Here is a 71,236-nt window from a genome sequence, read left to right on the forward strand (position 1 = left end):
CTGCTTCCAGTCTTTCTTGCTAGGACTGCTAGAGAGAGCTCAGTGTCTGAAGCAGTCTTGGTCCTTTCCAGTCCCCAACTTAAAGGAAAGTTCACAGGATGAAGACTTGTAGCCTTCCTTAATAGCTTCTCATAATTACGAGACTGCCTAGAGTGCCAGAAAAAAAAAATAATCCTTTCCTCCCTCCTAAATATCTGAGCTGTCCAGACAAGGCAGCTGTAAAGTTTGCTTTTTCTTTCCAGCTGACTACACACGCAGAGTAACAGAGAGGAAAAAGGAGAGACAGATAAATACATTGTGGCAAGGAGACTGCACCTCCTTGGAAGACCTGGCTGCTAGAAGCAGCAGTGGGCAACTGCTGCTCTGAGTCTACAGCCTGTTTCAGAAGGTTGAGCCCAAGCATGAAGTGCCTGAAGGTGAAGTCCCACTGCTACTGCAGATCACAGCAGGACACCAGGCATCTCCTGAGTGCAGCAGTGATACTCTCAGAAGGGATGGACCCTAATCTGACACCAGATACCTTATTTTTGCATGTGATTGGAGCACAAATTCCACAAAGCTGCTGCCACTACAGCTGGCTGACTGCTCCACCCCAGGAGCTCTCACAAGCAGTTAACATAATTGCGTTCTCCACCAAAGGCCAGGATACCAAGAACTCCATGTTGGACACGTTTCTGCTTTTATTTTAAAAAAATCCAGAATGGATACAGTAAGTTTTTTTATCAAGGGAATTGTTTTACCATAAGCAGAGAACAGATACAGGATGGAGCAGAAGGCTCAGACAAGCAAAGTGTTTAACTTCCACATAGCCTCTTTTGTAAGAAATAATGTTACAGCTAAATTTGAAGTAACCCCTCTCCTGGAGAACAAGGGTACTAACCTAGCTGCAGATCTGAATGTTCTCTAGCAATGTAACCAGCCTTCTCATTGCTGTTCACAGGTCTTATTACCTGCTCACAAGTACTCAGATCGACAAGGAGGGTCCATACAGGTGTTATTCTCCTCCCAGTTCCAGCAGGACTTCCATCTCCACCCTTCAATTTAGTGACATGGTTTCCAAACTTTGATATCAGATTTAGTACACCATTGTGTCAAGTATCAGAAATAAATGATCAGCGAGTCCCCAGGTGCCTCAGTTGAATACCACGGGGCCAAACACTTAGAACTTCATCTGGCACAAAATTAGCTTTCATCAAGTGACAATTTATCTAGCAGACACATCACTAAGTTTATACATTAAAGAATTTTATATATAGAATACTGCAAAAACACAGTAAGTCTGAATTCTGCCCTTTGCTGCTCAGGAAGGTCCCTTCTCTCCCAAGCGTCAAGAAAAATCGACCTCTTCTTCATACTCTAGTCAAGGCAAGACAGAGACTTCTTATTGCTTCTCTTCCTTCTGATCCCCCGGACTTCCAGAACCCTCTCGTTCGGAGGCCATCTGTGAAGGAGTTGGCTTATTAGTTGTAGTAACAACAAAATGCTTCTCCTAGACATTTTTTTCCTAGCTAGCTGCTTAGGTTAGTTCTAGACTGAAGAAACCCTTCCCTCAGTGAAAAGGGTAATTGTCCACTGGAGAATGGAAACAATCTTCATCTCTGCATGACTGCCACTAAGAGGGAGGAAATTATCTTCCCATTATTTACTCTTTCCCAGTGGATGTAACAAGCTTACATTGCAGCATGAACGTTTTCAGTTTGACATCAGAAAAGCAGCTTTCCACTGTAAGGAGAGCTTAGCACCACCAAGGTCACCTGGGCAGAGCGTGCCACTTCCATCCTGGGAGACTTCCCTGGACAGGTGAAATACATATCTGATAGGGCTCGAATGGGTGGGCCTTCCACTGGAAGGGAGATTGAGAAGAAAATCCTGATGGCCTTACTACTGTAATTTAAGGTAGACTAAACAGAAAACCTGTCATACAATCATCCTTAAAATAAGTCCAGATGTTACTTTACTTCTTTAGGCACTCTACACACCTAGGGGAAAGCCCTGCCCATGCTCTTCTTAATGCCCCTTATTAAGAGCTTCTAGCACTTTTTCATACAACACTGTACAAAAATGTAACGCACTGCCTGGGAGGCAGGCTACAAGATTTCAGGCCTTCAACTCTACCTGACTTTCTACAGCAAGTGTCACTCAGAAGGAGCTGCACTGAGACTCAGCCCTACCTCCAAACGCAGCTCTTACCTAAATGTTTGGTGTCCTGACTCACCCCTCCCCATCTGAGAGCTATAAAAATGGAAATGACTGTGAACCTACCTTCTTGTATGCCATTTCAAAGAGCTTCAGGGAAGCCTGCTGCAGGCTGCTTGCTGCCTGCCTGATGTTTTCTCCTGTTTCAGCATCTTTACGAGCCAGAAGTTCCCTCATTTTAGCAATTTCTTCCTTTAATTTGTTGCACTGCAAATAAGTCACAAACAAACATGATGAAACCCTGCACTTCATTCACTGAGAATCTCGTTCCTGTAATTTCACCCACCTATTGGCCATAGCAAAACTACCTTTTTTTGCCAGAAGCCATGAAGATAAGTCTCAAACTGAGCCATACAGTCTGCAGGGACTAGGACTGTGCTCCATTCCCAATGGGCACTTGTCCACTTCACAAAATGTGCCACAGTTGGCATTAATCGGTCCCCTTGTTTGCCATCTCAGTAGAGGCGCCAAGGACAGAAAACCCTGCAGAGACTGAACAGCCCGCCAAGGATGAGAGCTGCTCTCCCTGGCACACCTCACCAGTGAGTCAGTCACCCTGGGAGCCAGGGTAAAGGGAAAAGAAAGCTGGTTTTCATATTTATTTAAGGCATGTCAGAAAGCCAACGAGTAAGGCTGTTCACCACCCTGTTTAATCCCTTTGTTGCATGTGGGAGAAGGAACAGAGAGGCAAACCAAAGCAATATGGTCTCATCCCAGCCCCTGTAACCATCTGTCAAATGCTCCACACAGTCTGGCATTTCTCTGTCAGACTGGCATGCTGCTGGAGAGGCAGGCCCAGAGAATCAAGGTTACTGGGGGACAGCTGTGCCGGCAGCACTTGCTCAGCAGTGTTCACAGTCAAAACATGGACAGAGTTCTCATTCAGACCCACAGGAAGGGGAAGGCAATCAATGACTCCTGTGTCAGGCCACCACCTCCACCCAGACAGCACCAAGCTTCTTCCAAGCTCTGCTACCCACTCTCCCTTGCTATTCCCCAAAAGACATTACAGGGAACAACAGTCCTTGCAAGGAACAAGGATTTAGGTTCTGTGCTCCTGTGAGAGGTAACTCCAGTGATCGTAATACCAAACACAGAGTCAGCCAATATCCATCCTAGAGAGAGGAGCTGGGCTGAAAAACAGCATTTAAACTGATCAGAGGCTACTTATCAGTAAATTATAATCTTATTCCCTCAAATGCCTCAGAGCACCTAGGAGCCTTTTTATTCTGCTTCTGAGAGTTGGTAACTTGGAGACTGGGATTGTGCAATCTGTTTTAAACTTGGCTTTTGAAATTCATAATACAGAAATTAAACTGTCACTTAGAATGGTATGAAAAGCACTTTTGATACTAAATATCCACTTCACTCCAAAGACAGGAGAAAAATTGGAGTTAAGTGGATACAGTGATTTTCATTACCTCCAAGTTCTTGGGTGCTGTGTTTGTACTATCGAGCTGCCAGGACTGCACAGCAGCTTTGCCTTTGTCCCTCTGCTAATACACTGGTAGGCACTGTTCATAATATCTAGCTTTTGAGCAAAACTCTCCTCTCACACAGGCCACAGTACAGTTCTTATCAAATCACCACAAGGCCAAATCAAGGACGTAATTCATGCAGAAACCTTTCATTAACAGCTTCCCAGGCTCTTAGATCTTCAGTGACACTGAACTCGCACTTTGAAATAGGATATTTGCTATTATCCAAACCATGTTCTTCTAAGTATGTCCTTACATCCTCCCATCAGCCACACTCATCCCACTTGTCAAGTGCAAAAACCAGAAGAGTTGATGACTGTGCCATCTTTCCACAGCATGGAAATACACAGAGTCAGTGCCACTGGCCAGAGCCAGCTATGAGTTAAGTGAGAATCTGAGCAAAGATATAGTAAGGAATCTTACCTCCCTTACTGTTACGGGATCAGAAACTACTTACCTCATCTGCTGGCAGCTGATCCTTGAACTCCTCCATCTTAGACTCGGTATCATGGATGATGCCTTCGGCCATGTTTACAGCTTCCACACGTTCCTGGGTAAGAAAGCTCATAAGGGCTTACTGCATACATCACTGGCAATACAAGTTGTGTACGTATGAACTAGCAGCTGACACTTCTTCCCCCAACCTGCCAAATACCATTCTAGGTCCCACCCAGGGTCCTTCTTAATGGCAAGGTGGGAAGAAATGCAAGCAAACCATTTCTAGATGCATTCTGACACCAGAAAGCCCAGAAAGGTAGTCTATGCAAGGCGGTCCTCATGCTTTCAGACTCGGCAAATCCCACTTCCCTGGAAGTCGAGAGGCAAGTAATGCAGCACTACTGCTGGCACACTGGAAGAGCCAGCAACTGCAGAGACAGGACAGCTGTCCACTCTGCTCCTTAGGAAAGCAACAGAACTTTCGGAAAATATTCTTAAGCTTCTTCAGCAACAAGGGCACCAGAGACAACTAAAATGCTGGGTTATTTTACTCATGCCCCCTTATTACAAATGCTTGTAGCATCTCAACAGTGGAAAAACCCCACTGTGCTAAGTAAGAAATACCAGTTCCTAACATTACTGTTGTAAAGACAACCAACAGGGGACCAAGTAGCCTGTAAGTACAGAGGAGTGGTAGTCCTGCTGAGACATAATTCAGTCCCAGTGTCAACATGAACTATTTCACCAGCAATGGTCTCTGGGACACCCAGCTCTCTCCGTCTGGAAGAACAGTCTACCTAAACAAGGGTGTGATAATATTCTCAGGAGGCTAACCACTTACAGTGAAAAGCTGATGGAAAATAATTTCGTTTCTACACTATGTCTTCACTCTTTGTGGGATGTCAAAGTCCCACAGGACTTGGCAGGATGCCAAGTCCAGCAGAGTGATAACTCTGTTTATGCATTCATGATGCTTCCATGGTGGTAAAACCATGATCAGAAAGGTGTAACGAGGGAATTTTGACAATTATGGTTATGCAGGTCAAGTAAAGAGACAGAGAAGTATTAGTTAAGAAAGCAACCTAATCACCTTCGTCTGATAGGTCACTGGACAGAGATGAGTGCCACTTCAGGACTACAACAGGGAAGAACTTATTCAGTGATTTAAGATACAAAGTCAAAAGTAAGGCAACAGGAAAAAGTTTTCAGTGCAGCCTCTTCAAGTACTAGGCCGCCACCTACATTTCATGGCAATGATGCAGTTATTCAAACAGTGGGACTGTCAGACTGTCAGGACTAAAGGCATTCTCTCCTTTAGTCCTCCTCTGATCCATTCACTACTGAGGGTGAGATTTACAGCGCTGCCTGAACACCTGAGACAGGTTTCTACAGAGTAGGAGAACACCAAGCAGATAAACTCAGTGTGCTAGTTTCAGCAATCGCTAACTATATGCTGGTACGGTATCCCAGAGTAGGCCTTCACTGTGTCTGCTTAAAAATCAATCCTCTATATTTAGTAGCATAATTCATTAGTACTACACTCATTAAACCAATTAGTTCCAACCATTAATCCTACGAATATCACAGATTCAGTCACTCAACCATGGCAAGTGTCAGTCTTTTCTTGACAGTGAGGCTTTCAAACATCTCCTGATGGCTTCATCTGCACTGAGGGCAAATACTGCGCTCAGACGAATAGAGCATTCAAGATGCCAGTGAGATTTTAAGCACTATGGAAAGCAACTTCCCACTTACGAAGGAAGAGGCTGAGGTGCAGCTTTGCTTGGCAGGTTCTATAATTTAAGCTTTAAAATAAACTCAGGGAAAGTAGCTTAAGCATCCCTGTACTGCTTCCATTTAAATGGAACATCACTGTGAAAACCCAGCTGTAGTAGGCCAGCTTTAAATAAACAGCCAAGATAACAGGCAGGTGGACAGTAAAGAGCATTGATGACAAAAAGCATAACTAGAGGTGAAAAGCTGTTTACTCATGAGTAATAGGCAGGTGACTTTGCTTACTGCTGCCTCCATTTCCCACTAATTCCTCAGGGAGGAATTAAAATTCTAGTCACACAGGGCAAGTTACCCAACCCAAACCCAAACGCACACATGTTCTTGCAACTTTGGAATGTAAACTGAATATAAGGAAGCAAACAGATATTCGGTTAACTGCACAAGCAAGCAGCTCAAGACTATGCAGATGAAAACCTACAGATCCTTCAAGGTGGGCACAGTTAATAGCACAGAACGGCAATAACTGGCAGGTACACTACTAGCTGGAAGATACCATAACTATCACTTTACCTTTCTTCGCCTGTCTTCCTCTGCATATTTCTCTGCATTCTTCACCATGTTCTCAATTTCATCTTTGCTAAGGCCACCAGAAGACTGGATAACAACTGCATTAGAGAAGAAGCATTAATAAAGAATGTGCTCTCATCTTTGAGGAGATTATTATTTCCCAAACCCTCTCAATGGCAGCGGCCTTGCTCAGGGACTCTGCACCTGTGAAGATCGCACGGACAGTACAAAGACAGCCACTCTTTGAAGAGGCAGTGATGCTGCTGGCAAGATAAAAGCCTGACATCTTAGATCTATGAACTCCCCAGCTCTGCAAGTTACTTTGACCATTCTTTAGTTACTTGTCCTGGAAAGTGAATGTGCACACAAAGACTGCAAACCGAAGAGGCATTCTAGCAGGTTAAAATCACAAAACTGAACCCCCCCCCCCAAAAAAAAACAAACACCACTCCCAAAACCAAAACAACCCCCACCCCCCCAAAAAAAGGAAAAAACCAACATCCAAACAGGAAGTCATTTTACCAGGGCACAGAGATTCCTTTCACTGTTGGAAAGCAGCCCAGGCTGGTAGCAGGGTAGGACAACACTCCCCACCCAGCTCCTCACGCTGCCCTTAATAAGTGAACACCGCATGATTCTATGGGCAGGCTCTTAAAGGTCCCCCCTTTTTTTTTCTCCATTAGTGCCAAAAAGTAGTAGTCTAGACTAAAGCTAATTTCTACAGTAAAGCATAATTTCATTGAGAAAGAGAGGACCAACACCCTGGATATCACAAAGTCCATAAAAGGGTATACTAAGATCTTCATTAGAAATAATGAACTATGTTTCCTACATAGTATTTGTTAATGATGCAAAACCCTGAACAAAAGAGACACACATGTCCTTTGGATGCAGACGTGGGATAGGCAGTTCAGCTTTATAATTAGGACCACATCTGCATACAGACAGGCATCTAAAAAATTCTGGTTGCCTATTATCAGGAGATGGCTATTGAGAGGCAGAAGGCTGCCATGCACTGAAAGTCTACAAGGAAACCGAAGTAACAACCAGTGTGTCTTTGGTAACAAATTTCTGCCAAAAGCCAAACAGCATGATTAAGAAGAGCATATACCTTCAAGCTGCCAATACAGAGTTAATATTTTTCTTAACTGGAGCATACATTTGATTGCTCAAGTGGTTGCCTCCAAGAAACAACTGAAGGGCAGTATAGAGGCTTCCCAGTTAGAGGCACAAAAGAGATCTATTTTGTATCAGGGGAATCTACAAGTGCTTCAAATTAATTTTCTGAGCCCACAACAGAACTTTAGAAAATGTCAACCATGTCATTAATTACCCCAGAACACCAGGCCTACCATTTCATTGCACTACAGAGCAAAATATACTGACAGCTTGAAGTCCCCAAGCCTCCTGCCATTTAAAGACGTTTCCAGCCTAAATGGATGAAAATGAACAAGGTGGTTACACAAAATACCTGCTGCTTCAAAATACTTGAATTTCGAGACCTTTGTAACGGAGTAATTAGAAATAAACACGGTCTCGGCACAGGGCTGATCTGTTCAACTGTACTTGACATGCCCTGGATTCAACAGAGATCTTCCTAATTAAATTTCTCCCTTAAAAGCTGGCACCTTCACGCAGGCAGTCTCAAACAGACAGCAATCTCTTCATGAGTTAGCAGAGGGCACTCCCAAAGGAACAGCATGCCCAGGAACAGAGCTCAAGAACAACTCGTACAAGGTACTGGATTGCCAAACCCTGATTTCTGTCCTTTCAGGGTAACATAGGGCAGAACGTCACTGCTCCGAGCTCCTCAGCGACACAGGATACCCCTGTAAGCAGCATGGCCACTGCTCCAAACACACCTGTGAGTCCTCAGGCAACCTGTATGCCCAGCACCAGTCTGGGGACTAAGGCACAGCTGATACATACAGGAAACCCCAGGAAACAGTTGCACTCTGATGAAACATTGCTATAGCAATCACAGCAGACTGCAAGACTAAGAAAGGACTATCATACAGTGCAAAATGACTTGGAATGTGGTAAAACCCTGCCAGTGAGGACTTCGTTGACCTTGGTACAGGCAGATGCTTCATCTCTGCTTGATGTGCAAGGAGAGAGCACCTATTGGTGGCAATCTCTGTCAGCAGGTTAATAGAGAGGGCAACAGAGTGTTATGTGTTTACAGAGGCTTTAGTTCCTTAAAATGAAACTACAGGTCAGTGGTCACTTCTTCCTTTCCCTATTTCATTCTGCAGTAACCCTTTGCCCTCCCTTCCAGAGGGGGCACTTAGACTAAGATGACTTCAACTGCGTCTATGCTGCACTGGCTGATTAATTAAGTAACTCTTAATCAAGTAACATGCATCATAGTCCCCACCCCTGGACTGTGGGATGCTCATCAAGGCAGCACTCCATTACCTTTGGAGTCACCTAGTGTTACCTTCAGTGCCCAGCATGCTATGGCACCTTCACAGCTCCACACATTTCCTCCTCATCCCTGGGGAGCATCCCAGAGCACTTACTTTGCTGTTCGCGTCCAGTGCCTTTATCCTTGGCTGACACGTGAACGATACCGTTAGCATCAATGTCAAAAGTGACCTCAATCTGGGGTACTCCACGCGGTGCTGGAGGAATCCCAACCTGAGAACGAAAAGCACTTAGCCATTAGCTCCCACACAGACATGAGTTCAGGGTACGAGGCTCCAGTGTTGGGCACATTATCTTGGTCATCTATCAGTTGAATCAACTATTAACTAACCCTCAGAGCTGAGCCCTGTAAATGCCTGTTGGCATCATGTGGTGAATTAGGAACATCTAGATTTAACAGGATAGAGATTTCTACCCAGAAGAATTGCACAGAAACCACAAGAGGTATCCCCCAAGTTTGGTTTGGAGGTGGCACAGGGTCTGCTTTATTGCTAACCAAGCCACTCTTCCCCTCCAGGACATGGCAGGATGCACTCTTTCCTCAGTTCTGGACACGACTGGACTTCACTGACTACCTCTGAGGCTACCATATTAAGAGAGTGACAGGCTATACAGCTTCCTGCAAAAGGATGGCTCTTCCTAGCAACAGCAAGTTTGGGCAGTTGTAACAGTGCCAAACTTTGTCAACACTGACCAAACCTATTCTGTGTAGGGAGCTGGTTAGTCAGCCACACGCTGCACACATGAACCCCTGGAGCACATCTGCTCTCCAGTAAGCAGGGCAGTTCCACAGGCTTTCACAGAATAGCAGTATTGGGCTAGAAATGGGTTACCCTAGGGACTGCAGGGTAACGTGGAGCCTGCTCCAAGTCATGTCTTTGCAACACCAGAGGAAAGGCCCACATTCAGGTCACCTGCTGCACAGGCCTGGTACTATAAAGCTCTTTTTGCTCTTTGCGTCCAGAAGTGGAGAGGGCCCTTCTAGGTGATCAAGCCCTAAAGCTACCGTAGCCCCTGTGCCATGTAAGACTGCTTAGAAACTTTGAGCTCCATCTTAAACACTAGTTGCTCCCCTGCCACTAAAAGGCTGTCCCAGGATCAGGCTGTGCCTTTAGAGACTCCTTTTTTACAACAAATAGGGTCAGATGTCTTCTGTAAGATGACTCCCCTCCAACACTGTCTTCAGGGGTCAAGTGAAATGGAGGACGCTTTGAACTTCTCAAAGAAGGTTAAGTCTAAGGTCATGAATACTGAGTAGCCAACATACCAATGTGAACTGGCCAAGAAGTTTGTTGTCACTAGCCATCTCTCTCTCCCCCTGGCATACTTTAATCTCCACTTGAGTCTGCCCATCAGCAGCTGTAGAGAACACCTGTGGAAAAGGAGCAGAAAGTTACTGGATAGCTAGTAAATTGCAACACCTTAATGGATGCAGTTACAAGCTGACTAAACAGCAGGGAAAGGAATAGAGAAGCTACTCTGAAGAGATAAAAAAATCATTAAATGCTTGTCACTCCCCTGCTCCTCTTACAAAACACCGAGGCAACAGAGACTAGCAACAGCCAAGCTCACTGGCATCTCGTCCTATATGCACTTGAACACATGAAAACTGGCAATGCCATGCCAGCAGCAGGCTCCAGTGGCAACCAGCTGCATTACCAGAACATTTCCTCCCGAAGCAGCAGGGCTCCTGCCCCAACCCCACGACCCAGAGAGAACACGTGTTATCAGTAAGAGTGCACACTAGCAGACCCAGACAAGGCAAAGTGAAAGAAAGGACTACACCCAAGTCTACTAGGGCCTCACAACACAGGAAAAAAAAAAAATCCCTTCTGAGGTATGCCACCCAAGAAAGGTGGTCTCAAATGGGTGTGGTGCTCAGTTACAGAAGGTCTCCACACAATTCTTCTTCAGAATGATGTGTTGACAGTTACATCATGGCACACACGCTGCAATCATGACCAGGCCACAAACATCCTGGAGTATCTTGGCACACATTAACTCAACTTACCTCCCCTCTTGGGCACACTAATAATCAACAGAGATAGTCTGTGGCTGACATTAAATCTGATTTCTACATGGCTTCTCTTTGCTAGATGAGGAGACAAGACTAACTACTGGGATGCTTTGGGTAGCCTTCAGTGGGTGTTTGAGACCACTACAAAAGACCCACCCATCTGGAGTCAATTTGTACCTGGCTCTTCTTAGTTGGTATGGTAGTATTCCTGTTGATGAGCTTTGTGAAGACACCTCCCAGTGTCTCAATCCCCAAGGAGAGGGGAGTTACATCCAGCAGCAGCACATCAGTAACATCACCAGCTAACACACCACCTTGAATAGCTGCACCAATAGCAACGGCTTCGTCAGGATTAACTGCTTTGCTAGGAGCACGGCCAAACAAATCCTGTACAGTCTGCTGCACCTGAATGGAGACAAAGCACAGCTCATATGCAGAGTGAACCATTACCGCCCAGTGCTGTGGCCATAAGAACACGCCAGCCATGGCTAAAGGTTTGTATCTTTATGCTTCTGCTACCACATAACCCTGTGGTATGATAGAAATATTAAGTGTCAGGTTTGTGACCGCTCCCTAACTCCCCATCTTCCACGCACCCTGTTAAATGCACTCATTTCAGTCTAGACAACCCTTTCTCTGGAGACTTTCTTGCAACCAAGTTTGCCAGCTGCAAGTCAACCTACATCGGGTCCTTTCACGTAGCCCAGCCATATTCAGAAGGGATCACTCCATGCTTATCAAGCAGAAGTCAAAGACTGCTCCCCAGGAATTTGTACAAGCCAGTGCTGGGCAGAACACAACTGTCAAGGACCATACAGCTGTGGAGGCAGAGTGCAGGGAAGGTAAAAAAAAAATCAGAAGGACAGTCTAGTCATCTTGTTTGTGTGTAATAAGGGGGGGGAGGGGGAGGAGACGGAAGGAAATTGTATGAAGGACAATATTTTCAAACTCTTTATTTAATGGGCTGTTTCACCAGAGAGTAGATTTGCTATGTCAGCAGACAGTCTGAGCTACATTATTAGCTTTTCACTGCTCTGCCCTTTCGGAAGAACGTGCTCATGATTACAACAGATTTATTGTTGAAGTATCCAGAAAGGAATGCAACAAGGTGTCTGCACCAGAGCACAGCTCCGTAATCCACTCCTCCACCTTACAAGAGAAGGGTGTGGGATTTTGTTCCCACTCACAGCTTCCCTCCTCCCCAACTACACCCAACAGGTACACATCGGCACAGGTGAGCACGATGTGCCTGGAAAACTGCTGTAAGCAAATGTCCAACTCCTCTGCACATAAGCCAAGAGACAACTGCTGGGAGTGTTCATTACAGAGAAAGACACTTTATGTATGAGCATGTAATTAAGTACAAGTCTTTCCCTCTGGAGGCATATTTTACAGTACAAAAGAAACATTACTTCTAACCACCCACTGTACGTTTCCTGGAGCACTGGCCACGTGAACGCTCCAAAGAAGGCACGATTTCACCTTCCTGGCAGGGTGAAATGAACACAACAACGTACATGAGAGAAGGCTCTGTGCTGTGTGTAACATGCAGGCACTGATCTCTGAGCCAGGGCTGTAACTACAGGCACTCAGGAAAGCATTATGTAAGCTCAAAGCCACAGATGCTGGGGGTTATAAATAGGGCATAAAAAAGTAAAAATAATAATAAAAAAATAAAATCAATATTTAAGTACTGTCTCCCATCCCCAAAGCATACATGATGTTTCAGGAAGGGCTTCCTCACTTCTAGAATTGTTTTTCATCCCTTTATACGTAGCTAACCACACCATTTTTCTTTTATCCAGCTGGAACAGCAGGGACTTTGGGAAAGTATAGCACAGTTACTCCACTTGAGCTTTGGCCAGAACAGCAGCTTCTGTTTACCTTGTTGCTCTGGTTCCCCTGCCTGGGTGACCTTCTGCACACACTAATATCACCTCCCACCACCAGGCTTATTTGACACTTAGAAAAAACCCCAAATCAATCCCAAGCAGGACCATGTACACACCTACTACCCTAGAAGGGACCTGCGAATCCCAAATCTTAACAGCAAACAAATAGTCCAAGCCTGACTGATCCCTATGGAATGAATAAGACTTTGATGATCTCTGTAGAAAAGGACAAGCTGTACCCTCGAAGAGAACAGTGTACATACATATTCAGCTCTGACTTCAGGGGAGCTAAGCAGCAGTTTGCATTGCTACGAACAAGAATGGCAAATCACCAGCAGACAGCGCATTATCTGCAAGACTGTGCATGTCAGCAGAGCAAGCTTTTAAGTTACCTGTTGGTGCTTATCACCACAGAATGCAAGGCCCAGGTATTAGGTAACGAGTGTTTGGAACAACCAGTTAAATAAGCTTGACAACACCCAGCGTCACACAGGTAGCTGAATACATGCAACCAGTAGGTAACAGAGCCGTTCTGCTTGTGCAGTTTCTTCACAGCTAGCTATAACTGCTCTACACAAGGGAAGAAATCCACTGGAAGGTAGCAATTACTGATAGGTTAGTCATCGAAGTGTACCTGTCACACACTGAAATTCATAACAAGAGAAAACTCCCTGTGTATCTGAACGATGCTGTTCATGTTCGGTCTGCATCAGAAAGTCAAGTTGAATTTTCAACTCCTGATATCTCCTGTTTGTCTTTGTAAAGGACAACTCAGCTACAGCCCCCAGATCCAAGCTGAGCTAATTAAACAGGATAAGAGAGCTCCTTGCCACTGTTCTCATGTGACTACTTAACATGTCTGCTCTGCTCCTGGGAGCCTTCAGCTGCTGGAGCTTTGAAGTTACCAGACTCCCAACTTTTCCGTTACAGATCACCCTTAACAGTAAGCACCAGCTAGCTGTGCCAGCTTTGCCTGCAACAGAGACATATCTCATACCTTTGGCATTCTGGTCATGCCACCGACGAGGATGACTTCACCAATGTCACTCTTGCTGACTTCAGCATCCTGCATGGCTTTCTGGCATGGCGCTACTGTCCTTTTGATCAGATCAGCTACAATGCCCTCAAACTGTGAGCGACTCAGCTTCATGTTCAAGTGCTTTGGTCCAGAGGCATCCATAGTAAGGTAGGGCAAGTTAATATCAGTCTGCAGCACAGAAACAGATACAGAGTGAAAAAGCAGGAATGGAAAATAAGGCAGCTCCATGCAGGTTTCAGATCAAGTTACAGGTTCTGTTCTGCCTGTACTGAAACTTTTATATGCCTGTTCACTCTGCAGCCCAGTCTAAGTGGCAGCAGGCATACTTTTATGTTTGAGATTTCAGACAAGAGAGGAAAATTATTTTGTTACACACCTCATGGTTAGAACTGTTAAGTTCCAATTTTAACATTGTGTTATTTTGAGGTCTTTTATTGTTAAGAAAAACAATTTAATTTCTATCACAGCCAGGAGGTAAGAGCTGAAACATTAGAAGTGACAACCTTAATCGTCTTCCTTTAGCACAACACAGAAGAAAGCCCATCTTCAGAGTTCCGAAAGATTTTGCCAAATAACTCATGACTGTTTTCTAAATGCAAACAACTCGTGTCTGACATATAGTCCGTTGCCATTTAACACAAAGCTCACCAGTGCCAGAGATATAATCCCCATTTTTCATGGCTCTTTGTGAATGATCTTACAAATTCACATGCTGGATTTTTAAAGCAAATCTTATACTGAAACCATCTTGTTCAAGTGCTGAGTCATGCTGACATCAAAAGATACTACAAATCACAGCAATTAAAAACATTAATGCTGTAACCTCTAGAGATTAAGTTTACACAACAAGAACTAAACCCACGTTACTGACTAGAGGTGTGCATTCACTTTATAAATAGCATGGTCAAAAATATTAGGGGAAAAATAGGGCTGAAAGCAACTTGTTTCCCCTTCACTGCTAAAGAGTTAAGGAATTTAGTTTTTCGTGGTATGAACAGACTGTATTTGCCAACTCTCGAGCTAGTAAAACAGAGCCTGCTATGTCTCTGGCAGAACTATGCATCCATTGTGACTGGCCTAAACTCCTTGCTATGAGCTCCCCGCTGGCCAATAAAAAGACCACCATAAAAAAAGTTTATTCAGAACCTAGAAATTGGCAGAGTCCCCATTTCAATTACTATATAATTGATGTTAATTTCACTTAGGCAAGACCATTACACCCCCAACTTGCTGCTTCTCCAGCTCCTTATCCAGTAGTGAATAAAGGACATGCTTGAATGCACTAATATACAAAGCATATGGAAAAAATAAAAGGGGGTATATGTTGCCCATTGTCTAGACAACCCTTCTGCAGGCAAATAAGTAAAGATTCTTTATAGAAATTATTTCTTGTTATTAGACAAATTAGCTGTTTCAGTGGAATGAGTAGCACCAAGGTTTTGGAACTGCTTGCACAAAGCGACAAATGCTTCCAGTAACCCAGCAGTACTAGCTGCGGCTAAATTCCTTGATGCCCATCATACTTCTGAAACACCTAATAAATTGGGAAGAAGGTCACATTCCCTGCAAGATGAGAAAACATGGTGCCAGAAGAAAGGCAAAAGCCAGCACCCACTAACATTCTCAGCTTCCAACAACTAATTGTGCTCCTAAACAGTCTACCCTGCTAAAGGAGTGTTAAAGTGATGTCATTTGGTTACACAGAAGCTTGTTCTGCCACCACAAGAAAAAAGGAGCAATTTCATAGAGCTTTGTGAACAAAAATAATGCAAAACTCAGTGTATCAAAACGTTTTACTGGACTGCTTTGAACCCAGCCACCTACCTGCACAGATGACGAAAGCTCACACTTTGCCTTCTCTGATGCTTCTCTCACCCTCTGAAGGGCCATGTTGTCTTTAGTCAGGTCAACACCCATCTAAGTAACAAACAATATGGGTTAACAGACTCTCAGCTTTTGCATAGGAGTCACGGAGGGCTTTTCTTTGTTGCAGTTCACCTTCCTATCACTCTTGACTGTAAAGATGTTCGTAGAAATACAGCCCGATATGTGCACTTCTGCTGATCTCTCTCACTTCTAGCAAACATATTTAGCATTTCAAAAACATTTGCTAGCCCTCTCTGCCCTGGAAGTGATTATACAGTAAGTTACAGATTAAAGCTTGGAAAAGCTGCTGCATCACAGAATATAAAGGCAAGACTGAATTAGCAAAGGAGTTGGAATTACATTCCAGTTTCCTACAGCCAACCCTGTATTGTATGCATCTTTGCTGACATATTCAAATGGACCACAGATTTTTATTATTAAAAGTAAGCAGACTATGTATAGGATAGTTGTGCTACACTAGAGGAAAAAAGGCAGAAGTCCCGCTATTTTGTCTTCCAGGAGAGGAATATTCCACCTCAAGAAAACAAGTGTAAGAACTGGAAGCCAGGCTAACAGGTGTCTTTAACACTCCTAAATTTCAACTGTGCTATAGATTACAAACCAAGTCATAATAATTTAAGGAAATTCCCATCCTTCCATAGAAGTCAAGCAAGGCTGAAAAACAGCTAACACAAGACTGAATTCTGATGAGATACCTTACCTCTCTCTTGAACTCTTTAACAATGTACTGTAGCAAAGCCTGGTCAAAATCTTCTCCACCTAAGAAAGTGTCACCATTCGTGGACTTCACCTCAAAGACTCCCTTCTGGATTTCCAAAATGGAAATATCGAAAGTGCCACCACCCAAATCATAGACTGCAATACTACAAGAACAGATGCAGAAAAACATTACTTTCTAGGCAAAGTTGTGTGGCTCAAAAATCATTCTCCTCAGCAGATGAGGTGCGCAGAACTCATGTTGCTGCCCACAAAGTTAAAAGCCTTCTCTAAAGACAGCAGCAAACAAATTACACACAGTATGTATTCCTTGAGCGCTCCGAGTCCATCTGGAAGTCTTCTCTGAAAGATGTGCTGCACAATGCTTAACCTTGCCTATTATTTCAAAGAGGGCAGTTCCTTCTTCTTCAAATAAATACACGTGCACATTCAACGACAAGGGCAGGGACACCAGAACCATTATGAAACATGTCTTTCAAAATGTGAGGTTTTCACAGCCCTATAAGCTACATCAGATTTACAAAATCTGTAGCAAACCCCCTGCATTTACATAACCACCCTTGACAGTGACAGAAGGCTGAATGCAGTCAGGGAAGAAGATGGAAGCTGTGGGTATCAGGCACCAAACCTCAGTGTACCTCTTGTGCTACACTTCAGCACCAATGGTGACAGCCTCTCACCCAGCTGTCCTTAGCCACACCTATCGCTGCTACCAGTAAGTAAGATAATTATCAAAGCTGAGTGTCAATTTAATTAAGTTGTAGCTGCAAGTTATGATCTCACTTTCTTTAACAAGTATGGTTGGCATAGAACAGAGATGACATTACATAGCACTGACTCAAGGCTGAGAGTCTACTTCGGCAGAATTCCAATCAATTATTTTAAAAAAACAGAAAGCGGAAGATGCATTTACAAAGCAAATTACAGCATGATTATTTAAGAGAGGGTAGGTGTTATGAACAGGCACTTACACTTTGTCTTCAGACTTGTCCAGACCATAGGCAAGTGCAGCTGCTGTTGGTTCATTAATCACCCTCAAAACATTCAAGCCAGCAATCTGCCCAGCATCTTTCGTAGCCTGAGGGGAAAAAAAAAAAAAAGAGGAATAGTGCTGACTACTGAGAGAAACTAAACACAATTTATAAGCCCAAAAATCTTACAGCTTGGTGATTACCTGTCTCTGAGAATCATTGAAGTAAGCAGGGACTGTGATCACAGCATTCTTTGCTGAATGTCCCAGGTAATTTTCTGGAGGAAAAAGCAGACAAAACAGAAAGTTATCCTTATAAGATAAGAATATCACCAAGTTATTATTATGCAGTTTGAAATAATTTTCCTGAACTAAAGACAGAAGACAGGCTTGCTGCTCAAGAACCTGCTGCTTTCTGGGAAGATGCAGAGGAAGCTGTGCAGAAATCAAGTCTTTCCATATAACATGGAATAGCTTGTAGGCTTCTGACAGAAGAGCAAGCACCTCCATAATTTAGTAACTGGATGCCACTAGTGAGTGTGAATTCACCTGAGAGCTTAACTTTTCTTCTTAGTGTGCGAGACTGAAGTTGTTTTCCATTTCTTTGGAGTGTTCAACATGTGATGTACTTAAAACTTACTCATTTTTGTCCTGTTTCCAGAATCTGCTGTATGAAACATTTATATAGTACAAATAATGTAGATATACCACCTTTACAAGCATTTGAGACAGCAAGTCAGGAAAAATATGTATTATAACCTAATTTAAGGTCACAAACTTCTCTCTCTCTCTCAAAAAAAAGAGAAGGATCTAAACAAACACAGATTCAGACCTGCTAAAAAATAAGAATGTGCATGATGCAGTGAGAATGCACAGACAGGATTTATGCCTATGCGTTAGCCCTGCACAGATGTCACACACTGCATTATTCTGTGTTGCTTGCAAAGCCAGATCATTCCATAGTTGAATTCATGTAGCATCCAGGGCAAAAACCAACAGACCTACAGGAAGCAGACCCTTGCTTAAGGCAGAGGAACACCATCCTCAGAGTAAGTCAGATTCATCACATCTAGATGCTCACATACCACGTACTCATATTTTACTCCTTGGTGGAGCTTTAACAAGTGTCCAGGACCTAACATTGAAAAAAAAAAATTAACAACCTTTAGTCCTGCCCTCCAAACACTTATCACTGGATGCATAACATTTACCAAATGAGGCTGCGGAAGGCAGCTACTGACTATTATCTCTATATATTATACTCAGTTTCCCCAGAAACCACATTAGGAATTGAAAAGGAGAAGAAAAAAAATTATCCAGGCCAATGGATATTTTCTCTTAGTGAAGATTTAAAGTCACCACTGGAGAAGAAGCTATTCATTCAGCCCAAAAATTGCATCCCTTGAACGCTCCCTTTCTTGCTACGTATCTAGCAGCTGAATAACAACAAAGCCACTCAAAACCCTGGCTTCCACAGCCGGTGCTCAGCTGCAGCCTGGGAGGCACAAGGACTGCAGCTTACAAGGAAAAGGAGCTCCCTCTTCTGAGTAAGCGTGCATTCAATTCAATTAAAATTGAGTATCAACTCAATCAGTATTCAATTTTTATAAGAGTATGTTTTAAGTAACACACTAAGATCTTGCCAAAGATCCGAGATGCAGGTGGGTACTGATCTTCCTTGAGGCTTCGTAACAGCCCATCACTGCACCCTTCCACGATCTGCCCCACACACGGCCCTGCTATACAAGGATTCCTGTACCAGAAAAGTACCTTTGTGGCTGCTGCACTTCCATTTACCATGACCCAGCACCAAGGTCACGCTTGTGCACACAGATAGCAAAGACCAAACTGTACCAACCTGCAGTCTCCTTCATCTTCATTAGTACAAAGGCACCGATCTGGCTTGGAGAATAGAGTTTCCCATGAGCCTCTACCCAGGCGTCACCATTGGAGGCACGGACAATTTTAAATGGAACGTTCTTACTAAGAAAGAGAAGAATTCCACAGTCAACTTCTGTATCAGCATATAGCACAAACCCCCTACAATTAGTATCAGCAGACAAACATGTACAACTTCTAGACAAATACTGAACTTGCCAACAGCAGCCTCAGATCCAGGCAGTCCCAGAAGTACCAATACACTACTACTGTTTTTAATCAGCTACATCATTTAACCACAAGCCTTAGGTATGATCATACACCTTTGATTGTAAACGCCTTAAAGAATGAGAAAAGTTTTCATTGGTAGATGCTGACCATTCCGCACAGCATCAGCAAGGCTTTTTTCTTCTTCTCTGAAAACCTTAAGATGATCAGCAACTAACGTAGCAAAATACAGCTTGGCCCTCAGAATATAAGCAATCAAACTTTGAGACACCAGAGCGTAACTACCTCACCCAAAAGAGGGTTATATTTTAAAACATAACATGTCATGTTATCTTATGCAGCATTGTATTTTATGCATTCCTGCTCGTAGTGAAATTGCTCTCCATCCCCACTTACATATCCTTCTTCACTTCAGAGTCATCAAAGCGCCGCCCAATGAGACGCTTGGTAGCGTAGAAGGTGTTATGTGGGTTAGTTACTGCCTGCCGCTTTGCTGGCATTCCAACCAAGCGTTCGCCGTCGGCCGTAAATGCAACAACCGAAGGTGTTGTCCTGGCACCTTCGGAGTTTTCCAGCACCTATGTAAAAAACATAACAGGATGCCCTCAAAAAACACTGCCTCTGAGAACACCGATTTGGACATTCAACTTCTAATGATGTTACTGCAAGCTGGTATTAATTTTTTACTTACTTTTGCTTGCTTTCCTTCCATAACTGCCACGCAGGAGTTTGTTGTACCCAAATCAATTCCAATAACGGCACCTTTAATTGCTTCTGAGCTGTAAAGCATATTATTGGAAAGACAAAATTACTACTAAAGGAAAATAACTAGATAGCAAAAAAACTTTCAATCCCAAAGACAGGACAAAGTAATTTTTCACTAGATGTTGAAGCAAATACACACTGTATTCTGTCCTAAGGTGTTCTCTGACTCTTACACAAGAATTTAACCTTGTGCCTCTATTTTCAATCAGAACCCTTATAGGTAAATCCTCACCTGTTTAAATAAACATACAAAATATTATTCTTCACCAGAATAATCTTTACTACCTATATTCGCAACATCCCTTAAGATTTTGACATATAACAAAGTAGTAACTAATTCTGTCCCTACACAGACAGGACTTGTTTTGGGTTACTTCTGATATTCAAACTTGTTTGAAAACATCCACCTGGAGTCAAAATGCTAAAAATAAATTGTACTGGTTTATTTATAATTGCTTAGCACAAAGAGAAGACGACAAAAAGACAACAAATTACTCAACCCATGCAAGGTTCTCTGAGCCAAAGCCAATGATAACCATCTTTTTGATCCTGAGGAGCAACAAATTAATTTAATTCTGAAAAATGGGAGTGCTTCTTACACAAGACAAATTTGAACCTCCTCCTCCTTTCTAGGAAGAGCGTATTACCCCTTTCAAGGCTAGAGAGAACTCCTGAATCATAGTTTTACCTTATAAACGCAAAGCCACGTTCTGGGATGGAGAAAGCATACTGAAGGCAGAACAAGACCGTGTTTATTACCAGGGTATCACCTCCTCACTCCCCAAGATGCTAAGTCACTCTAACTCCAGTTCAAATAACATAAAGCAGTGATCTTGGAAAAGTGCAACTGCTCAGTTTCTCTGTACTAACCAGAACTGAGTGGTTTTCCTAACACAAACGGATTTCCCGTTCTGTGTCCTGAATCAGCATCAGCCACAAAACATCTGACTAAGTTACACAACTAACTGCTATTCTTCTCCCATTATCTTGCAACAAGAAAAACAAGTGATTAACATGTATGAGCTGTTTAAAATAAACTTTATCTATACTGAAATGGAGTCACACATTATTCTTGTTTCACACCAGTGCAAAACAATTTGTTCCATCAATGTTTGAGGTATTCTGTTTGTTTGCTTTTTGTTTTGGGTTTTTTGTTTGTTTGGGTTTTTTTAATCAAACAAATCTCAACAATCCACATTTTGTGGATGCTGCTGGTGGTGGGAGAAGGGGGAAGAACAATTCTTAAAGTTCCCCTGGAAAAAAACAAGAGATAAAGAAACAGCCTTAGAGAAGTTATATGCATAGGTTCTAGTTTTGTCTCACTCATTTTGCTCTGTTACTCCATCTCTGACTCCAATAATCAGTTCTAGTATCGGGAGGAAAGTAAATATAAATATCAAACAGACAAACATGAAAAAAGAAGGAAATACTTACGCATATTTTCTGCTGGATGCTGCTCTGAGAACATTTTGACTGAGGCCGTTCCAGAATGTCTATAAAATAAAGACATTCTAATGAAAATTTAGTTTTAAACATTAACTGATCTTCAAGCCAAGACTTTCAAAAGGTAGACAACTTCTGAAGCAACACAGTCCTACTACAATGTTTTATTTTGAAAAACTTAAGTGCAAACTAAGGAAGAATTTGAGAAAGACTCAGCCAGTCATAAAAAAAACCCAGTTACTGCACTTATTCATCTGGCATAACCTGATTTGTGCTACCAGAACCGAGCTATTTCCCTCATGCAAAACAGTCTACGAATCTGCTACCAGGCAAAAGACATTTCACTAAGTTAACTCTGAACCTTCAGCTTCCAACGAACATCAGCAGATAAACATTAACGCCATTCCTCAAAGCTTTATGCGTGGTCAGCAACAAACGACCTACTACATCCCTTGAAAAATCTGCAGTCGAGATTCTGCAGCAACTCGTAAAAGTTTTTGCAGCGGCCATAACTTCGCACGTGCAAACGAATATCTCTGAGAACTCTGAAAGCATTATCCTTTTTACTCTTTTGAGAATGAGTTTTTAACAAAACATCTTACTACAAACGGGACCACACCAAGACGTGAATGCTAATTCGTCTTGCTAATTCGTCAAGAGGCTGGGCCTAGCCGCAATCCACGAGCGGATAAGGGCACAAGGGCCTGGTCAGAGCAGGCCAGCACCGCGTCTAGAACAGAGCCCTGCTCTGCGCGGGAGACAGCGAGGAGCCCGCCCAGCACAGACAGCCGCAGGACTGGGTGTCCGCGCCTGTTCACTAATTGCCTTCAGGTGCCTTTCCCAGCTTGATCTCCGCTGCCATTTTCACACGGGGGTGAGGAACTGAGCAGCCTTACTACAAACTTCCTTGAGAACAGGCCCAGGCTGATGGAACACGCTCCCGCTGCGCCATCCCCTCCTCACCCACCGGCTGCCGCTACGCCCCTCGCCGCGGTTAACAGTTTTCTTCATAAAACCTACTCGGTACTCGAGACAGACCGACGGGCCAGCGGCGCGGAGCGCGGCCCGGGCCCGTCCCCGCCGGGGCCGGGACTCGCACACTGACAGCGGGACCACCCCCCCGGCCCCCCCGCCGTCCCCCCAGACCCCTCCCCGGCCTCCCAGCGCCGCCGACCCCCCCCCCCCCGCGCACCTGCGCCAGGCCGGGGGGCGCGGGGGCGGGGGCGCCGCGCGGCAGGAGCAGAGGGAGGCGCGCGGCGGCGCGGCTGGCGCTGAGCATGGCGGGGCGGCGGCGGACCGGGCCGGCGAGCGGACGAGGGTGCGCGCGGTGCCGCGGCTCTTCTGGAAACCTCCACCCACGTGGGCCGCGGGGGGTGAGATTGCGCCGCAGGACCCCGGGTGCGGGCTGCCCCAATGACCGCCTGATCCTTCCGCTCGCTTTCGGCGCTCCGCTCGGACACCAACGCCCGGGGCACGGCTGCGCGCTGCCTTCCTGAGACCGTGAGAGAGGCCGCTACCTCGGCCGGCGCGGACCGGGGCGAGACACGGGCGCCGAAGGGGCCCACTGCGCACGGGCACGGCCAGGGACAGCCCGGGTCCTGCGGGCGGCCGCGCACTCAAGGTCGGACAGGATAAAACGCAGGGCGATTGCAGCGGCCTTGCGTCAGGGCGGGCGGCGCGCATGCCCCGCTCGCTCTGGTATGCCGCATGCGCTGGGAGAGGGCGCGCGGGCCCGTCGGCCCGTCCTGCTGCGACTGCGCGGGCGGAGCCACGCCGAGGCATGCGCGGATGGGCAGTAGTGCGCCCGGCGGGGTGTCCGTGTGAGAGGTCGGGGCGGGCCGCGGTTAGCCCGCGGCCTGCAGCCGGGCCCGGCCGGGTCTTGTGCGTCGGCTGAAACGAGCCTCGGTGCCCCGGAACGTGGGACAGGGCCCACCCTGAAGCTTTCCCCAGCAGGCGGGGGCGAGCCCGGGCCTGCCAGCACAGGGCCCGAGCTTGCACGCAGCTCCCAGCGGTGCTGGAGGCACAACCAAAACCGACGCTGTATCAGTTTGGCACATACAGGCCTCTCTGACGGCAGTGTGTCCTCGTTTCTTCCCCAATCCTGACAGTTTTATGGCCTTTTCCCAAAGGCACATTCAGCTAAACACCTCTGACAACGGAAAGCAGGGAGCCCAGCACTGGTGCTGCACCGACGCATGCTCAAATGCACTCCCTGCTTCACAGAAGTCTGCATTTTGGTTCGTCTGAGACTCCTGGGTTGCATGCAGAAGGTCATTTCACCCCACACCATCTCTCCAGAGGAGGTGGAATGGGCCATGGCTGCCTTTCCCCGCCAGCACTCTGGGTTTGGGATCTGCCTGTGGCTTATGTGGTGGGGAAAGGCAGGGCAGGGTATGGCTCCGTCTGCTTGTTGCTGCCTGAGAGGGTTCATTCTGTACGGTCAGGAGCTATCGCTGGGGCACAATAAATACTGGCCAATATAACTGAGCCAGTATTAGTATACACTCCTGATAACCGTTCGGTCAGATCGTTCCTGCGTGGCTCGCAAAAGGCTGACTTCATCCCTCAGGCATCTTTGCTTACGTAAGTACGGAGTCCTGGTATGGGCCACCTCTAATCCAGCAAGGTAGGAGGGTATGTACAAGTGTCACCCTCTCCCATCACCAGAAAGGGGCAGCAGCCAGCCGTGCTAGCGCTGCTTTCAGGCTGCTCCTGTGAAGCGCAAGCCTGGGAGAATGACAACTTAATTCACATCACTGACAACTCCCATGTATTGGCAAGGCTGCAATTAAAACGCTAACGCACTTAGAAGCGGCTCTTCCGGAGCTCTATCTGTGCCACTCCTCCCCGCTCTCCTTTCATCTCTGAGGCGAGAAAGGCAGGCTGTCCCATCCTGCAGCAAACAAGCCCTTCACCCTGGGCTGTGACAGGAGCCCCTCAGACAGCTACCGACAACGGAACAGGCAAATCTGTTTCAGCAGTCTCTGCAGAGGTGGTAAAAACAAGAGAAAGAGGAAATCCTGCTGCTCTGAAGATCTCAAAATCCCCCCTCCGGCTGCTTGTGAGAGGACAGATGTGACCTGCAGCGGCCTTGGGTACAGCACCTTGGGGTCTGTCTGACTTTAGGTGTCAGTGCCTGACTGTCCACCTTCCAGGCACAGCAAACTCCAGGCAATGAGGGCCCTCAGAACCCCGCAGTGAAAGGCCAGCAGACAAGTTCAGTCTCCACTCCTGAAATGAGATGCTCACCGTCTGCTCACTAAGAGCCACAGCTTTGGGCTTCAAATTGCCCTTAGTTGTTGCCCTCAGCTGCACCACTTGCAGTGTCCTTTGCACCTTCTGCTCCCCCCACCTCCTCCCACACACATTGATCCCTCAAAAGGGATCTGCCTCATGTTCCCCTCTGCTCCCCGAATGGTGCTACATGGCCAATAGTGCTGGCGAAACACGTGCCCATACCCCTTGGTGCTCAGGCAGTGGGTTGACATACCGAGCACCCCCTGCAAGAGATCCAGAGCTTCTAGCTTGCTGGCTTCAAGTGACACAGAGGATGGCCTGCATCAGGCAGGATTGGCCCTTGAGCCTGCAATTCCCTGCCCTTGAGCCTTCCTAGGGAAAGGGGAAAAATTGTGAGGGGCTGGCAGGGAGGGGACTGCAAGGCAGGGTGATACGGTTCCTCTCGGACAATCTGCAGTGAGGACCAGGCACCAGCTGCCTGCAACACAGCAACACAGAAATGGTGTGAAGGAGCTGCACTGTGGGTACCCAATTAATTTGCCTCCTGTTAATTATTGCTAGGCACGAGGCTGCTTTGAAGCAGAGGCTGGTCTCACAGCAGGGCAGCCCCTGGCAGCTGCAAATGCAGGGCTCCACGTGGATGTCCTGTTCCCACTCCCACAGAGATCAGCAGCAGAGCATTTACTTGACTCCCATAGGAGCAGAGCAGGGCTGTAACTCCTTTCCTACAAAGCCTCGAGCCACTTGGCTGTGTTTGTCAGCTCCGTAGGCATCTGTCTCAGAAGGATGTCACTGTAAACAATAAAAATGCAAGGAGGTTACACAGAGTTTTCAGTGGAAGAAGAACATCAGAGGCATCTGCTAGTGCTGAGGCAGGCTGGGGCTGCTGGCAGTGTGACAAGGCCTGTGGGGAGCTCTGCGTTAGCTTCTCCACCTTCATTATTTCCCACCGGCAGGGATTTGAGGGCAGCTCCTGCTCTCTGGCTCCTAGGTGCATTGGAGTTACCCTGAGCGATGACAGCATGACTTTAGGTGACCCAGTGTGAAAAGGCTCATTGAGGCAGCTGCCAAAACAGCTGCACTTCAGTCACTTTCCTGGTCACCAAAATGAAGTCTAATAGAAAAAGCAGTGACAGATCAAACACAGTGTAGCATCAGTCTGCACCCTGAGTCAGGGTGAATCACAAACCAAGTCCCACCATGCTTGGTGTGCTGGCGGAGAAAGTCATATTTCAATTCAGGGTTATCCCCAAATGCTTAGTGAAGGGCTGCCTGGGGGAAAGGCGGGCTACAGCATACGGGAGCAATGAGAAGGCGGCAGCAGGGCAAAGTAAGCCCTCCTAGTTGCAGGGGTGGAAGGGATTCAGGGCTTTCTCTTTGGCTTGGGTATTTAATAGTTCGTATGCACCAGTGTTGTAATGAGCTGCCAGCCAGGTGCTTAGCTAGGTAATAATCTCAGGGGGATTGCAGCAGGGACATGAGAGTTTGGGGTGGGCATTCAACACAGAGCTGGTCAACCCCACAGCATCCTTCCAGGCTTCCCTGATTTCACCCCAGTGATTCCAGTAGGGCTGGCAGCAAGCATCAGCCTGTAGAGCATCACAAAATAAATCAGAAAGTGACATAGAAGCAACAAACCAGCAACAAGACAGTTGTGAAGGCTGCCTGTGAGTCTGCCAGCAGCTCACCAGACCTTCTTCCTACAGTGCATGTGGCATAGACCTGTCACTCAGCCAAGGATGCAGGTGACCGGAGGGAGCAGCAAACCGCATCTCACCCCTACACGATTGCAGCTGCCATAATAAGGATCTGAGGTGCCTCCAGGAACCATAATAATGAGGGCAATTAGTGTGTTACAAATGAAAACTTCCAAATGCTCTACTCTGCAGATTTTTTTTACCCTGATCTGAAGCAGCTGAGATACAAAGAGAGAGTAGTTTCGGGAAGGATGCTGCGGCTCTGAAGGCTGGTTTCAGCCCTGCCGAGAGGACAGGCTGGCTTGAAGGTCACCCGTAGCCAAGCAGTGCCACGGTGGGAAGGCTGACAGGGCTCAGCCAGCCAACCTCGCAGGCAGGGGAACCCCCTGGGGACCCCTCAGTTAAGGGGTATGTTGTAAGTTCATGTTGTGTGTGCATTGGCACAAGTCTCCCCTCTGCCCTTTGCTGAGCAGGGCTGGATTCATCTTCTCCCCCTGGCTCACGGTGGGGTTTTCCAGCACATGTCAGTCCTCTGCTCTTGCCCGGTGTCTCGGAATAGGCTCATCTGCTCTCCCACATACCCTCCAGCATCCCAGCTTGAGACCCAAATGTGTTTCCCCATTTCTGCTTCCCTAATTTCTCCTTCATTAAATGGCTTCGGAAGGATCACTCCCCTGTGACATGCATGCCTCTGATGGCATGAATCTCTCCAGCCTCCTGTCCTCCCGGCCACTCCACTCTTTTTGCCCTCTCTGGTATTTGCAGAGTCACCAAATTTACAGCTGTGGGAACTTAGAGTGCTCTGTACTCCCTCCTCCAGGCCATCACAAGGGTGTGTTACCACACTATTCCCTCTGAGCGGTTCCTCGCAGCGCCGGTTGCCCAGTGTCCTTTTACCCGTGCTAGTTTAACCTGCTCTCTGGATTTGTACCCACCAGCCGAGAAACATCGCTTCCCATTCCCGATTCAGCTTGGAGGATGCAAAGCTCCCCAGCCAGCATGTAAGTCCCGAGGCAGTGTCTTTGTCTTTTGAGAAAGAATACAGCTTTTTATCCTGAAAACAACATAAACTACTCCATTGATACCTACTTGCTATTTCCTTTGTTATTTCCTAAATACATGTCCTTTCCTTTGTAAGCTACAATGCCATGAACCTTGTGCAGCTCCTCTGTGCAAACACGCTTTGCTTTGCGCTGACTGAATACGGAGCCAGGAGAGAAAGACTCTTCCCCGCCTGGCAGGGTCCGTGCCAGGAAGCTCCTGTTGGATTCAGCCTCTGCCAACACACCCAGCCCAGGTAGAGCCTGCAATTTATTTAATATGTACAGCTACAACAATTTCATTTTGAAATCAGCCTCATGAGACAGGCATGAAACAAAAGGGTAACATTTGGAGGAGAAAAATTCCCGATTTGTGCTTAGACAGAAGAAATACTCTTTCTCTGCTACCTTGGCAATGAGATGATGAGGGAGGAAAACATAAAATCATTCACATTCCTGACTCTCTCCTTTTCAGTAGCACCAACATATATTTTGAAGAGCTTCAATGCGGGTTTTTACTGCAGAAAATAAACAGTGAATTGTGTGTCCCCCAAGCAGCAGCAGGAGAACACATCCCAATTGCCTCCAGCCTCAGCTTCTCACCTCCTGCTGAGCCTTCCCGCTCAGCCAAGCCTCATCATCATGCCAGGGTACAGACATATTTGGCACAAGCCAACCCCTTCGTTGCTGAAGGAGGACACATCCAAGACCTCCACGTCTTGATCTCTGGGATCTCCCACAGCCCCTGCTTACCTGGGGGCAGGGGGTGCTCAGCCTGCAGGGACCTGGGTTGCTGGAGGGCTTTCTGCCCCTTTACCTTTTGCCAGGCTGGCTTTCCCCAGCTCACTTCCCTGAGCCAATTCCCTGCACAGACAACTGCAGCACAGGTTGGGCACAAGCAGCCAGGCTGGGCATGGAGGCGGCTTAAACTGATTTAAGTAGCACTGCAGCCAATTACAAACCCGAAGTCTTCACACGTTTTTCTCCTGCAGGACAAGCCAAAGCCCCTGGGTGTAATTAGCAACACGCTGCATGGCTGAGGGGCCAGCTCAGACAACTGCTCTAAACTGCCACTTGCAGGTCACATCCCTTCCTTCAAAAGGAGACGGCTCTGGCAAGGATGCAGGGAAGGTGCTGCCTGGCCAGGTGAGATATACCTGCATGTGGCTGCCCTACTGCATAGCAGGAGGCACAGAGGGAACCTGATGCCCCTGTTGCACCCCTGTGTCCTGCCTGTGACCCACCGGCCAGTTTCAGGAGCAGCCTGAGGTTGGTGGGGCAAGTGGGCATCACACCTTGGCCCCCAGCAGCGATGTCGCTGCTCTGCTGTCACTGTGGGAGTCCCAGCCCTGCTGCAGCAACTGTTCCATGGGCACACATCCAGGAGCCTGGGGAGAGCCCAGACACCCCTGTCCAGTCTGTGGGAGCCCTGCCCAAGCCAGGGCAGCGAAGTAGGGGATGTCTGTGTCCTCTGGTGCCCTGGACACACAGGGGAAGCCCTGGGCTTGGATCTCTCCTGCTCTCAGCAGTAACCAGAGAGCTCCAAGGCCCTCCGCCAGCCCCCCAACAGCACTACCTATCAAACTGTATCAGCATCTGCTCTCTGGGCATTTTTTTTTAAACAAATGAGAAAACGAGACACACAAACCACAATTCACTCAAACTCACGTGGTAAATCAGGGTAAATTCTGCCCTGGGGCGTTTTCTCATTGGATCATGTAACTTGTTTTTTAGTCCGTCAGCACTGCCTGTTTTCAAGCCTCTCAAATGCTCTCCTGACCCAAAATGAGGGAAATCAGCTGTACCTTGGGCTCACGTGCTTTCTGCTTCAGTCCTTTCTGGGGGATGTGAGCTCCACACCTAACTGCATGGCACACTTTGGTCTCTTTGAGACCAAAACTCTTCACTCCTTGAAGCTGGGAACCTGCATCCTTGGGTAAGAAAGATCAGAAAAAGACAGGGTGGGGAAAAATACAAGCAGTGAGCTTGACACCAAAAGGGTTATTTCCATGGAGGCATCTCAGATGCTTCCTATCCCTGTGGTTTTTGGAGGGAGGGCATCATTTAGCACATTGATTCAAATGACCTCCACCATTAATCTTTGCAAGGCTTTTTTTTTTTCCCCCTCCAACAGAGCAGGCAATTTTAGCCACAGCATCATTCTGGGGGGGGGAAGAGGGACGTGGACAGCTTTGAAGATACCCGACTCAAAGACCTAGTTATTCTCCCTGTTTTTTTTCCCTCACCAACTTCAGCAGCAAGAACACATAAATTGTGTGTCATAGCTGCCTTTTCATCTGTCCCGGGAGTTATAGACTGCACACATAAGACAATTCATGTTCCTCTGCATAATGAGGTGAGTTTTATAAATCATAAATCTTCACTTAATATGCAGGTGGTGTTTGCTGCCAGGTTTAGGAAAACTGATGCAGTTGCCAAGTTCATGAATGTCATAAATCATTCATGCTAAGGTAGTCTGCAATTGCTCAGTCCTTTGAGACAGACCAATTTCAAGGTGGTTGTTTAACACACAAACGCGATCTTCATTGATTGTTTATACAAATATATATTTTCATTAAGTTTTTCCCTCTCCATTTTTTTTCTTCTTTAGGTGCCAAGAGCAATGCCCTGAAGAGTTCCTGCTAGTGGCTTCTTTCCAGTTTCAAAATTCCATCAGAAATCCATTACCAAATGCATAAAAATCCATGGATTTGTAATAGAAAGGGCCTCCTAAAGGTCAGAAAACACAGCCTGGATGTCTCAATAAATCCTGGTGCATGTGATTAAAAAAAAAACAGAGTGAGAGAGCATGCCTCAGTTCTTCACAGGGTCATTTTGGATGTACAGTATTTTCTGGAAAATTGCCACTAACTAAAGGTGCACCAATCCCAGCAGGGTTTTCATCTCTGCTCGAATGGTAGCTGCTGTGTGCACAAGAGCAGGTAATGCACCCCCCATGGGGAATACCCTGTGTGCTTCTGTATTTAGCTTAGCCTACACACACCAGAGCTTGCTGGGTGCTCTGCAGCCCCCTGGGATGTGCAGGATTCAGTGGGAAGTCTCATGGGAAAGCAGCTTTCCCATGAGATCTGCAGATTTTAGTGGGATGGAAAATTAGACCTGTGTAAATCCTGCAAGTACCTGGGAAGAGACCCCCCCGTCCCCGAATGCCAGTCCTGAGGGGCTGAGCATGGACAAACCTGCTCAGGGCTGTGGGGAGGTTTGGTTCACTAAGCTCAACCCTGATGGGAGATGCTCCTCCTGGCCTCACATCTCCCAACCCCAGATGTCCCCAGGAGCTTCTCAGCTCATGGTCTTTGTGTGTCATCTTCCTCTCCCACCACCTCCTGGGCTTTGCATTTTGCTTTCTGGTTTTGTATGACCACATTATTTCTAGGCTGGTCTTACAATGTGAAAGCTCTGTCCCATCTTGAAGTGTTTAGGGTCATCTAGGGAGGGCTGTCACCTCCCCTGCAGAAGCAGGACCTTGGATTATCAAAGCGTTTTACTTCCCACCTGATTTACATCTTGGAGAGATCAAAAAAAATAAGGCACAGTACTACTGGACAGAGTAGTAAATCAAAAAATGTTTAGGCTCAGAGTCACCCAGCACTTGAGAGGGTCTGATATTGAACACCATATTAATTTTGAGTGGATCTAAGAAAACTGTGTAGGTGGAAAAAGGCAGAAAATTTTGACTGCTGTTCCTATCTTCCATCATCCTTTGCCGGCGTAATTAACTCATCACAAATAATTCTCTCTCTTCTTTTTCCTGTGATCAGCCAACAAGTGCTGAAGTTTCTCAAGTTTTTTCCTTGTTCCAAACTACTCACCAAATAATTTTTGCTAATAACTCCCCAGCTGCAGGCTGTTCCTCAGCATCTCATTGTAAGCGTGTGCCAGCCAGAATTTGAGAATTGAGCTGGACTGGTTAGTTTTGGTCAGATGTGGAGGTCTCCTCCCTTGATTTAGTAAGTGTCAAACTTAGAAAAGGCTTTTAGAGAAAAGATTACTTAAAATTTGACTTGCCACAAATCCGGCATTGGATTTGGCTCCCAGCCTGTCCTGAGATTGCTGTAATTTCAGTGTTATTCTTCATGATCCTCCACTGATCTCGTGGTTCTCAGTACAGGATCAGATTAGTAAAACATCCTGTTTTTATTGACGCTCCTGCCTGCAAACCAATTCACTGGGATATTAATGAAAACTCAGCCCCAGGCACAGGTACTGCCAAAGGGAGCACACCCCTCCACTTCAGCAGCTCCAAGGTTTCCACCTCCTTGCTGCGAGGTGCCCTTCAGAGCAGCATCTTTCTAACAAGAATGGCAGCTGACCCTTCCCACTAATTTGGAGCTGAGATAAAACCTAGGTGAATCTCAAGAGCTATGCGACCTTCATGGCTGTAACTCCCTCCTCCAGGACTATTTATGTTCCTGGGACCGATTAAGCTGGGGTTGAGCCATATCTTGCACTCCTCAAGGTGCTTTCCACTAGCGAGCCTGTGCTGGCTTTGTGCTCTGTGCGTAAGTGAGCACAGGAACGGGGTAGTGCCGGTGTGCTTGTAACCAGAGAAATTAAACCTTGGTGACCGTATCCTAAAAAAGACAATAAAATGTTGATTGCTTCCTGGGAGCTCTGAGTTCATGGGCACGAACCATCACAACCCTGTCCTGTGAAGCGCGATGTCTCCTGGGAGTGGTAATCAGGGATTCGGGATGTCAGAGACCGAACACTGAGAGCCCACCAGGAATTATTAGTGGTGAAAAGCTTGCAAGCAAAAATTTGAGCTAACCAAAATCCAGCAATGGCAAAATACAGAATTATCTGAGTTATTCCCACCCTGTTTGTGAAGGGAAGGAGCTTTGGGGATGGTTTCTCTAAGGATGTAGAGGGGCGATTCAACCCTCCCTTAATTGTTCCTCCAGGTCATAAACTACAGAGACGTGGAAGACATTTCTTTGCAAAATGCTGCTGCTGGCTGTGTTTCCTCACTTGGGGTGAGCCCCCAGGGACAGGACGGGGGAATGGGGGCAACAAAAAAAATGCAGCTAGAATTATAAAAGTGAGGAAAGCGTGGAAAGAGGAGAAGAAACAAAGTCAAATGAAAATAGGGAAGAGAAGAACTGTAGGGCTGTAGCAGCAGTCCTGCTCCCTCGGGTCCCTGCTGCCAAGGCAGGATCTGGGCAGGCACAGCAAACTGGCTGGGGCTGCTGTGCTGATACCGCATGTGAGACCTGTGATATGATTAATAGGAAACTGTATTTTTCCTTAACATTTTGGGTTAAATAGTGCAAACCTTTCCGTAGCCTGGGGAGTCGCACACCCTCAGTGGGGCAAATGGGGCTTCTCTGTGTGCTGGCTGAGCTGGGCGACTCTGAGGAGCACCACTGCACTGCAGGACCAGAGTCCCAGCTGGAGGGATGGAGGTACTGGGTCCCAGGGACAGGGCCATCCCTGGGAGGCCGGCTGCAATGGGGAGCCAGTAGCCAACACACAGTGGCGCTTTCTCTCTCCCTTCTCATTGCTTTTGTGCATGTCCTACTTCTTCTTCAAAGCTCCTGACCACCCCAGCTAGCTTTTTTTTTTTCCTCTCCTTTCTCCAAAAAGTGTGACATTATCACCATCTGTAAAACTGCCAAACAAGCGACTCGCCTTTGCATTTCCCTGCAGGGCTGCTCTTCAATTAAAAGCTTTTCTTGATGCTTTAACTTTCACCTCTCTTAATTGAGGTTCCTTTTTCCAGCCTCCTCCCCCTTTTTAATGAGAGGCTAAAACGCTGGTTAACGGAGCTTTGCAACAGGCAGCGCTGGCGACTACACAGTGCGAAACCCAGGAGCACGTTTGGAGGGCAAAGGCTGCCAAAGCCGAGCTGCTCATGGCGCAGCCAAGTGTCACGGAGCCTGGGAGGAAAAGCTAGTGGAAAAATATAGGATTCAGGCCACATATAAAATGATCCTGCCCTTGGTACATGCTCCCAGGCTCCATCAGTCAGCACTTTAGCAGCTATTGACAAGTGATGCTTATAAATGCAGGGCAGGGACCCATGCGATGTGATGGAGGTGAGTTGGGCACAGCCAGGTTTACCTTGGCTGGTCCCAGCCTCACACCTGGCACCCAAATGTCCCCTCCTGGAGCACCATTGCAGCACTGCCACCCCAAATATTTTAAAAGCATGAGCTGGGTTAAACGTAGTGAGAAAAAAAAAAAAAGACTGTACATCCTCTTTAATTTGCCTGCTAATTTATGAACAGGTAAGTCTCTCCCCTGGCAAGCTTTTCTTCACAAAAAAAGAGGGTTAGAAACACTTCATAAAAAATATTGAGCACTTCACAAATTTTGCAAGTCCTTCTTGTGCAGGGACGGGGATAACTTTCTGTGAATTACTTATTTTTAAAAAATATAGTATGTGTGCAAACAAAGCAACTGCACACCTTTATTTATTTTACTTACAGCCTTGACTAAGTTCAGAAGCCTCTGATTATGTACACTCAGACGTTTTTAAAAGCTGCTCATTTGTGAAAACCAATCTTCTTATAAAATAACGAACTGGAAGCTTTCATGGGAATTAACTGCGTGCTGCTGGGAACCAGTATGCAGAGGATAACAGAGATATCACAAAGGTTTGCAGATCGGCTCCCTCCCCGTGCCTCTCCTGGCCCGCCGGGCTGGTTCCTGGGTCGCTGGAGATGCAGCAACCACACACTCTGGACTGGGCTGAACAGGAGCTTTTGGGGCTCATTTCAAAGGGTTCCCTTGCACCAGGGCTGATCCCTGCTGCAGACATGTCCCCTCAGTGCATCGTCTTGCTGCAGAAGGTCCCCCGGCTCCTCCACAGGGCTGCTGCACTCACTGAGCTGCTCAAGTCTAGGTGGTGCCAGATGTCCTTGAAATGCTCCTAAAGGGACAAATGTCTGCAAAATCACTCATCTCTTTCTGTCCCAACTATTTTATTTCTTCCTTCATACAGTAAGCCTCGTAGCTTGTAAACGCTTAAACCATCCTCGCCAACTCTCAAGCAGTTTTAAACCTGAAAAGCTGCATTGAAATACTTCCATGACTTCAGGTGTAGATTTTATTTCTGGCCTTGGAACAGTTTAAGAATTTCTGATGTTAGGTGCCTGGTTGTCTTTAAAAATCGTTCATTTGCAGCATACAATCACCTTACAAAGACATGGTGTGGGATTTGGGAGGGGAGAGCAGGAGCTGGAGCAGAAGGACCGCTCGAAGCCTGGGAAGGCCTTCTCAAAGCCTTGCAGATGGGCAAGCAGACGCTTTCACGAGGGGAGAGCGGTGCGAGCTCTTGGATGAAAGTGAACGAAGCGAGGACAGCAGGACTGAGGGGAGAGCGTAGGAGCAAAAGCCAGGAGCTGGGTTTCCCAGCCTGGATGGTTGGAGGCTGCCCACAAGGACTCGGCATGCAGTGCTCGGCAAACAGGACCACTTATATGCCAATGCAAAGCCACGGGCAAGTCGGACAGAGGAGACTTGCAGGTGGCACCTGGCTCATCTGCAGGCACGGGGATATAAATACACAGCTAAAGCTTTAGGATAAATTCTGGAGGAGTTGTATGTGTATTTTTGTAGACAATAATTTTGATTAGCAGACAGAAAATCAGTTTCATAGGGGCTTTTAGGAGGACATTTGCCAGCATGAATAAACAATGAGTGTTCTTGCCTGGCTCCAAGGATAGGCTGGGAATGGGACTGTGGGGCAGAGCGAGCCTTGACAGGCTCAGTGTGTGCCCAGGACCACGTGTCCACCACCCTCTGCTCCGTGGTGGCTCAAAGGTTGGCCAGCACCAGAGCCACTGAAAAAACCAATGTTTTACCCTTTACAGATCATTTAATGCTCTAATGAAATTCCTTAAAAATACAAACGAGCCACCTGATATGGCAGGATGAAAGCCTATCTCCATGGCAGTGATTTTCCTGAAGACGCTTTTCATCTTTGGCTGCTGGAAGCTTTGACGTAAAAATTTATTGCACACCCTCCCCGAATAAAATTCGATGGTTTTACTGTATTTTTTACATAAATGTACATCTAGTTTTGAATTATACCAAGAGGCAGGCGCTAGCTTTAGTTGAGTCTGCGACAAGCAGCATAAATCACGGCTCCCTAGCAACTTCCCAGGACCAGTCTTCTGCCTAAGGGTACAAGTAACTTCTATTGACTTCAATGAAAGTTTCTGGTATCCTGCAGTGAGAGAATAGCCCCCAGAGACTCATTTGCTGTTGATTAAAAGCAAGACACTAATAGCGCCGGGCACCCTTGTGCAGCCGAGTGCTGTGCTGCTTCCCACCCGCACTACTGCCACTGCATCGACTTGAAGCCTGGCACTGCTGCTCCTGGGGGCCCAAAGCTCTCCAAAATGCATCTTGTTTCTGACTCTGAAACCACTTGTTTTGGCTGTTACACACCCCCACAGCGCACAGTGTCACCCCAGTGCTCCCAGCAGTCCAGTGCTGGGCTGGCGCCCCTATGCCTGCCACACGCTGCCCATCCTCACCCAGTCCCTGCCTCCCTGGGGACATCTCACCACTCCCAGCTGACTTCCGAAAAGGTCATGGAGTTCCCCTACAGCCACAGCCTTGGTCTGCTGAGCAGCCATGCAAGGCATGGAGAGACAGAGGCAAGGGTTTACGGGGTCACCAGCTCTCATTGCCCATAACAAGGAGTACTAGCCTGGCTTTTCATTTCTTGGCCAGCGTGCCCTGTGCAAGGCTGGAGGGGCCAGCAGAGCCCCCTGAGCACATGGCTGGTGCATCAGCTGATGGAGCAGCCGCCTTTGATCTGATTGAGCATAACGAGCAGTGTGGGACCTTGGGAGATGCACCATCAGCACGATTAGCCACATTCACCAGGGAAAGGGCTATGCTGAGGAGATGGAAAGATGACTGGTGATGGAGGAGTAGCAGATGGTCTCTCTCAAGGAGAACGCTGGGACAGTAATTACAAGAGACAAGACGAGAGCTGCTGGCTCGCTCACAAGAATTTGTCCAAGCAATCATGGGAAGCACGAGCCTCTCTGGAGAGTGGGGAAGGAGGTGCAATGGAGGATGAAGACTTTTGCCCGCAGGCTCCCAGTGCCGTGGCCAGAGCCCACCCACGTCTCCAAGGGGGCACAGACTCTCCCTCTGCTTTGCACTTGCACCTGCGATTCCCTCTTCATGAGGATAACCATGGTTTTATAATGCTTTAAGCTTGGATTTGCTTTCTTCTGTTGTATGTTGTCCAGAGGGCATCCCAACCACCACGCTGCTTGTCCTAGCCACTTCCCAACAGGTCTGAGATGACTTTGACTTTAAAGACATGACTTTAGTTCTTGCTTCTTGTATGGGACAAGCTGTGCCAGGAAGGATGGTCTGGCTGTGACCTGAGAGCATCACTTCCCAGGGCTGCTCAGGGAAGAAAAAAATAGAGGGCAAAGCTCACAGTTTGCAAGTGTTTTCCATCCTCTTTCGCCCAGCTGAGATTTTATGCCTTATTGCCCCTCTACCCCATGCCCTCATTTTTCTACTCTACCCTGACTCTCTTCTATTCCCCTTGGAGTAGCTCCCTGCCAGCCAAATCATGGCAGAGGTTAGAGAGGAGTTTAATTAGCTTTCCTCTCCCTCGCTGCCTGCTCCCCTGTGCCTGCTGGTGTCCCCACAGCAGGGCTGGATGAGCAGGGGACGTGGAAATGGAGAGGTGAGGAGGGCTGTGCTGTCCCAGGGTGCTTTTACTATGGGGGATCCCCCGCTCATATGTACCCCTTGATGTTTTAGCTCTGCAATGCAGCCTGAGCAGTAGCTGAGACCTGCAGGTGATGAGAAAATCAGGGCTAATTAGAACTGCTAATTAGATCTCTGCTGAAACACTGCCTCTGCTCTGTGCCTGTGGGCTGTGGTCTGAGACGGGTCCCTCCTGCTCTGAGGAGTCTCTCTGCCCGTGCCACCTCATTGGCAGCACATGTGCCTCACACACACGAGAAGAGGGGAAAAAAAAAAAATCACTTTTGACAAGACTGAAGTATTTCATGTCGCGCTCCTGCTGACTTGGGCAGAGACGCAGCCCTGGCTCTGCTAAGGGCATTGTGCCAGGAACATCCAAGGGACATCTATTGCGCTTTCCATTTATTCAGCTTAGCATTCAGGGGCAAATCTGCCCGGGCAGTTCGGAATGCTCCGCACACGTTAGAGCGAGACTAGCAATCCACTTCGCCAGTGACAGCCAAAGTGGGGCCAGCAGCGGTCGGGGAAACCCACCTGCCGGGGCACCGTCGCCTTGGGGTTTTGCAGGGAACAGAGCTAAGATTTTACTCCTGCAAGCTTTGCCAAAGGGCTCTGCAGCACATATGCCCAGCTCTAGCACCAAAACCCTTCCCGGAGAGCCCTGTCCTTCTCTGTGGCGGAGGAACAGCAATGCACAGCACAGAGGGACCTCTCAGGGGACCCCGGGGACAGCCAGCTCCTGGCCCTGGGCAGCTGGCAGTGCCAGCTGGAGCATTTGTAGTCAAGCTTTCCTGTCCCCTTCCTGGCAGCAGCAAACCCTTAGGTCAACTCAGCTACTCCTGGAAGAGCACTCAGCGCACGTATCCATCACCAGGAGGGAGGGAGGGGACTACCTCCCCCTCCTTAGAGCGAGGGTTTAAAATTAAAAGCCCTCCAGGATTGCAAAGTGCAGACCCATAGCCAGGAGCACTGGTACTTTTGAGTTTACCCGGTGTTTGTTGGAAGGGTGGGTTGTGCTGCAAATCCAGTGAGGACACCCAGAGCGAAGCCACATGGACATTTCGGTTTCATTGCTGCCACCATCAGCATTTATCTTGCAGGATGCAGCATTGACCAAGGCAAACATACCCTTGGGTCAATACCGTTTGCTATTTATATCAGCAGACCTCATTAGGAGTGCCAGATTAGGCTATAAGGCTGTGATTTACTGGAGCACTTAAGCCTGTGCCTAACTTTAAGTACACAGGTACATCCATTGACTTCAGTGGTTTAAGGTTTGACATTTGTAAGTAACTTGCCGAACAAGGACCTACATTATTAATCCAAAACCCCGGGTAATGCGTTCTTAGGAAATAACTGTAGCAAACTCTACAAATCCCTGCTGAAAGGACATGCTAAAGCCCTGGCTAGATAGAGAGATTAGCTGGGATTGCTCTGTAAACAGCACGCATACATATATATCGGCTTCACCAAGGGCAAGTCCTGCCTGACCAACCTAATGGCCTTCTATGCTGGAGTGACTACATCAGTGGACAAAGGAACAGCTATGGGTGTCGTCTATCTGGACTTCTGTAAGGCCTTTGACATGGTCCCCCACAACATCCTTCTCTCTAAATTGGAGAGATGTGGATTTGATGGGTGGACTGTTTGGTAGATGAGGAATTGGTTGGATGGTCGCATCCAGAGGGTAGTGGTCAATGGCTCAATGTCCAGATGGAGATTGGTAACAAGTGGTGTCCCTCAGGGGTCCGTACTGGGACCAGTAATGTTTAATATCTTCATCAATGACATAGACAGTGGGATCGAGTGCACCCTCAGCACATTTGCAGATGACACCAAGCTGAGTGGTGTGGTTGACACGCCTGAGGGACAGGATACCATTCAGAGGGACCTGGACAAGCTTGAGAAGTGGGCCCATGTGAACCTCATAAGGTTCAACAAGGCCAAGTGCAAGGTCCTGCCCCTGGGTCGGGGCAACCCCTGGTATCAATACAGGCTGGGGGATGAAGGGATTGAGAGCAGCCCTGTGGAAAAGGACTTGGGGGTACTCGTGGGTGAAAAGCTGGACATGAGCTGACAACGTGTGCTCACAGCCCAGAAGGCCAACCGTATCCTGTGCTGCATCGCAAGAAGCATGGCCAGCAGGTCAAGGGAGGTGATTCTGCCCCTCTACTCCACTCTGGTGAGACCCCACCTGGAGTACTGCATCCAGCTCTGGAGCCCTCAGCACAGGAAAGACATGGAGCTGTTGGAGCAGGTCCAGAGGAGAGCCACAAAAATGATCAGAGGGATGGAACACCTCTCCTATGAGGAAAGGCTGAGAGAGTTGGGGTTGTTCAGCCTGGAGAAGAGAACACTCCGGGGAGACCTTATAGCAGCCTTCCAGTACTTAAAGGGGCTTACAAGAAAGATAGGGACAAACTTTTTAGCAGGGCCTGTTGCAATAGGACAAGGGGCAATGGTTTTAGACTAAAAGAGGGTAGATTCAGAGTAGATATAAAGAAGAAATTGTTTACGCTGAGGGTGGTGAAACACTGGAATGGGTTGCCCAGAGAGGTGGTAGATGCCCCATCCCTGGAAACATTCAAGGTCAGGTTGGATGGGGCTCTGAGCAACCTGATCTAGTTAAAGATGTCCCTGCTCATTGCAGGGAGGTTGGACTAGATGACCTTTAAAGGTCCCTTCCAACCCAAACTATTCCATGATTCTATATATATATATTATTTTTTTTTAAATCAGGCAGTGCAAAATTCAGACTTGCAGAGGTCCCAGCTCTGCCTCCTCGCTAGATCTCAGGAGAGGGGACGTGGCAGTGCAGCAAAGCATCGTAGTACAGACCAGCCCTCCCCATAATGCAGCCATATAGGGGACGATGCAATTAAGCAAACTAATTTAAGTGCAAATGTAGGTGCTTATACCACAGACACTCAGACAACGTCAGCCATAACTGCAGCCAATAGTTCAGCTCCTGTTATTGCAATACCAAGATGATATAAACCCATGTAGGGTTAAGACACAGGCATAAAACGCTACCAGCAGAGGAAGCAGGCATCTCCCTGCTTCAAGGACCCCCCACGGAGCAGCAGAGCCCCCCATGGGGTGCAGACCCATGGTACCTATGGGAGGTGAGCAGAGCGAGCCCGCTGATAGCACCGGCCACAGCCCAGGGATCACCAAGCCACAGCAATAGAGCAGAACAAAAGAGAATCCTGGGGACCATGCCCAAAAAGCAGGGCTGCTGAAGTACATAGAAAAGCCACCCCATAGCTCAAGCAAGGAGCAAGGGGATCAGCTTAAATGCATCTCCCAAGCTAAGGGGGAAGGTCCCCAATGAGGCTGCTCCCACCTCCTTAGCACCCACCTGCCCCTAGCAGCAGGAACCCTGGGCACAGCTGTACCACATCAGAACCCTGATGCTTAGACCCTCTCAGGCACTTTTATGGGGTGCATTAATCCCCCCTCTTTCCCCAGCTAGAATTGTTTTCTCAAGGATGGGTTTCAGGTGGCTGGGAGGGAAAGCAGCGATGGTGTGGGCAGGATGTGTCCCGCTGGCTGCACCACTCCATTTCTGGGACCAGAGCAGGGGATGTCCATTTGCAAAGGACCTGGAGAGGTAGCAACCAGATCGGCACTTGCCTGCACAATGTTTTCTGTTACTGCAGCTGCAATTATCCCCTGCAAGTCGTCAGGAGCAACCTGCGTGGCATTAGTGGGGAAAGCACTGCGCATGCTTTGCTGCTGGCGTCCGGAAGACGGCTGGCAAAATGAGCTAAAACGACATGGGTTTGAGCCATTTCATAAAATGTAATAGAGAATTATATCCCCATTGTGCAATTCCACTAGATAGTTGAAAAAAAACCCCCTAGAAATCTGTTGAAAGGATCCCATTCTGCATTCAGCCTGATGAGCAACAGGAGAAATCCTTGCTGCATCCAAGTGCTTTTGCTGGTGCCCCATGAGAGGGGCTATTACACTATATAGCTTTTCCATATGTCGTACCACGTCTGCGCATGTGGGTGACCACTTACAGGTGCACGGATGGGGGTGTCTGTGCATGCAGACAGGTCCATGTGCATGCCCCTACGCTGTGCCCCGTGCCAAAATGTGGGAGCAGGAGGAAGAAGGTCCACAACGGGGCCAGCTTCATCTTCCTCACTGTGCCGCTGCTGGTGAGATTCAAGCAGCAGGAAGCGGGGAGAGCCAAATGTTATGGATCCCTCAACCACTGTTATTTGTCCCCATGTGCGTTGCTGGTATTTTGCATTAAAATATATGTTGTTAAATTTATGCCTTAATATATATATGTGTAATATGGTTGAGTTATGGTTGCTGTGGGAACTATAACTTTCTTTTTTTCCAAGAGGCTGTTATATGTCTTATTATGCTGTATCATCTGGAGGTTGGCTGGAAACAAGATTGCTGCTGTTAATCCTTCAGCATGGAGGGCTGATTAAAGCCAGCCATCCCCTCCTCAGGTCTGTAGCTGCATGTAGGGTCTGTATGTGCACATGGTCAGTCCTGGTATCACAGGCTTTAATTAGACCGCTTGTTTGGGGCAGAGGGTTCGGGCTCTGGAAAACAGCACCGCTTAAAGCATCGGTGTGAGCTGGCTTTTACTTGCTTACCTGCTGCTCTGCTGGGGTGCAGGTGGTTGGCTGGGGACAAGTCCAGCCATGGTTGGGGACCAGCCACGCTGCTGCTCCCACCTCTTCCATCCTCACTGCAGTAGATAAACAGGGTCAAGCTCCTGCTTCCCTTGTAGTGGCTGGGGCTTGGGCAGGATTTGGGCTGGGTCCCTTCCCTGCCAGCCTGAGCCTCTCCATCAGGGAGCCGGGAAGCCAGGAGAAGGGCAGATCCAAAACCCCATGTGATACAGCCCCATGAAACTGCCCATTCCTGCCCTCCTTCCATCACTTCCAGTTGCCATCAACAGGACATACCCAAGCCCCATGCCATGGGGTTTGCTCCCAGGGGAGAAGCATGTCCATGGCCCCTTCCATACCTGGTCCCAGCACAGCTCTGCAGAGGCTGTGCCATCCCGCCTTGCTGGGTGAGTGCTTGGGGAGCATTTTCATCCCTGCACGCAGAGACAAGGCAGCACCCAGAGGTGCCGAGATGCTGCTGGGACCCCCATCACACCAAACCCCCGCTGAAAGCAGGATTCACTCTCGAGTGCTGGGTCCTCCTAATGCTGTGGTGGGGTTTGTTTGTGTTTCAGCTGCTGTGAGTCACCGAGGTGGCTGATTAAAGACTTTAATGGGCCATGGAGCGGGTTGATTTGCTGGGAGGCTGCTGTAAAAAGATAGGAAGGCTGCTTAGCACCTCGGTCACTGGAGGTATAAACAAAGGATGGATTTTGCTAGCACATGTCCACTCTCCTCGTAATGAAACGCAAATCGCTCGCCAAGAAACTGCTCCAGGATATAGATGTTTGTGAGAGTCTAAATGGGCTTCTTACCATTTAAATATTTATTCCTTTTCTCACGCTTATTTTTTTTAATTTGCAGAAGGCACCAGTGTATAAAAACTTCAATGCACAATGTTTAAAGGGAAGGGAAGTTATTTCTAGCTGGTAAATGCTGCCCCACCGGACCCCCTCCCTGGCTGGTATAACAGCTACATCTATGATGCTCTAAAAAGCAACACAATTGGGCGTGAAGGGGCCCATGGGGATGAAACTCCTGGCTCTGAGAAGCAGACCTGACTCCAAACAGCAGCGGAGACCCAAGCGGCAGCCCCCAAACGGCATGTGGTGGGGGGGACCCAGCAGTGCCAGCACTGGAGGGAGCCTTCAGCATGCTCACGTGCCCCTGAGCCTGGGCAGGGCTGGGAGCTGCCAGCCCCCAAAGCCACCTTTAACCTGGGTTTGGGGCTTTGGGAAGCCTGGCACCGCAAGATACTTTTCCTTTAGAGCACTGATCCCAGGTGGGCTCAGCCCCGGTGCTCAAGACCCTGGGGACCCAAGGGCTGGCCCAGGGGATTTCCAGCCCAGAGCAACCCCATCACATCCCCCCATGGAGGGCAATGTCCCCCATGCCGAGGTGTTCTCCAGAGCATCATGGCCTCCCATCACTCTTCTGCTGGAGATGATTTATGCCAGATATAAATAATCCTCCAACTGAGGCTGCAGGAAGGAGTTATTTACAGAGGGATGAATCCCGCTGCAGGGTGACGTTCCCCACATGACTAATGGCTTTGGTAGCACTATTTTGAGTTTGTCCCCACTGCAAGTAGGTCGAGAAGCAGGGGATGGGATGGGGACAGGGCAGTTTTCGGATGTCCTTGACCCTGATCCCCCAGGAATGGGCTGGCAAGAGCGTAGGAGGAAAATGGACAGGAGGAGAGGCTTCCCTTGGGCTTTGTACCCATTGGTTCAGATCCCTCCCAGGCGACTTCTCAGCTTTCATGCTGTCACTCAGCCTTCAAGAGCAAAGATTTCCTGATGAAATTAAAAGGAAAAACTGGTACATTTGCTGCTTTGAGCCAGGGCCTCATTAAAGCCCAAATTCCCTCTCACCAGCGGGGTGAGGGTTTCTCCCCATCTCGTTACAGGGTGATAGGGCAAAATTAACCCAGCATAAACCGAAACACAAAAGGTCGGATGAAGTTGTTGGAAGATGAAGCCGCGTCCTCCCTGGCTGCCCCGGCTGTACACAAACAGCTTGTCCCTAGCTACGCAAGCCCTGCTTTGCTCCTGCCTGCACATCCCTCCCTGCCCAGCCATGAAACATGGGGCAGACAGTGCACGGTGTTGATGGAAAAGTACTGCAGTGAAATGACAGAGATTTCCCTTCCACCACACTGATATTTTAAAGTTATTTATGTACTAAATGTACCGGGGTTGCTATTGTCTCTACAGCTCCATTTATTGTAAGGCATGCAGCATGAATTTAACATCGAGGGATTGTGCTGGGGAGGGCTGCCTGCCTGGCACAAGCACTGCAGGAAGGAGCGGTTGGAGCTGGCTCCAGCATACACGCTCCCCTTCCCACCTCCCCAGCGCTGCCTGACCTTGGGCCGGGCACTTACTGATGCTTTTTATCAGGGCAAATGCAGAAATCAAGGTTCGCTCTAGAATTTGCTTTTCAGCTTTGGTAAAAGGCAAGTGGAGATTTAGAGGCGAGCCAAGGGAGCGGGGTGGCAGGGATGGGACAATGATGTTAGGGCTGCATCTGGGTGATGCTCCCAATCCCATCCTGGCCCCAGGATGACAGCAGGGTTAGGAGAACATCAGGGAGGGCACCTGAAAGCAGGGACGTGTTGTGCTGCCTGCCCTCCCCGTGACTCAGTTTCCCCCTCTGCAGAACAGGGTGTCTGAGCTCCCTCAGGTGGCTGCAGCAAGTATAGGTGCAGTGTTTGGCAGCCCGATGGCAAAGGCACCTCACAAGCCCTGTCCTGGGAATCACGATGCCCCAGTGTGCATGGAGCCACGTCCCTGTTCCCAGTGCTTGTCCCAGCTCTGCTTACTTTGTCACTAAGCATCGATCCACCTCAAACAGCTGCATTTCCAGGAGCCCTGGCTGTTTGTGCTCGGCATGACATTACTCTGCTTTGCAGTTTACCTTCTGCTCTTCAGACGAGTTGTTTATTCCTGCCCTTGAATCGCGGTTTGGTTTGCAAGTCACCCCCAGCCCATTGTGCCTCCACACAGCCCTGTCTCTGCTCTGCCCTGCTTCTGCCTCACATCACTCATCATCTCCTCTGGGTTTTTTCCTGGTGACTGGCTGGCATTGGGATTTGCACCACCTGGTTTGATGCCACTCGCCTCTGCCACTTGCCTGCATTTTCTTCTGCCTGTTCCACATTATTAGTCCTTTTCTTCTTCTTTCCCCTCCATCCCCCTTATGTTATTTGTTGCAATTTGGTTTTCTGATGTTCTGTTGGGTTTTATTTTTCTTGGCATCACATCTTTGGAGATTTCACTCACATCATTTCAGCCTGAATTTGCATTGACATCATTACGTTTCTTCTTTTCATCCTGCCCGATTTTTCTTTGGAGCCAGTGCTGTTTCAGTGTTCCCTGACATGGCTCGGGGATGGTGCTCATTGGCCTTATTCTGGAGAGTTTGCCTTCCATGGCGCACGATTGCTCACAAGCGCATGCTTGGCCTCAGGCAAGTGCAGGCAGAGCCTGTTTTAGCATTTCTGGGCTGAGCTGGGGAAACGTTCCCGAGTCTGTAACAGGAGCGGCTGCTGGCTGCAGGGGCCATGTCCCAGCTGGGGAGCAGGAGAGCTGCTTGTAGCCTTGCACCAGCCCCTACTGAGTCAGCACCTTCTCTCTGCCCCATTTCCCTACTACTAACACCGAGATAACAGTGCCTGTCCACTCTGGCATCCGAGGAGGTAAAGGACTATCGCTATTATTGAAGTTCACTGCCATGAGACAGGAACGATTGCTATCATCACAAGGAGTGATCCAAATTCTCATGCAATACTTCTTTGGCTTAAAGCTGAGTTGGTCAGGGTGCCCCACACAAGCAGGGGTCACTGGTGCTTCCCCCTGCCCCACACACCGGGGGCACCCACCCCTTCCACGGCCATGTGGTGGTTCATGTGCTGCGATCATCTGGTGTGACTTGGCTGCTCACCTCCAGGTAGGTACCAGGGCTGGTGAGATGAGGATGCGTGGGCAGGGGTGCCACCTGAAGGCTCCAGGGTGTCTGTCCTTCTGGTCCTCACTTGCTGCATGCACTTAAGAAGCCCAGTCTGCTCCCTGGCATCAGGTCCTTCCTCGCTAATGTTAATATCCAGCCCTGAAAAAACACCATAGTTATACACAGCACAAATTGTCTGGGCAGGGACATGCAGGGATGTGACAAACCAGAGCAGGAGGGAGATACCTGCATTACTGCTGGTATCAGGTCAGTGCTCAAGTGGGGAAAAAGCACATAGGTTCCCCAAATTCCTGCCCGGTGCATCGTGTGCCCAATTAACAGGTCTCATCATGGACTATTCTCTTGCTAGTGACCTGCTGGGGATGGACAGACAGACTGACCACCACCTGGGACATACCAGCCATCACAAAGCCTGGGAACATCCTGAGGTGAGGGGAAGAGGGACCTTGGCAGCAAGAGCACAAACTCCTGGTACCACCACCCAAGGTGCAGCCCTGCAAGAGGCTCTGAAAAGCAGCAGCAAGACGCCCCGTCACATAACCTCAGTGCATGGAATTTGATGGGGTGTCATGGGGGTGTGAAAACGGGATTTGCATGGCCACTGCTGTCTGCAGGGAAGGACCGTGGCCACGTATCCCCATGCTGGGTTTTGTTCCAGGGCCACATGCCCACCAGCTGCGAGCAGGCTGAGCTTTGGCGTTGTGCTGGTTGTAGTGTTGTGCACAACTTGGTGCTGTGCCCGGAGGTAGAGGCTCTCAAGAAGGAGAGCTCCACCACCATGCTGTGTAATCCCGGCTGCCAAGCGCATCCTCCCAGCATGAGCCTCCTGCAAGCCTGCCAAACAGAGCTGGAGCCTCATCCTACTCCAGATCCCAGCACTTCTGAGCTTGGCTGGAGAAACCAGATTTTACCCTCAGTCAAAAAAAAAAAAAAAAAAAAAGAAGGATGCATGGAGGGAGCCAACAGGAAAAACATGATCAGACATCCTGAATTGCAGGAAAAACTACAGCATGGCGTGTCTGAGCAGAACAGCATGTCGTTGCTAGCAGCCTGCGTACTTCAACTACTGCTAAGGAGAGGGACCTCGGCACAGCGGCTAACGGGGGAACTGTGAGTCCCGACTTTGTGAAGTACATCCAAGATCTACATTTAGACTCTCTGGGAAATGCTGGCTGAAAGGAAGCTGGCACGAAATTTCCATTTGCAGTCACAGGGGTTTGGGGAAATCAGTCTCTTTAGAGTCCTTTAGAAACCTCAGTCTGATGGCTTTAAATATTTACTGTACTCCTGTACACCCCAGATCCCAAAATTGCAGGGTACATTCTCCCAGGCAGCCAGTTGGTTTAGATGCTGTAAGCCTCCAAAACAGTCTGTGCAGGTACTGATGAAAAACAATCCTTAATATGATTGTGATTTGCAGTTGAAAAAAACCTCTGAAATGCTTTTGAATTTAGGAAAAAACACCCAGAAATAATTCTTGTGACTACAAAGCATTAGTGTCCTTCATGCTCTGGGCTGGCAATGAGAGTGGGACAAGGAAAGCCCATGTCTCAGCCAGCTGTGCCCACCGTCTCCTGCTGCAGGGATCAGCAACAGGAATACCCACCTGGGATCATCTCCTGGTGCTTCTGTGGTTTTGCATGACTCGACTGGGGAAACTGGAAGGCAGAGATAATGCTTGTCCTGCTGTGTAGCTAATGACATTGCCATCTCAGAGGCTTTAAAGTGGCCAGAGTGAGCATTAGGAGTCTTTGGGATCCATTTTTTCTCTTAAGCATAACAGCAGGTAACATCTATTTTTCCCCTTTTGAAGATGTCTCTGATGTCCGTGCCTGCTTCAGGGAGAGCCCTTATTCAAACCCTAAAAATTCAACAAGACACTGGAAAGGAAACTTTCCTCACTTCATTATGGCCTCTCCCAAAGTGACCAGCGCATTTGCCCACTCCCTTGCACTACCAGCACAGTGAGCAAGGGCAGGAGGGGAGGCTGCTCTGCTCTCCAGGCCACCGAGATCCATCACGATTGCCATGATCTGCTTCACCTATACCTAAAGCCCAAATGCTGGAGCTCATCGCAGCTCGGAGCCACCAGCAGCCCCAAGAGCCAGATGCCAAAGCAGCTGCCTTCGATGGGTGAGAGGCACAGGAGACATCAGGGACCTGCAGATGCATGGCTGATGGCAAAAATGGTGTACTCCGGCTACAGCATGTTGGATGAGGCTGTCAGGAGCATATCTGGATGGAAATGTCTAAAGGTGACTTGCAAGGAAAGCCTGGAGACTGAGCAGAGCACAGCAAGAGGTTGTCCAGCACCTACCCGCACTGGCCAGGCCACAGAGGAGGTGGCATGGGGATGTCCTGGTCTCAGTCTCCCAGCCAGACTGCTGTAGGTCTGTCAATGAAGAATACATCTTCATGTGTTTCTGTGGCACTTGATGATAGTGGAGGGTTTGGGCATCCTTATTCTTCCAGTCCAGAGAGGTCCTGAAAACAGCCAGAAGATACTTCAGTGGCTCATGAGGGATGTCCCACTGAAGTCCTGCTGTTAACGTGCAGCCTTCACCCTCCCAGCACTGTAGTCTGAAGTGGGTCCCATCCCAGCAGACAGCTCCAGAGGATCCCCTGTGCTGCCCTGCACCACAGCAGAGACTTGGACCAACCTGGGTGTCTCTGACTTTGAGATCAGTCTGAAATCAGCAGCAAAACAGCTGCAGGACACTCAGCAAGGAGTGCAACGTAGCACCTGGTCAGTGAGATTGTGGGTTAACCCCTTCGTTAGGAGGAGGATGATGCTGTTTCACTGCTCTCTCCAGCCCCTGCCTCCCCTGCACCGAGCAGCTGAAGGCAGCACCCCAGAGCAAGGGGTTCAGGTTGGCCAGGCTGAACCCCTGCAGCCCATCTCAGCCTTCGGCAGGATATCCCAGACCAACTGTAAGAAATGAAGCAAGAACATACAGATGTGAAAGTGAGATAAATTCTGGAGTGTATTCATTAATCATCTCTGGAGAGCTGACAAATGCGCTGGGAGGCCTGCCTGGCAGGGAGAGGACTGTGCTGGGATTGCTCCCTAAATAAATGCGGCTGACCAGTGAGCTCTGGGCATTGTCCTGGGCACACGAGGTCCCAACGAGGGCATGAGCTAATGCAGGTGATGCTGTGATGAGCAGTAAGTCCTCCTCCACAGGGGAAAGCCCACAGCAGAACACCCTGCCAGAACTCAGGGCAGCAAACCCCACTGGGCACTACTTGGACTGATCTGCACTGCTGGAAAGTAAAGGTGACAAATCTCACCTGGTGCTTGGTGGGCTGAAGTTTGGCTCTGCGGGAAGCCAGCAGGAAGGGTCTTGCTTCAGATGTCCCTCGCCATGTGGTCTGGAGCCTGGCTGCATCCTGCGTGTGCTGCCTGCCCTGAGGTGCAAGAGCATTGCTGCAGAGCATGGAGAAAGTGCAGAGATTAAAAAAAAAAAAAAAAAAAGATGGATGGTTTTGTGAAGGAGCTCTGGACTGGATTCAGCTGTTTGTTTAGCCAGGCCAACACAGCATCAACTGCTGCCTGAGCAAACAGTCTGCTTAATATCTCCTGAGGGGAAAGGGCCGAAATGTTCTTAAGGCTCACCCCGGCATTTTACCAAAACGTTTATTCCTGGTCATTATAAATCTGCTGGTTGTGCTGCTGGGCAGGCTGTAGCAGGTTGTCAGCATCGTTCTGAACAACCGGCAGCTCCATGCAACAACAAGCTCTTCAAACTCATCTCCCTGTGCTGGATGCCTCCCCAGGGCCATTGCCACCCAAACCACAGGATTGAAACCCCAGTTCTGCAACCATCTAGAGCCCCAGAGAGGCAGTGGCACAGGGATGGACACAGCTATTGATGGAGAGGGTCCATGGACCAGTGGCCACTTTGCATCTCTGCAGAGTCATTTAAATCAACACAGCTCGCATAGGGCGTAACTTACTCCCACTTTGTCTTGGTGTAAATACCTGCCTGTGGGAGAGGGCAGGCAGGAAGTGCAGCCCCGGCCAACCCACCTCCACCAGTGGCCCAGGGAGACCAACGCTTTTGGTGGCAGCATCCGACTCCAAGCATTCAATAATGAGCATCCAGCTCCCCCCAGAAATGAGGGTCTCAAATATCAGAAGGTTTAAACCTAAATAAATGCTGGGTTTCATTCACCATCTCTGAACCCCAGGGAGATCACACTGCCAGGATTTCCCCCTTAATTTTAGGGGCTAGCAACATTTTGCAGATTTTTTTTTCCTTCAATGCCAACTGAGATTTTCACGTTGAGATCCACAAAGTACATTGCTGCTTTCCAGACCATAATTTACGGGAGATGCACATGGGAAGCACCAAGCCCACAGCACCTTTAGGGTTTGACTCATTTGCCTGAAGGTCCCGCAGATGTGGAGGTGCCCCCCGCACTTGTAGGGTGCCCTGGGTCCCCCCAAGAGCCAGCTACACACCCCAGGGTGCATGTCCGATGCCTGCCCTCAGCTGTGTCCACAAATACACCCTGAGCTTTACCGAAATACTGGAACCATGAAATCCACAACAAAACCACTGTCCATGCTGCTATTGATTTCAGTGGGCCTTCTCCAACAAGTTTGAAAGCTAGAAAACAAGGAACACCCAGAATATAACATATACAGCCAGAATCTAAAACAGTTTCTGGTAAATACACTGGGATGTAGGCTCAGTTGTGCAAAATGCAGGACCGTATAAGTGTCTGACAGCTATCGCAGTCACTGAGAACCCCTGAAAAAAACAGCTGGGAAATTCGCTGCCTCTGTTTCAAAGTTGGCTTATAGAAGAAAAAGGAAAAAGGAAGAAGCATTAAAAAAACCTCAACAATAAAACCCCAGCCTTGTTCAGCCTGGCTCTTTCACCAGCACTAAAAAAGAAGAAGCAAAGGAAGGTGAAATAAAACCAGAGCACTGCTGGAGCCCTGCCCGTTCCCAAAACTGCCTCACCCATCACTTTCCTCTCCCATGGCTCCTGCTGCCACTTGCCTCCCAGTCAGTGGTAATCTTGATTTTAAGGCTGAAACCCCAAACAAAGGGGCAGGTGAGAAACCATGTTGGCAAAGAAGATAGAAACACAAGGGATGGCTGCAAGCAGTTACTTGTTACAGAGATCTCACCCGGCTTGGATGTGCCTTCACTGCAGAGTTAATGGCACACGGTGCTCCCTGGCACATCTGCAGAGATTTCCTAGGCACATGGGGCAATTCAGGGAGGGCAGCAGAGACCCAGCCTCTCAAGCGCTTGCACCCTGTGCTTGCCACAGCATGGGGAGAGGAAACCAGGCTGTGCAGCCCCAGCACCATGCATCCCCAACAAAGGTAGAGCAAATCTTGTACCAAGGATCAGTGAGCCCTGCTCCGCAGTCAGAGCCCTTGGGTCCAGAGAGCCAGGAAAAAAATAACAGGCTTATCAAAGACTAATTAAGGACAATCCTAACTCCTCTATAGTCAATAAAGTTTTGCTATTAACTATTATCAGGGCTAGATTTTACCCAAGGAGATTTCCTGTTAAAAATCAGCTTAATTAAAACAGGTAGAAAGTCCTTGTAGGCCTCCCTATTCCCACACCAGCAACCCAGGCAGTCAGGTTACAAACACACTGCCTTACAGACCTGAAACAGGGATCAAGGGGAGATAAAAGGGACAGAGAGAGCCCAGAGGCTCAGTTTACACACAGGAGCAGGGAGATGGTTCCCTCATGCAAAGCCAGCAACCCTAGAGCACAGCATCACCCCACACCTCTTCCTTAACTCATACCCCCCAACCTATTCCTTTCTGCCCTACTCAAGCATCCCCCAACCCATAAAAGCACTTCCAGCTCCTGTCCTCACCCTCCTCCAGTCTTTAACCACCTGGCCTCCCCCAGCAGCCCTTCATTTCTTTAATTGATTTTTCTTCCTGCAGATATTTTAAGCACCTGCTGTAGCCAGATTGTTTGCTGTCTGATGGAAGCAGGCAGCTTTGCTCTTATCTGTCAGGGTAGATGCAAGCCAAAGCCAGCGGGGTATAGGCCAGCTCTCTTGAAGCTGGATAGTAGCTTTATGTAACTGGAATAAAAGAGCCAAATTCAAGAAAGCTCCTTTTATCCTTGCCCTGCCACAGACTGGAGGGTTTGGATGTGCCAAGAGCTCTGCTTGCAGTGCAGTTCCTTGGCTGGCAGCAGCCCTGGGGTTTCGGGCTTGTGGGGTGCACAGCCCACCCCAGGTGCTGAGTGGGTTGAGCGCTTCTCTCCCTCCAGACCAGAGAAAACTGTGCTTTGCCTCTAGCCTGGGAAAGCATGAACTCCCAAGGATTATGTTGGCATGGGGAATTGCTGCAAAGCTCCAGTTGAGATGTGTGAATTCAGGATTTGGAGGACATATTTTGCATTGATCAAATATATGTGTCATGTGAGGCATTTTTCATTTAAATGTCTGAAACAGATGCTAACTAAATGATCAGTATGACACAAGCAACATGGTCTGAGTCTAGAGGATATGGGAAGCAGTGGAGAGACTCCTGGGTTGCGAGCTGTGTGCTCGGTCCATGTGCCTAGTGACCTGCTGAGGACAGAGCCTTGATTAAGAGCTGATTAATCCATGGATGTAGAAAAAGTAGTTCTTCAAACTTGCTGCCCAGACTGAAGAGTAGGAAGGGAGCTCTTCTTTTCAAGACCTCAAAATCTGCTGTACAACATGTAGTAATCTCTTATAAAGAGCCAGAAATAATTAATCAAGCTCTAACTTTTCACATAAACCAAGAGGTTTTTTTGGTACTGTGGTCCTGCTTGCTTTCTCCTGTTTGCTTTCATATAGGAGCCTTTCCTGCAAACTTTCCTAGTGCAATAAAGTTAAGCCTCTAGGACTTATGCTGCTGAATGCAAGGGTAGCTTGCATTGGTAGCTGAGCTGCTTATTGCATAAGTGGCAGCCAGATATGGCGGGGAGAGGTGAGAGAGCCAGGCTTAGGGTGATAAAGTAGTTTGTTTGGGATAAGCATCCAGCAGGACAGGAGTTCAGCTAATTCTCCCGTGCACTTGCTGCTTCTGCAAGGAAGAGTGGGAACGTGGTGAGAGCAGGATTTCTTGTAGTAGTGTTGGGTCTTTCCAGGAAATATTCAGAAAATACCATTTCCTAAGCTGATCTGGGAGCTCGGAGAGACTTGAAAGTACAAAATAATTGCTGGAAAGGAATCTGAACATGATAGCTCCTTTTTCTGCATAGTGTTACACTTCACTTCTCCTGATGGAGAGTTCAAGTGCCAGCTGTTTTTCCTCTTTTCATTATCTCCTATGACTACATACATTTGAGAAAAGCTTCCATTAGTCGCAGTTGCTTTCCTAGTCATCCTTCATGCCTTTCAGCTACAAGACCAGGCTAACTGGTACCCGTATAAAATAGATTTCATGATGACAAGTATTTCCCTAAGTCCAGGTATGACCTGAACATCGTTATGTCTGTATAGCATTACCACTTTCCGAGAAGTCACGATTAGTGCAAATGCAGAAAATAATGATTTGGGACAGATACCTAATATCAAACAAATCCTCACTCTGACTCCTACCATCTCTGGTTGCCAGTGAAAAGCACCAGGCTATGAACAAGCACTGTCAGCAAGATGATCCTTTCCAATTATCTGGAACTTAAAAGGTCTGGCAGAGGGTATCTGCACACTGGGAAACTCAAGTCTCCCCCAAAATAGCATCAACTATCTCTGCCACCCCTTCTAATCTTGAAACTGCCCTAGCCGTGGGCAGGCGGCTGCTCTCGGCATGAGGACCCGAGCAACTTTCCCATCAAGGCTTACATTTTAAAGGTAGTGGTTTCCATACTTGCTTCCTGATGAAGACCACGTTTCAGTGCAAAGCCTGTATGATGGGCACCTTCCGCGACTGCAGGGACTACCTTTCCCTCTTTCCAGGCATGAAAAACTCATGGCGAAAGTGAATACTAGAGAATGGGCAGCTTAGCAGCTAGAAACGAGGGAGGAAAAGCACTGGGAACATCTGACGAGCCAGCTCTTGGCAAAACCTGCCTGAGAAGCTCTGCTCCAATGAGTTATCATTTGCCCTTGGTCTGAAAAGTGAACAGCATATTTTCCCCTTCCCAGCTCGCTGCCCACATGCAGAAATGCAGGCACAGAGGCAACTGGACAGAAGAGCGGCACCGCTGAGGCACATGCCAGGGGTGTAGTGCCCGTGAGCCACTCCAGATGCACGCTCTGTAGTGAAGCGAGCTGGCCAAAGTTGGCACTGTTTGCAAACAGGAGGATCTGTTGGCTCTCCGTGTTGTGCAGGCTGCTCCCCTCCGCGCTTGTTTAGCTGGCACCTCAGCCGTCTTACTGGCGTTACACCCTCGTGGGCATGGTGCCACCCCGGCAGATGGGCGTCATTGCAGATCTACAAGAGGAACAGTGTGCACATCAATTGTCGGTGTATTAGAGGGAGGATTTATGTTCAGGAATGTTAAAACAGCAGCTCACGCAGTGCTCTGGCCCCTCTGGTGAAGCAGCCAAGCTGCTGAGCACCCAGGTGGGATGAACGTGGCGAAGCCACTGTCAGCTCCCCATGCCACCACGGGGCAGTCAGGGTGCACGGTGGGCACTGAGAGCCGACTGGGAGCACAGGTATTGCCATGCATCTCTATGCTTCTGGCTGTCTGCTAGAGAAATCACTGCATGAAGCCTTGTAGCTCTTTCCCAAGAGCTCAGTCCTCCTCTGGAAGCAGCCACAGGCGCTTCCACGTCAAGGGAATATGAGCATCTTTCTCTGCTCCAGTAGATCTTTTCATAGACGGCTACAGCCCATCCCGACACTGTGCACAACACATTCAGCATTGGCCTCTTCAATTATTGCAGCTGTAGCAGCTGGATCTGAGGAGTGACCTCAAAATAACAATAGGGACATGCTGTGAAATTCCTATATGAAACAACAGTAAAAAAATCTTTATTGCTGTTACTAGAAGTACTAACAGCAGCACTTTGTTCAAGCTGAGTTTTAAGGCCAAGACTTTAAAGTGTCCCCAGGGGCATACGTGCCAGTAGTGCATGGCATTGCAGCTCCATGAGGCTCCCCTGAAAATAGCGGCCCCAAAATCTTAGGAACTGCCCAATGTTTTGTCTCCTTCTGCATTTTTTATGTCACTCTTGATTTGTGCAATGAAAAAAAAAATTGGTTTCAGGTCCCTTTGTGCCAATGTATTACTCTTGCAGATATAGGACCATTGTATTCCAGCGAAAAGGGGTAAATAGATATTGAGACTTCACAAGCAAACAAAATTGACCACCCAACCTTTGAAGTGCTACTTGCCACTGCTCTCTACTCACATTTTGTGCCCATTTAAGTGTGTTGTTAGGTACACGGCCATATCTACACAGCAAGTAAAGATCTGATGACAATGCATGCTAGGTCCCTGTGCTTGCTGAGCTACTCCAGCAGAATACCACCGGCAGGGAAGAGGAGCGCAGAGGCTTTGCTGAGCATTAGCACATCAGATGGAAACTCTTCGGAGTGCCCCAGAGACACACTGTCCTTGCCAGAGCACTGCAAAGTCCATGTGGCCACATCTTTGCTGCAGTTGCTTCCTTGCAAGCTAATTTTTGTCAGCGCAAGCAGCGCTGTAGCCCACTCTGCTCTCAGAGCAACGCTCCACTGCAGAGATGCCCCCGGTCCACCAGCTGTATGTGCCATTGCTTCTGCCTAAGGATTTCTGAAAACACCACTGCTTGTCCGCTGTCCTGTGCATTTTTGCTGGAGAAAAATGCCTTGCCTTCCCCAGAGAACTGTGGCCAAATGGGTGGGGAGCCCCAAATCATTTGCAACTGGTTTTTGTTTTATAGACCATATGCCCCGCTTTCAGTCGCTGTGTCACATCCCTTTTCCTTCAAGTGCTTTTTCATGTTTTTGAATGAAAAGCTGTGAAGCACTTCAAGCAGCGTGGCCATGACTGTCTCCATATAAAACTAGGCTTGAGCCTGAACGTCCCTTTTTTGGTCAGTTGTGTGCATATGCATGTATGGATGTAATACTGTTTTTCAGTGATTTTCCAGGCTGGTTTTGAGGTCTTGTGGTATACCAGGGACTTGTGGCCAGGACTTCAGCAGCTCAGAGGGGAGCTCAGTGGGAGAAGGAAAGGGGCAAGGGCAGAGGCAGGTGGATTTCCCTCTCCGGGTCACGCTGTTTGGAACCACAAATTCCACCCCACTTCTCTAGTCCCCTCCTGGGCAAACAGGACAAGCTCACTGAAGGGCTGGGGTGAGTCTTAAGGGAAAAACAAAAGCTGGGAGAACAGGTGAGGAAAGCAAGCCATGCACAGTGATGCTCCTGGCAATCTCAGATCCAGCCTTGTATGAGAAAAACAAGACCCATTTGTCACTTCTACCAAAGCTCTGTGCAGTGCATGAAATGAGATAGGATAATAAAAATGTGCCCTGGTTTTCATTTTTGCTGTGAGGATAAGCAGGATGAGAAGGTAGTACCATGCAGAGGGCATGGAGAAAAGCTGTCTTGAAATGACTGTACATGATCCAGAGTTCAGCTTTGCTTCTGTACTTCAACTTTGCTTCTGTCTTTAACTTCTAATTTTCATGCACTGTTACACCAGGGAATGGAGGGGCAGATGCAATCCAAAAGCCAGGACGCCTCTCAAAGGTTACACATGACTCTTTAGGAAAAAAGTTCTTTTTTCTTAGTGTCACGATAACTTAGAGTTCAACTTGTGCCATGGAGCCTGCATTATGGTCATCCATCAGCCAGGAATGCCCTGTAAAGGTAGCAAAGCACATGAGAATGAGGAGCTGTAAAGAGTCTTGGCTTTGAGGTGGATGTAATCAAGGACCTTCTGAAATCATGGTGCTTCTCTGATAGCTAAATCAAAACATCCCTGGAGTGGCCCTATCATGCCCACAGAAAATGAACATGCCCTGCAGCTACACACTCGCAACACTGAAGACCCAATATGACATGACCCTAAAATAGTATAACCAGGGGATTTTCACATCTTCTAGGAAATCATCAGCACCTATTCTGTTAATACAATTATTGCTGACTGTTCCTAAAAACAGACCCGGTATTATCTTGCTTTTTAAGACACAGTTGCCCAAATCATCACTTCAATAACACTTACGGGGGCAAGAGCTGATGAGCTCACTCTGGTATTCACTTCTGCACGCTGCACTGAACCGATCCCTGTGCCGTTTTGGTTTGGTTTCTCCGACCCACCGGCGAAGGAGGCCCGCTCTGTGCAGCGTTAGTGCTTGCGCATTTGCTGAAGGGGCTTGGAGGCTTTCTACAGCTTTATGTGTCCTCACGGAAAGCTTGAGAAGACGAACGGATCGTTTCTCTTGCAAGTGCTTATTAAAAATGTGAAATGCATGATGATTGCCTGCCAAGCATCCAATTATTATTTCTGCCTGCAACACAGAGGGATGGCGAGAGCATCTCCCAGCCAGGCACAGCGCAAATCAAAGAAGCACAAATTCTCTTATTTCTGTGGGGTCAGAGCTTCTGGCTGAGGACTAGCAGTGCTGGATGGACTTGTTCTCCAACACAAGTAACTGGCACGAGATATTGTCAGCACTCAGAAGCTGAATAAATGAGCAAATTTAGATTGGAAAAGGAAGGGGAAGCCTGTTAGACCTTGAATATAGATATCATAGTATCTTGGTAGATACTATGTGAGTTTTAGCTGCTTTTCCTTAATGAAGAAGCTGTACCTGAGCCAGGGAGGAGCCCTGCCGTGCCCTCTGCTTGTGCATGGAGGGTAGCTGGGTTTTCGTAATTTGTTTCTGCCCTAGGGATTCTCCGTTCTTTGGCCAGGCCTCACTCACCATAATGTTACAGCTCAGGAGGTTGCTGCCCGTGCTAGGTGAGGGCACTGGTTTACCAAGTGAGTGCCCAGTCTTGGGCAATGGTCCACCCTGGCTCCTGAGAAGTGCAGGTCTCCATGACCACATGTGGCAGCTGTGCAAGGCTTTCTTTGGAGGGGGAAGAAGAGATTAACTTGGGCCCAGGAGCATGGTGTTTGATTGCTTCTGTAATGTCGTTAGTCTGCAAAACCGCAGATGTTACAGGTTGCTGGGGGTGTGCAAGCTTGCGGGAACAGAAGTGACAGAGGTGTCTAAACCCACACATGGGATCAGCAGCAGAGACATGATTAGAGCAGAAATCTCCCTGATTTTTTTCTCATTCCGTTATCCTACAAATGCTAATAGTGAGAGGGGAAGAGAAAAACAACTGAAAGCCAATTACAGGATGCAGACGGTGCCCATGTGCATACCAGACACTGCTCATGGGACTCACCGCCCCCCAATAGCCCCAACACACATCCCACCAAAGGCCTGTTGACATTTTGAGATGGGAGGGGTACAGTACATTTCCTACCACCACCACTACCAGCAGACAAAGTTCTTTCCAATCAGCAGAAGATCCACAAGCAGGTCAAGCTCAGATCGTCTCTCAGATGGGGCTGGCTGGGGAGCAGGAGCTGTAGAGCACAGGCATCATGAGGACAGAGCTGTCGTCCCCTACATCCACCCCAAACACTACTGAGTCAACCCAAGACTTTGTTGGGCTCTAAGGAAGCAGAAAAAACAAGCTACCATGTGCCTAGCCTTGAGTTTTACCCATGATGGGTAGGAGCAGAGCCAGCACAGATGCTGTGGTCCCCTCAGGTCCATCCTTGGGACAGCAGTGCTGTTTGAATGGAGGACACAGCCTTTACCATGCAACGGGGTTGCGAAACGGGTTGGAGGAGCTGTGCCTTGGGGCTGGTGTTTCTTGGCTGTTTTCCCAAGGCAATGGCAATGCAGCAGGGTTGTCCTTTCCTCTGTCCTTTCCTACCTGTTGTAGCTGCATCATGCCAACCCAGCAAGAAAGAGCACCCCTCCAAGGGCTCTGCACTCAGGCTCTGGTCATCCTAAAGGGAGGCTGCAGGCCAAAGCACTGGAGATGGTCAGGTTTTAAACACTGTGTGGAGACCATCACAACGTTGCTGCTGCTGGGAAGGGCCCTGGTACCACACACCCTCCTCTCCGATGGAGATGGCCAGGAAGAGCGGGGGGGATGCATGTCTGACTTTTCAGTTGAACGTCACCCAGGATGGCCCATCTGCCTCTCTCTCTATGTTTGACCATGCATGCCCCAAAGTTTCAGGCACTTTTCCCAGGTCTGCTAACAGTTCTTGGCAAAGAGCTGGCTCTCACTGCCGGCTCGCTGCAGTTTCGATATCTGCAGATTTCTGGTTTTACAACCTCACAGACATCACACCGTGCTGCACTTGTATCAATTCTGGAGGTAGTCATTAGTTGCAGTTGCTTGGGGAAGGCTGCTGAGCTCAGCACTATTAGATTTATTATATGGTCAATCTCGTAAAACAAGCTCTAAACTGAGATACCTTAACTTGGTTCCTCCATTTGTCAGACGGTTAAATCTATGCAGAGATCACGGTCCTCCACCATTTAACAGCGCAGTCAATCCTGCCAGGGAACCAGGGATGGATGGAGCCACCCCTCCACCTGCAGTGCTTAATGGCCTTCTTCAGTCAAAATCCTCCTCCTCAACAGACCTGGAAACTCTCTTTTTGGCTGGCAAGTAGGCACTAAGGTCCTCACGCAGGAATAATCCTACAGGAGTAGAGCCTGCGAGATCATGAAGGAGTTGCCAAGCAGTGAAAACAGCTGGGTATACCTGAGACCTCAGATGCATTGATGCATACATGGGGAAGATGCATGCAGCTCTGTGAATAAAGGCTTATGCCATTAAATATTCTCATTTCTATTTGCATTGTTTGGGCCTGAACCCCTTTCCTTCTCTGCCATGCTCCTATTCAGGGCATTTTGCTCTTGCATGGTGATAGCAAACATCTCACTGTACCTCCCCGAGAAGTGCAGCCCTGTGCCCCAGCCAGTTTGGTGTTGCCAAACATCTTCAGTAATTGGCCACACCAGCTTCAGGAGTTTTCAGGCCTTGTCTGGTTTTGAATATATTTTACTTAAAATATACTGATTTTAGCTTTAATAATTTTTGCAAAAATTATTTAAGAAATTTTTGCTATGACTGCAACTTTCTCTAGGATCAGATGACTTGTGCAGCTTGTCCTAGCTGTAAAGCAGTCAGGTGTCTGTTTATCCTGTTGTTTGGATTTATTTTAGTTATAACATTACCGACTTCTTTTAGCTTAAGTTTTGCTTGGCTTTGTGCAATTGCATGATTTTCCTGTCCATTAAAGAACTCATGTCATATAGAGAGAAGTTCAAACAAACCATAATAATTGTGGCACAACTAACTGCGTAGACCAATGGGAAAGGGGAGAGTGTAACCCATAAACAGGCACAAACTAGAAATGTATAAAAATAACCCTGAATGAACCCAAAATCAAAGGAGGACGGCTCCCACTGTGCTCCTCCAGGCAAAGCCTGTGGGAACCTGATGGCTCTCCATGACACCGTGATGGAAGGGTGAGAATTAACACTGGGGAAAGGGATGGAGACGTGGGACTGGGGTTTCATTACCCTTTTCTTTTGCTTTGTACCTCCAAAGCAGAAAAGACGTCACTGCCGATAAAGCTGCTCGGTGAGGGACAGTTTGTGGTAGGCTTCACTGGTGCCAGAGTTTAATCGTGTTTATTTCTTTGAGCCTAAAATTAAGAGAAAAATGACCCAAGCCCATTAGTTTGGGGAAAAAACCCCACGCACCCAACCAGATGGGTCTGGTTTTAGTTTATAATTAAACTCACCCTCTTGGATGGGAGTGAGAGCACACTTTTTAATTGGGGAGGGATCAGGAGATCCTTTCCAGGCTGTTTGCCGGCAAGGAGGAGTTTTGCTCCTGCTGAAAGGGAGCAGCATGACGAAGCCATGAGCAACTGAAGAAAGACAGAGGCATTCACAGTCCTCCCGGCAAGCTCCATTATCCTGACAGCTGGAAATGGCCTCATTTTAAACATGGTTAGGTTTTTTTTTGTCCTAAGGAGCATAAATCTCTGTGACGATGATGCCATCTGTCCCTCTGAGTACCTATGCAGTGATGTGTTTCTCTGTCTATCCCTCCCGACGGTGATTTTGGACAGAGGGGGAGAGTGCTATCACAAATGTATGTGGTGACAGCAGACCTGAACGGGCAAGAAATATTCCCAGATCATAAGGTTTTCCCAGGACAGAGTAAGATAACCATCGCTGGCATACAAGGACTGCTGGAAGAGCTGCACTGCCATCTCCCAGGAGGCTGCCTTGCCCTTGGGGATGGGGTACAGCCTCCGCGGAGGTGCCATCAGAGCCCTGGCTTGCATGCACGCTGCATGGAAAGCCCCTGCTACGTGGGATGGAGGCATGTCTCAAACAAAAAGAGAAAAGGGAAAAGGGGAAAAAAATGGCAAAGGGAAAAGGAAAAAAAAAAGAGGAAAAGGAAAAAGGAAAAAGGGAAAAGGGAAAAGGGAAAAGGGAAAATAAAATAAAATAAAATAAAATAAAATAAAATAAAATAAAATAAAATAAAATAGATGGCCCAGCAAAGCAAGATTAGCTGATTAGCATCTGTCTCCCCCTGAGCACCTAACTAAAGCCATAGCTGGAGGGATTGCTGCCTGCAGGATGCAGTATGGTGAGCAGCGTCTGCCTGGGCACAGGAGCAATCCAGTGCTCAGCCCCCTTGAGACTTGCTTTCTGTGGACTGGGAGTTTGCAAACAGACACACAGACCTGTACTGCTGTCCAGTGCAGACCAGTTAAGGAAGTGCTTTGGGAAGTGAGTCCAAAGTGAGGGGCTTTGCACACTGGATATGTCAGCCTGGTCCTTGGCTGGGTGATGCTGCTGTGCTCTGGGGAGCGGCGCTCAAAAAATTGCGCCCCATAGGCCCAAACCTCCTGAATGAGAGCAAGAAAACTAGATTTACCTCCTGGCTACAAAGACTCAGCCACCAACTCATCTTCCCAAGGCTTGCTTGAAAACCCAGGGGGACAAGAGTGCCTTTGGCGAGACTGCCTGAAATGCATGGAGGCTTTTTTTTTAATTATAAACATGACTTTTTAATTCTAAACTAAACATCCAGAGTCTCCTTCCACCTGATGAATGGCAGATGCTGTGTCTTACTCCACTAGCTTGGCTTTTCATGTAGATATTTCTTACGGAGGACATACTTCGGTTAAAAAGACTAAATTATTTAGAGGCACACGTGTCTTTTTGCTTCTGGACAAGCTGCACCCAGGATGCCCGAAATCACTGGTGGTGATTTGAGTGGTGGGACTGGAAAATTCATCACACCTCCTCATCCCGGTGCTCCTGGCAGAGGACACTGCTGGTGTCTCCCACCCTGCGAAATGATAATGCAGAGCATCCCTAAGGCAATTACAGCCCAGAGATAACACATAACTTGCACTGTTGCCTTAAATTGACAGCTTCGTGTGAAACAAGATAACAGCTTGTACTTATGAATGTGTGATTTATAAACTGATGGGTCTAACAATGTTTTTAACATGACATAAGAGCCTGTGCAAAGGCAGATTAGGGGTATGCATTACCTGGGGCTGATCTCATGTCTCATCTGCCCGCACCGCAGCAGAAGCCACTTGGCTGTGGCTTATAGCCGCTAGTAGGAGAGACAGTTTTGCACTGAATTTACTGTATCTCATAAGTTTAAGTCAATCTCTGAATTTCTAATTGGGAATTAGTTGGAGAAAGGATTTCCTTGCAGAACACTTAATCATTGTTTTGCTAATTGTCAAGGATCAGGAGTAAGGACCTGCAGTTGCATATTAGTAGCAGCATTAGATGCTAGTGCAGCTGGTTTAACAAGGAAGTTATCACTCTCTTAAAATAATCGACATGGAAAAACCCCAATGTTTTCATTTTTTCATGAAATGCAATGTTCCATTTCCCCAGGTTTTGTTTTCAAAATCTGAAACGTTTTCATAATTTCTGAAATGCAATATAACAACGGAACAATTTCCTTTAAAACAGAAGCTGGGTCTCTTCCAAGTCGTTTAACTTCCAAAAGTTTGAATTCTTCAGTTAAAAAAAAAAATACAAAAATTCAGTCTGAGCACTTCTAACAAGAGTATCACAATTATACTTAGCCTGCCACTCGGGATTTCTCTTTACAGGGCTTGATTCATGGGGGAAATTAACTTGTTTAAAAGCAACAGTTTTTAATAGAAATGTTCTGCTGACTGTTCTCCTTGCACGTTAGCTGGAGTCTCTCCGCACAACGTCAGGTCCTGGAGGCTAGGACAAGGTCCTTGCTCTGCACCCGCCTCGTGCCCGCTGAGTGGATCCTGCCCACAGCCTGCTACTGCAACACAAGTCATACCAAGAAGGCTACTGTAATTGTTTTTTTTAAAAAAACTATTTAAAGTCTTGAAAACTTCCGAAGTCAGCACTTGAAGAAACATGAAATGCAATGAATTAATGAGAAACAGAGAATGAATCATTAAAATTGCATCACTGCAACGTGTTCCTGATTGCATCTCCCTTAATGTTCTCACAGTCTGAACAATTGATTAAGAAAAACACAGCAGTACACTAAAAATTGGAAACAGTTAAGAAGAAACAGGATTAGCAAAGTCTTACAGGAAAGGTCAATTATTTCTCCCAATTTATTGCTAACCTGACATCTGTAAACAAATCACTAGAGGAACTCCCCAAAGACTACACTCTGTCCAACAAGACATCCTAATTAATGAGGATGTGCTATGCAAACACAAACAGAAGCAAGAAGAGATAATATCTAAACGGAGCCTTAAAAAGATACAGTGGAAACAGTTACCCAGGAGGTTGCAGGAGATCAATAAATGAGGAGAAGGTTCAGGAGAGTCAGAATTTTCTGAGGGGTAAAGGCGAATAATCTTTGTGGTTATCAGAGCTAAGATGGCAAAATGAATTAAATGAGTTCAGAGAGGACTTAGTGAGACCGGCTTAAAAATGAAAGAGGGTTGCTTGCAATCATCCATTGTGCTTCGCAGCAGCTGAGGCCTCAGCCAGGGTTTTCGGGTGCCCTGCCTGCATGGCTTTAGATGCTCTTGGACTTAGTGAGCATCTCGCTGACCTTCAGCATCTCTGAAGACCAAGTCATCGTGTTTGGAGAGTGCTCCAAGGAGGTGCCCAATCCCGCTGTTGTTCCAGCTGAGTTTCGAGACTCAAAGGTCGTGTTTTTCTCCTCTCTGGCTGTTAGCTGGTGGCTGTGCCTCGAGAGCCACACGCATGGCAGCATCCTCTCCACCGGCCAAATCCGCCGGTGGCCGGGCATGGTGCCCGCCCCACAGCCCTCTGCGAGCAAAGCTGGATCGTGGCAGCTAATATTAAAGATTCCTGTTCATCAGCATCCCAATGATTAAATATGTACAGAGGCATCTGAGATCTAATTTATTTCTTTTGTGTTGTAAATTCCTTTTCTTGTTGGCTTTTTTTGAGCTGCTTATAATTAAGACCTTCAGACAGAGCTCAGCATGGCTGGAAACCAGCCATGGTGTTGTTATATCTGACCCGTTTAAAGTGCATCCCCCTCTCCTTGTCAACCAAGAGATTCTTCTTTATTAATTCCAGTAATGGTTTGGTTTCCTTCTTTCTTAGTGAACAGAGTGACACTGCATTGAGTCACTGATGTGCAACTTGCTGTTTTTTCCCTCTCTTTGGAAAGTTTTCAAAATATTTATGAATTTTAAAAGGAGCAGAGAAAGAAAGAAAATAAAGTTGCATTGTGTTTATTTGGCTAGCGCTCCCACTTCTCTTTCTCATCTGTGGGAACTGTAATTCATCCTATTGTCTGGGCTGCCACAGGGCTGCCTTTGCAGGCGGATGGATGCCCAGCGTCTCCTCTCCCCTCCGCTCATCCCTCCTTGCCGAGCAGCGCTGCCGGGGGACCGGGCAAGGATGCAGCCAAGCTCCCTTATCCCTTCTATACTGGGGTAAGGGAGCCCGCCTGAGGGTAAGGGCCACCACACCAAGGATCAGAGACCCGTGTGCCCACTGACCTGCACCTCAGGGGTCGTCTTTAAAGGGGGTTGTTGTGACTGTGTTGCTCTGGGAAATGCTTTGAGGTCTTTGGGCAAACATGAATGCAATCCAACGCACGTACATCCCCGAGGAGCTCCTGGAAATCCCTGTACCAGAGAATCCTCCATAGCGATGGCATGGGCAGCTTTCCTCCACAGGGTCCTCTGCTCCACTCCCAACCCCTTGCTACCCCAAAACCCCAGGGGGGAGCAGTCTTTTCCTCTTGCCTGACATAGTCAGATGTGAATAACCAAGAAAGCTTTACGAGCTACAGAAATGCCCAGAAAGTGTCTGCATCCAGATGCTGGTGGGTCCTCTGGGATTTCTGCTGTAGTGTCACGGTTAGGAGCTGCTGGTTCACCCCATGTCCCCAGGACAACACTGCACCTGGGATGCAAGCCCAGCCAGGAGGAATCCGCATGAAGCATTTCAAGAGCTGTCACCCACATGGGGGGAAAACACGGGTGCTGAGCTGACTGTGGGAGGAGACGGCACCAAACAAGGGATGCACCAGGCTTGCACAGAAAGTCACTACCCGGCTGGGTGCTGCAGTTGCAGCTGAGACATGATGAACTTTCCAGTCTTGTCAGTCCAGGAAGTCAACAGAATAGCAAGGATGGCAGGTAATGACTGCCAGACACAGTGCAGTAGAGATGAGACTCTGCAAGAAGCACTTGGAGGTGAATGAATGCGCTGTGGGTTCAAAGCAGACTTACCAGGGGACTGCTCCAGGGCAGAGAAGTCTAAGGAGGGAGATGTCTTTGGCAAGCTGAATCATGCTCCTGGGGACTGTGGATGGATCGGATGGACCTTCAGGTCTGATCCAGCTCTTCCCATGTGACATGAGAGACTCTCTGACTACCCGGAGCAGACCTAAACTCCCAAATGCAAACCCCAAAGCTCAGGTCTTCAGCAGGCTAGGGGCATGCAGGGAGTGTGGCGTTGGGGCAGCATGACCCAAACAGTCAATGGAGACCCCCAGCATGCTGTCAGCCCGGGGCTTCTCAGAAAGGGGTTTTCCATCTCTGTTCCTACCTAAGACAAGCAGTGAGAAGCTATTCCTGTTCCCCTGTGCCCAGGGCTGGGAGTGAAAGGGGCAGACCAACACACCAGCTGGCTCCTGACAACCCCAGGACACTCTGAACCCCAACATCCTCCACCTCCCAGCTCTGCCCAGGCTGAGTCAGGGCTCTCGGCTCCCACCCAGCGCAGTGCCTCCAGCTCCCTCCATGCCAGCTCCTGCAAAATCTGCCAGCAGAAACATCGCTCCCTCCTACAGCCACGGTGCGCTCTGCAGTGAGGAGTGACTCTCCCTCCAGATGGCTGTAAAGGTTAACAAGGAATTTATTCAGAGTTACATACAAATCAGATTGTCTTTTTTTTCCAAGAGGGAACAAAAACAACCACATAATTTCAAGCCCACACAGGCAGTGTAGCTTTCCAAGGTGGTTCAGTTGCTATAGACGACCACAGGCAGCCGAGCTGTCATGCTGAGCTCCGTGGCATCATGGGGACCCGCCGTGAGTCAGGGAATGGGGGTGAGCTGTGCTTCCGTCCCCCTCCGCCGCCCCCACTTGGCACCCAGCTCCAGCCCGGCTCCTCGCCTCCCTCCCAGGATGTACTGGGGGAAGGATGAGCTTGCTGCCCAGGCTGCCTTCCTATGGTGTAAAGAGGAGCTATGCTTCTCAAGAGTGGTGTCCAGCTCCATCTGGCCATGGCCAGTGGAGCTAGGTGGCCCAACGTGGCACCTGATTAAGTGGATGGGGTGGGTTCCTCTGTAGGGTGCTGAAAAATGGAGGAACTGGAGATTTGGGGCAGAATCTGAAATCTGATGGTGATTTTGCTATCCACCATGGACATGCAGCTTGGAGCTGCTCTGTCCCTGTTGCTCTGCTCCATCTCCCCCCAGGCACCTTTCCTCCCTATCACATGGGAACCCCAGAGCTCGTGGCCAAGCCAGTCCCCACAGAAACTCATCATCCTACCTGCAAAACCTTGCCCATGGCCAGCCAAGGGGCTGGTCCTTGGGGTGCTCTCACCACCCCACTAGCTGATGGCTCATGCATCAGCTCTTAGGGACCAGAACCACCAAACCCCCTCGGCTTAGTCTGCAAATCACCCAGCACATCTCTGGGCTCCAAGTGGAAAGGGGTAGGAGCAGAGATACCTGCTTTTTTTGTTGCCCTTCAAGGCTGATACTAACAGAGCAGGTCTGTGATGCTGTGGAGGTCCACAGTAGATAGGGGCTGCTGTGAATGTGGAAAGAAGGGAGATGTTTGTGTGTGAAAGCTCCAGGAGAAACACCACATGAGCTACAAGAACCACCTGTATTGATAACCCGAGGACACAACTGGCAGCAACGACGCTGGGAAACTGCAAGGAGTGGTTTGCACCCAGACCTGGCTGCGGACAGCTCATCAGTGAACACGAGCAGCCTGCCCCGGTGCCGGATCTCCCCAGGGAATGGTGCTACAGCAGGTCTTGGGGGAGGCACAGCCCGATGGTCACAGGACGAACATGAGCTTTCCGGGTGGTGACAGACTGTCTGCATTTCAGGCAGCAATCTCCCAGGTCCCCCAGGGCTGGGACATGAATTTCAGATGCGAATGGAGTCATTTTACCAGCCTGATAAACCTCTCCAAAACCTTTAATAAAATAAATTTTTGGAAGTTTCAGATAGAATTGGGGTCAGATACGGAAAGGTCACTGAGGATATTACTAGCCACGCAAAAAAATGTTGCACTCGAATGAGACCAACACAGTCATAAAGGATCATGGGACACACTGGCAGGTGTCAATCATTTTGTACTGCTTCACTCCCAGCAGACACAACACTAAGGGTTGGCCAGATGTACAAAACTTGCCAATTTTTTGTCCCGGGTTGCTCTGCTGGCCCTGCTGAAGTGGGCTGTCAGAGCAGTGACGCACCCCTCATCATTTTACGTAGACAGAAATCTGGAGAGCACAGAGGCTGGATTTGGGGGGGGGGAAGAGGAAGAACATTTCTTCCTCCCCTCCCAGAGAAAAGGTGATTTATCACCAGTTTCCCAATTATTCCTCTGGGCTTATTAGTGGGGATAAAGGAGAACAGAGAGGTTTGATTTCAATTTGCAGAAGGAAAACACACACTCTCAGCTCTGCCGGGGGCTCGAAGCATCATCTGACATTTTTAAGAGAAGTACTTCTGGACAGATTGAATCCTGCCATTCTTGTCACACAGCCTTATTGATCAAATAAAGCTGATGCCTAGGCTACTTGGATGGAAGATGCTTCTCCAGCCCTCCATTTTGGATGCCAATATAGGAAACGAAAGGGTTCATCACACGCTGGACACAACTGCTCTGCAATGTAAGCCTTGCGAGTTCAAGGCAGACCCTCAAAATAGCCAATATGTTCACCTGGAAATTTTTTAAGCTGTTTAACAGAACCTGGATCACATGTTTTCACTGGCCTGTTAAATCCCACAGTTGAATGGGGAAGAGCAGGAGAAAGAACTAAAGGAAAAGCTATAGTTACTTATTATCAATAATAAGAACAAGCAGACCACATGCCACATTAGGAATATGCTTATAAAATGTGTTCCTCGGCTGTACATTCGCAACATGTGTGTCTTCTTTTTTAGCATTGATGTGCAGCATAATCCAAAATCTGGCACTGTGGGTTTTTTCCCCCAAGCCTGTCCTGTTACCCAAATTGCTTTGGCTTAAAACATTAATTCCCTTGGGCGTCTGTTATTCGCAGACTTCACGATGCCAACTGAACGGCTTCCAGGAGCTCTGATGTCTCTCTTTTTATTTTATTTTTTTAATACTGTGAATCACTTTATTCCATCCATCTTCTGGAACAATTCCCTGGAGAGTATCGATTCTGCTGAGCATCTGCTCGTGCCGGAAAACCACGGCCATTTCTCCACTGGAAGTTTTCACTCCTTATGGTCATTAAAGGCCCTTCAATCCCATTTCCTGATAAATCTTGGGGGCAATGTATCAAAACAAGTTGTCCCTGCAGATATCATGGAATCACAGAATCGTATAGGTTGGAAAAGACCTTTAAGATCATTGAGTCCAACCGTAAACCTAACACTACCAAGACCACCACTACACCATGTCCCTAAGCACCTCATCCAAACGTCTTTTAAATACCTCCAGGGATGGCGACTCAACCACTTCCCTGGGCAGCCTGTTCCAATGCTTGATAACCCTTTCAGTGAAGTAAAATTTCCTAATATCCAATCTAAACCTCCCCTGGCGCAACTTGAGGCCATTTCCTCTTGTCCTATCACTTGTTACCTGGGAGAAGAGACCAACCCCCACCTCTCTACAACCTCCTTTCAGGTGGTTGTAGAGAGCGATAAGGTCTCCCCTGAGCCTCCTTTTCTCCAGGCTAAACAACCCCAGTTCCCTCAGCCGCTCCTCATAGGACTTGTGCTCTAGACCCTTCACCAGCTTCGTTGCCCTTCTCTGGACACGCTCCAGCACCTCAATGTCTCTCTTGTAGTGGGGGGCCCAAAACTGAACACAGTATTCGAGGTGCGGCCTCACCAGTGCTGAGTGCAGGGGCACGATCACTTCCCTACTCCTGCTGGCCACACTATTCCTGATACAAGCCAGGATACCATTGGCTTTCTTGGCCACCTAGGCACACTACTGGCTCATATTCAGGTAGCTGTCAACCAACACGCCCAGGTCCTTTTCTGCCAGGCAGCTTTCCAGCCACTCTTCCCCAAGCCTGTAGCGTTGCATGGGGTTGCTGTGGCCCAAGTGCAGGACCTGGCACTTGGCCTTGTTAAACCTCATACAATTGGCCTCGGCCCATCGATCCAGCCTGTCCAGGTCCCTCTGCAGAGCCTTCCTCCCCTCAAGCAGATCAACACTCCTGCCCAACTTGGTGTCATCTGCAAACTTACTGAGGGTGCACTCAATCCCTTCATCCAGATCATTGATAAAGATATTAAACAGGACTGGCCCCAACACCGAGCCCTGGGGAACACCGCTTGTGACCGGCCACCCACTGGAGTAAACTCCATTCACCACCACTCTTTGGGCCCGGCCATCCAGCCAGTTCTTTACCCAGCGAAGAGTACACCCGTCCAAGCCATGAGCAGCCAGTTTCTCCAGGAGAATGCTGTGGGAAGCTGTGTCAAAGGCTTTACTGAAGTCTAGATAGACAACATCCACAGCCTTTCCCTCATCTACTAGGCGGGTCACCTTGTCATAGAATGAGATCAGGTTGGTCAAGCAGGACCTGCCTTTCATGAACCCATGCTGGCTGGGCTTGATCCCTTGGTTATTCTCTACATGCCATGTGATAGTACTCAGGATGATCTGCTCCATCAGCTTCCCTGGCACTGAGGTCAGGCTGACAGGCCTGTAGTTCCCCGGGTCCTCCTTCTGGCCCTTCTTGTAGATGGGTGTCACATTAGCTAATCTCCAGTCAGCAGGGACCTCCCCAGTTAGCCAGGACTGCTGGTAAATGATGGAAAGGGGCTTGGTGAGCACATCTGCCAGTTCCTTCAGTACTCTCGTTGCTTGGATTGACTCTCGTTGCTTGGATATCTGTTGCTTGGATTGCCTGGAGCCCGTCCCCAGTGCTCCCAGATGCTTGATGCCCACTGGGACCATGGGCAGCTGTAGGGGGTCTTCTGTCCCATCCCCTTCCATGGGTCACAGTTTTCCTGTGGGTCCACAGGTTTCCGCAAAATTTCTCCTAGATCCTGCGTGGAGGCTCACTGGTACAGGAGAGGAAGGGAGTAGAGAGTGAAATGACAGCTTTTGTTGATGCTCCCAAATTATTTAGGATATTAAAGACAAGGGCTGACTGTGAGGAATTGCAGAAGGACCTTGTGATGAGTGACTGGCCAAGAAAATGACAGGAGAAATTCAGTGTGGATAAATAGTGGTGCACGTGGGAGAAACCATTCCCAACTTCAGAAATAAAATGATGGGCTCTGAGCTGACTGTTAACTCTCAGGAACAAGATCTTGGGGTTATAATAGATGATAGTTGTCTGAAAAATCAGCTCATTGCTCTCAGCAGAGATTGAAAAAAAAAAAGCATCTTGAATGTTAGGGATTACTCAGAGAATAACAGAGAGCAAAACAGAAAAAAATCATGCTGTCGCTGTATAAATCCCCCGTGCAACTACACGTTGAACGCCGCACAGGTGAAAAGGGATGTAGTAGAGCTGGGAAAGCTTCAAAAAAAGGTGGGAAGTATGATTAAACATGCTGAATGGCTTTTGGGCAGGGAATGAGGATGCAGGTGGGGAGCTCCAAGGA

The 71,236-nt window shown here is 48.1% G+C and overlaps 1 protein-coding gene, 1 long non-coding RNA gene and 1 other non-coding gene across 3 annotated transcripts; 1 reads left to right on the forward strand and 2 right to left on the reverse strand.

Moving 5' to 3' along the window:
* Positions 1–660: 660 nt before the first annotated feature.
* On the reverse strand, positions 661–23,302 carry HSPA9 (heat shock protein family A (Hsp70) member 9). The gene is made up of 17 exons (XM_072872186.1): positions 22,869–23,302; positions 21,668–21,726; positions 20,160–20,247; positions 19,865–20,046; positions 19,221–19,345; positions 17,567–17,640; positions 17,364–17,470; positions 16,376–16,538; positions 15,613–15,705; positions 13,747–13,956; positions 11,035–11,262; positions 10,108–10,212; positions 8,936–9,053; positions 6,417–6,511; positions 4,132–4,224; positions 2,263–2,403; positions 661–1,441 (listed from the first exon to the last, which is right to left on the reverse strand). Exons 1-17 carry the CDS (start codon positions 22,953–22,955, stop codon positions 1,382–1,384), a joined length of 2,028 nt encoding a protein of 675 aa, XP_072728287.1. The 5' UTR covers positions 22,956–23,302; the 3' UTR covers positions 661–1,381.
* LOC140657178 (small nucleolar RNA SNORD63) lies at positions 10,714–10,784 on the reverse strand. Its single transcript, XR_012044236.1, has one exon. It is a non-coding gene; the product is annotated as a small nucleolar RNA SNORD63 (small nucleolar RNA).
* A 3,876-nt stretch (positions 23,303–27,178) lies between the features above and the next one.
* On the forward strand, positions 27,179–30,396 carry LOC140656461 (uncharacterized). The gene is made up of 5 exons (XR_012044088.1): positions 27,179–27,611; positions 27,749–27,907; positions 28,643–28,796; positions 29,385–29,586; positions 30,262–30,396. It is a non-coding gene; the product is annotated as an uncharacterized lncRNA (long non-coding RNA).
* The last annotated feature ends 40,840 nt before the right edge of the window (positions 30,397–71,236 follow it).

The sequence above is a fragment of the Ciconia boyciana genome, chromosome 9 (genome assembly GCF_034638445.1).
Source record: "Ciconia boyciana chromosome 9, ASM3463844v1, whole genome shotgun sequence".
In the NCBI taxonomy this organism is placed as follows: Eukaryota; Metazoa; Chordata; class Aves; order Ciconiiformes; family Ciconiidae; genus Ciconia; species Ciconia boyciana.

Excerpts from the sequence above, each read along its gene's own strand:
- HSPA9 (XM_072872186.1), bottom strand. The coding sequence starts at position 22,955 with ATGCTCAGCGCCAGCCGCGCCGCCGCGCGCCTCCCTCTGCTCCTGCCG. Across the intron at positions 21,727-22,868 it reads CGCCCCCCGGCCTGGCGCAG|ACATTCTGGAACGGCCTCAG; the intron begins GTGCGCGGGGGG and ends TTTATTTTATAG. Across the intron at positions 11,263-13,746 it reads GCATGACCAGAATGCCAAAG|GTGCAGCAGACTGTACAGGA; the intron begins GTATGAGATATG and ends GTCTCCATTCAG.